The sequence below is a fragment of the Lolium perenne genome, chromosome 1 (genome assembly GCF_019359855.2).
Source record: "Lolium perenne isolate Kyuss_39 chromosome 1, Kyuss_2.0, whole genome shotgun sequence".
NCBI classification, from domain to species: domain Eukaryota; kingdom Viridiplantae; phylum Streptophyta; class Magnoliopsida; order Poales; family Poaceae; genus Lolium; species Lolium perenne.
Window position 1 is genome coordinate 138178717 of NC_067244.2, and position 72089 is coordinate 138250805.

General features: G+C 41.8%; 1 protein-coding gene across 1 annotated transcript; it reads left to right on the plus strand.

Annotated features, from left to right (window-relative positions):
- The first annotated feature begins 26989 nt into the window (after positions 1–26989).
- Positions 26990–33841, plus strand: LOC139829656 (aquaporin NIP3-1-like). Its single transcript, XM_051336481.2, has 4 exons — positions 26990–27250; positions 32768–33193; positions 33274–33335; positions 33415–33841. Exons 1-4 carry the CDS (start codon positions 27080–27082, stop codon positions 33608–33610), a joined length of 855 nt encoding a protein of 284 aa, XP_051192441.1. The 5' UTR covers positions 26990–27079; the 3' UTR covers positions 33611–33841.
- The last annotated feature ends 38248 nt before the right edge of the window (positions 33842–72089 follow it).

Consider the following 72089-nt stretch of genomic DNA (forward strand, 5'->3'; position numbering starts at 1 on the left):
AGCATAGATATTTTGTGATGTAATTGGCACATGAATGTTAAATGCACTTTTGAGCGACCAAACGGCACAAGTGAATTCTTAGACTTTGCATGTAGCTCATGTGTATATGTTTGTATTCATCTATATCTACGGTTTCTCTTTTGTTACTTTACATGGTGTTTGTTTGCAGTTAATTCCGCTAGTCTGTGAAAAAAATTAGTTTTTTCACGTGGTGAGCTACTAGTTACACTAGTACTCTAACTCCAAATTCAAAGTATTTTAACATACATTTCACTACTGATTTGGATGGAGGTTGTTCTGAGCATCCTCCGGGGGCTCGGGAGCCCGCATGGAGCCCTTGACATGTTTCCAAATCAATCCAAAAAGGTTGTCCAATCATTTTCCCGCATCTCCTCCATGCAAATCTTGACTGCAAAAACAAAACATCGCTTCCCACACAGTGATCCCGCACATGGCTCGCGGCGCATGCTCTGGGTGTTGGCCAGAGGAGAACGTATCCCCTGCACCAGGCAAATATATGCACCGGCTGCACCTGTGATTCCTCGACTATTGGATGAAAAAACAACGCCTCAGTTGTAGCACCATATTCTCTAAGTTTTTATTATTTATACTAAACATTTTTAGTTTTAATAAATCTCTCTCTTGACATACAAATTTAATTACTCCCTTTGTTTGGAAAATAATGCCTTAATTTTATCTAACATCACATGTATCTACACATTAAAACACATCTAGATACATACGTATCTAGAGAAAGTTGCGACACCCTTTCTGTATGGAGGAGGTATTATAATGCATTATGTTCCAAAATAAACCACATAAAATTTAGTTAAGTATTAATATATAATATTTTTTTTATATAATTGTAATGCTCATTTTGGGAAAACCATTTCCATAAACATTAGCGTTGGTGGTACCAGAAAAAAGAAGAAGAATTAAAAAAGTCTACAATTTAATTTGTGTCATTTAGATAAATTTAATAAATATGTTTGCATTTATGTGTATTTGTAGTATCTTCAAATATCACGACACATAGATCTCTAACCGTTAAAAAGAGATTTCTAGAGTTCTTGGTTTTGGATAATTATCAATGTACTAAACTATATCGTATTTGTTAAATTGTTGGCACCGGTGTTGATATTTATGTCATCGGTGAAGAGAAGAGTGAGGGGAATCATTATGTTTGATCTTGGAGGGTGAAGATCTCAAAGGGGGTTGGTTGATCTAGTTTTATTTTTTGGGTGGATCAGTGAATCATTTGGAATAGGTTATTTTTGTCTGAGTCCCTCTCATAGATGGCACATCCTCTTCATCTCCACCAATTAGTTGCCCAGAATTCTTAGCAAGTTAAGGAATCCTCAGCTAACGTGGATAAATCATGATCGTGGTCTACTAGGTTTCTACTATATACTAGAAAATCGTCCCCCGTGTCTCTGCGGAAATTTTTGAAGACATGACCGAGCAATTTTGATTTTGTAGAAAAATGCTTGGGAATAATTTTCTGAATTCTAAGACACATGTCTAACAAAAATATTTTTATTTTTATAATGTAATTTGAACAAAAAATGTAAATAAACTAACAAACATAGAGCTCTTATTGTTGAACACAAATGCGTTCGGTCTACAAACACATATTTAGTTGTTAACAAAAAAATGTTGAAAATATTAACAATAAAAAACATTTTTTGTGGCTTTAATGAGATGGATAGGATATTATATTCTGATTAAGTGTTATTGCAACAATCCAAAATCATGTTTACTTGCTATGTAGATAAAATTGTCATAGTAGAGTACATGTTTATGTGTATATTGATGCAACTTGATGTACATGCCTCTATATAGTAACTCCCAGCGAATCGAACGTATAAATATTTGTGTGAACAACCGTCATGCCGACAAACAAAGTCTTCATGGTTAGAGCTATTGTACCAATTTATATGTTCTGCTTAAGTTTGCGTCATAGTCCCGATTAGATTATTGTCATTGCTTTGTTCATGTTATTGCGAATGTGCTGTTTATGTAGAGATTTGTGTTGCATTAGTTTGTTACAGCTTACTATGAAGGTGTTGTTTATTCCATTGTGAACATGAATTTTTTGGCAATGTTATTGTTAAGGTGTTGTTCATGCTATTGTTAAGGTGTTGTTTATGCTATCTTGAGAGTGTATTTATACATAAATCTTTTTTTGTGAAACATTTATACATAGTTCTTTGTTACGTCATCTAGGTAAATTCGAAGAATACGCGTGTGTTTATGTCTATTTATGGTATCTTTAAATATCATGGCACCTAGATCTTAAATGTTAAAAGAGATACATTCTAGAATTCTTGATTGTACTGTTTGATTTTAGGATAATTATGAATATACTAAAATAGACATTATCAGCAAAATTGTTGGCCAAATAGATAAACAAACAAAAGAACTGAGTTGCCCAGGTAGCCCCATCCTGACGCGTGCGTGCTTGTCTTGCAGGCCGACGACGGGAGGATCCATGAACCCGGTGAGGATGCTGAGGCCAGCGGTGGCGGCGGGGAACTACAGCCAGCTGTGGATATACCTGGTGGCGTCGATGCTGGGCGTGGTGGCCGGCGCCAGCGTGTACACGGCGAGACCCCGCGCCCGCAGCGCAGCTTCCGACGATGATCGATGCGCACACACAACTCTGATCCGCGTGGCCGGTTGGCTGCTGAATGCTGGTCGATGCCTACTCACCGGCGAGCAGCAACTAGTACCAGGTTCGTACTACCTACGACGATATAATCAGGTCGATGCTGGTCGATGCCTAGGCTTTTCAGCTGGTGGATGCCTACTTTTTTTTTTAAGATAAAAGGTACGCAAGTGCCCAATTTTAAATTAACAAAACCACAAACAGCGAAAACGATACAAAGTGCTGAATCCAGCTTACAGATCGAACCACACACCCACACGAACTACCAAAGAAGCTACAACCGGAAGCGCTCAGCCAAAACGCCTACGAGGACTCGGAGCAGAGCTTGAAGCTACATTGTCAGGCCGGAACTCACTCAAGAGCGAGCCATCAAACACGCGAGCCGTCGACAGAACCCCTCCATCGCAGAAACGCCACCGGAAGCCGACCACCACCGGGGACCAACCCATGCTGCGCACATACCAAAATGCAGCACCAAGGTAGGTCGACAAGGGAATGGCACGGATCAAGCCTTGCCAAAAGTCGCCGAAGAATCACCTCCATCACAACCATCGGAGAGCCTCGTGCTGTGGGCTCCAAGATGATGTCTTCAAGAAGAGCACGACACCGAAGTTCCGCCACCACCCGATCCGTGGATCTTGGGTTTTCACCCGGAGGAAGTAGAGGGACGGAGATTAGCCTCACGACGCCTTCAACAAGGGAACACCGTCCGCGGACGTCGCCACCGTGGCCCAAGAGGCAAAGGTTTCCCTTTGGCAAAATAACCGCCATCTACACCCCACAACACTCAACTCGCCGACCACCATGCCGCCCTCACGGCCGTGGTCACCGGCCAGCACCAGAGTCACTGGCTCGCCCGCCGACCAACATGACTCCCACCTTCCAGGGCCGGTGTCCCAACTCAGTGCTCAACGGAGAAGATGATGGGAACGAGTAGAACCTTCGCAGCGAGTACCCCGGACCCCCTCCCTGGAAGCATCGAACCTGACTGGAGAGAGCACCTCCCGAGGATCGGTTGACCAACAACCCCCGTGGTTACCGACAACACCAGATCGTGGGACGAAAGGCAATGGATTCGCATGGCACCAGGCCCTGCCTAGCCCGTAAGCAAGCCAGCACACCTCCCAACACCCTCACCAACACCGGCAGGCAACCCACCGCCGGCAAAGCTTGCCTCCAAGGAAGCGCACAGCACCCGACCCATGTACATGCCCACCGAATCGGAGACCCCGTCCAAATCGGGGCTGGATCTGGGCTCAGAAGGGGCCCAGGCCCCCGCCCGGCCCGTGAGGCGCCAGATCTCAACCTGGAACAGCACATAAGGTCGCCGCCAGCCAAGAGGGCCACAGACGCACCATCGGGCCTTCCCCATTCGTCCTCCCAAGCCCGCCGAGAAAGGAGCTCGCGCCGCCCGTACCTGCAGCCGCCGGAGCCACTGTCGCCATGAGCACGCAACCGCCGCAAAGCCACCGCACCACCGCGCCCAACGCCCAGCGCGGAGCCCACCACCACCACACGAAGGAGAAGGGTCGGCCCCGCCGCCGCCGACGCACCCGAGCTTCGCCCGGGCGGCGCCTTCCGGCGGCGGCGAGGGGAAGTGGAGAGGAGGGAGGGGCTAGAGAGGTGGCGTCGCTAGGAGCTCCTGGTCGCTCGCGGAAGCGATGCAGGAGCTAGCTAGCTGGGCATTTCACTGTCCGGTGGATGCCTACTGACCGTGGGACTGTTATCATTCGTGTCCCGTGATTCGTGTCTCGTGATGTAATAAACCGACGTCCTTCTGCTTGTTCAGAACGGCGTGGATTTGTTTTTTTCTCGAAATGGGGGTGAACCCCGGCTTCTGCATCATGACGATGCACACGGCCCTTTATTAATATTTAGTTCAAGAAAAATATCGTTTACAAATCACGCATCAACGAAGATCGATACAATAATCAACCATCAAAAGAAACCAGCATACTCAGACTAACAATCAACATAGCCTCCTAGTATGACGCCAACCAGCCTGGCACAAGATATCCTGAGCGACCATCAGGAGCCGTATGCAGCAAGAAGCCATGGCATCCCGCTGCCCCTCCGGGAAAAGTAGGGCCCAGAGTTGGACCCAGTGGGAGACCATATGGATAACCTGCAAAAAGTTAAAAGAGGATTTTTTTTATTAAAGATTATATCATTTCTAACCCTCCAAATAGACCAACATAAAGCAGACACCCCAATCCGGATAAAAGCCTTAGATTGTCTATCTACTCCATTTAACCAATTACCAAACATATTAGTAATATTGGTTGGAGGTGGAAGATCATAAGTGAAAGTAACCGTCCGCCATACGAGCTTAGCTAACGGACATTCAATGAACAGATGTTGAATAGTCTCCTGCTCCCCACAGAAGACACATTTTGTACACCCATTCCAATGACATTTGGCTAAATCTATAATAACTAAATAGTTCATCCCCACTAACTATTTCTCTCAACATGCGGCCTATCCACATCAGCAACCTGCCACGTCACTAACTTCAGTCTAATTTTATTTAGTTTCATTTACATGAGAAATCCCCATTTTATTTTAGGCGTGGCTTTGTTCGGCCCAATTACAGTGAACTAGCCTAGCACTATTTGTCTTCTCAAACTACCAGAATCTAGAAAAAAAAACTACCAGAATCTAGATCGTCTTCACCACCGAGAAAAATCTAGATCGACCGGCAATATGCTCTTCTCAATCACTGCCCTTTCTCTTCCTCTCCCCGCGAATTTGATGCAGCTATACGAGAGGTTTATGCTAAATTCCCTTTGTGCCGTCTTCTCCCCTCCCCTCCCCTCTCGACTCTTCCTATAAAATCCACATGCTCGACTAAGATTCCTCCCAAGAACATCGCTAAATATCCTCTCACCATCTTCCCAAGAGCCCGAGCAGGGACGCAGTTATAGCTTAGTTATATAGTACGCCGGTTCTCTCAATCAGTAATGCATTCTGACTCAATTCGTAGTCATGTTGTGTTGGCCCTGCCGGCGATTTACGCACGGATCCAACTCGCCGCGACGGCGGGCGCGGGCCTGGTGGAGCAGGTCACGGGTGAAGCGACCAGTTTGTTTTCGGCTATTCGAGAGCAGTAGCAGATTCTTAGTGGATATTATCCGCCCATCAATCTGAGTCGGGTACTGGCTGCCGCATGGTGACTCTGGTGGCTACGATCATCTATTGATCAATTTTCCGTCTTGGAAAATCTACAGCTGCCGGGTTTTTTTTTCTCACTATTCCTTACCTCAAAGTGCTGTACAAGCAGCTAGCAAAGCATCACGGGATGACGGGAAGTGCCTCTAAATTTTTGTTTCTTGCCCTTCAAATTCAGTACACTACTACAAGCTTTTTATCCTTTTATATGAAGGGACGAGAAATCTGTACTTCTCATCAGTTGATATATTCACGTTTGTAGATGTTGAAATGGTTTACCACCAAAGGTATGCATTTTTAGATCTTGGGTAAATATTCTCATTTTTACAGATGATTGCTCTTCTCTTTTTTAACTGATTGTGCAGGGAAAGTGCAATCACGAGGTATGATGCTGCTATTCTAAGCTCCTTATTGTCAATAACTGTTAGCGAGCAGCTACTTTGCCTCACACATTGTACACCTTTATACTGTTACTGTTATAAAGTACTAGCTTTTCTTTTCTGTTTCCTGATCAGAGGGGACAGGACCAAACTAGGAAATAATTTTTATGTCTTATCTATACCTAATAATAAAGGGAGAAGTGTTTCCGTGGTTTGGTACGTCATGTTTCCGTCGTCCGTGGTTGATTTCTTGGTTCGTCCGTCGCATTGCTTTCTTTCCTACGTTTTCCACCCGCCCGTGCTTGGTTAGGAGTCTTCCGTCAGTCCGGGGCTTCTCGTCGTACATAGCTATCTCTCGTTTTGTATCAGGTCCGGTCTGCAGGTTTATGTGTCCCGTATGGTTGCTCTATGCAAATATACACTGCCCCACCGAGGCTGATCAACGTTATCTTCGGCTGCAAATCGCGAATCGATCGAGTTTTGAGGGTTTCTTCATCGACGATCCGATCGAGAGGAATTCCGGCCGGCCGGAGGAACCAGAACGCAACCAAGACATCTGGGAGTCGCTGAGCGCCAACATGGAAAAGGACAAGCTGCACATGACCAAAAGAGTAATCAAAAATATATATAATACCTTCAGTTTGCAGTTTGCATTTTGTTTATACAAAAACATCAAACGATCTTTTTTAAATTACTTTGTTCATACTCTGTTCTATAGATAATCAAACATAGGTTGTTCTCCAGTATATTGATTTTCTACCATTCAATGCTTGAAGTGAATCTACAATGTTCACGTTCTCCCATAAAATATATACAGTGTTGACTCCATAACGATCCTTGAGTGTGCTTCTATCCAAACCTTTGCTATTAAATCTGAAAAGTTCTATTAGCAAAACAGGCCTGGAGGATAATTACAAGACCAGCTTCGCTATGCTCGCAAGTCCTTCGAGCGAGATATTTTAAGGGCGGGGGCTTCTTGACAGCAAGTTGTCCCAAGGCGTCCTCCTTCACCTGGAAAAGCATAGTGCATGGTAGGGAGCTCCTGAAGGAGGGGCTGGTCTGGCGTGTTGGGAATGGAAAGGATATTAACGTTTGGGGAGACAATTGGATTCCGAGGTCTGGTTACAAGCGGCCACTGGGTCACAAACCAGACAAGGTAGTTCACAATGTTGATGAACTTTTACTCCTAGAGGGACAAGGGTGGAATGAGGCCAGGTTGCATGAGTTGTTCTTTGAGGGGGATCGAGGATATCCTAAAAATTCCGATAGGTCGCGCTGGAACTGAAGACTATATTGCTTGGAACTACACCAAAAACGGGATTTTTAGTGTCAAATCGGCATACCACTTAAAGATGCAGCTGAACCTTAATGGAACAGGCAGAGAAGGATCATCTAGGAATATTGAGGAGCATAAGGGTTGGCCTGCGCTCTGGGCGGCGGAGGTCCCTGGTAAGGCGAAAATTCATGTGTGGAGGCTCATTCAGAACGGACTTGCTGTAGGTGATGAGCTCCAACGAAGGAATATCAAAGAAGGAGTCAGGTGTATAGCGTGTAATCGGGAGGAAACCCTGCTACATAGGTTCTGGAAATGTCCGCACTCGGTCGCTATCTGGGAGACTGCTAGCCAATTGACAGGCTTACCGTTTGTGAAGCCTGATGCTATGGTTCGAACTCACCATGATCTGCATGGCTGGGTTTTGGACTGGCTTGGAAAACTGGATGAAAAGGAGCTTAGTATCAGCGTGATGATTATGTACCAGGCTTGGCTGGCCAGAAATGATGCACGCGATGAGATGTGCATTGCTACTCCATCAGTGATCGTGCGCCGCTCCCTGGCTTTACTCGAGGAGTGGAGGGAAGCGCAGCAAAGTAATTTCCAGCCAGAGTCCGAAGCGGTGGTGCACTGGCAGCCACCAGCCGAGGGCTGGACCAAGGCCAACACGGATGGTGCTTTTCTTGCGCGGGAGGGAGTTGGAGCTAGTGGTGTGATTCTCAGGGATCACCATGGCAGATTCGTCGAAGGATCTTGCCGTTTTTTCACTGCAATTCCTGACCCAGAACGAGTTGAGCTCCTTGCCTGCAAAGAAGCGCTGATCTTAGCGAAGGGAAAGGATGTTCAGAGGGTGTGTTTGGAGTCGGACTGCCTTGGTGCTGTGGCAAAGCTTCGAAGCAGTGACATTGACCGGTCTCTTCATGGTCCATTGGTGGAGGAGATCAAAACATTGCTGGGTGGCTTCGTCGATCACTCAATTAGGCATGTGCGCCGTAAGTGCAATGAAGTAGCGCATCGCTTAGCGAAACATAGCTGCAGGAATAAAGTTTGTAAGGTGTGGTTTCCCGACCCGCCAGAATTTGTTGTAGACCTCTTGGCATCTGAGTGTGCCTCTGTTTAATATATTGCAGCTTTGATCTCAAAAAAAAATCTGAAAAGTTCTCGGTTCGCTTTGAAGACATATATACAAAATATCGATCATAGTTTTTGTTATGCACAAACTGAAGATAACATTTATTGCTTTGTAAATGCAATATACCCATTTTTATACCATATTTTTACATGTTATTTGATATTAATAAAGATTGTGTGATTCTTATGTCCTTTCGTTTGTACACACATGGGAGTGTGTTTTCCCGATGTATACGCGGTCCTTCATATTATTTATATTATCTCGATTACGCATTGTAATTTGTCACAGAAAATATTATTTTATATAAGCTTTATTGCAATCCAAAGTAAATAGTTCCATTTTATATCATACAGTCCCGCTGCAACGCGCGGGGTATTATCTAGTTATCCTTAGTTAACAACACTTTATTGCTCATGAACCACATAAAAATCTTAATCTTTAGCGGTATTTTCACCTTCCACAAATACTTTCTCAAGTAAGGGGTGTGATCACACATAATATCTTCATACATCGACTTGACAGAAAACAGCCCATTGGATGTCAACTTCCAAACAAAACGATCATCCACATCATGCAAAGTAACCATCATGAGTCTTCTACATAATTGTACCCACGAGGTCCACTTACTATCAGTTAGTAACCTCCGGAAAGTAATATTCAAAGGTGATTGGGAAAGCACCTATGCAACTGTAACATTCTTATGATGTACAATATTATACAAGGACAAATATTGCTGGGCCAAAGAAGTATTTCCTAACCAGGTATCTTCCCAAAAGCGGATGGACCTACCATTCCCTACTTTGAAAGAGCCCCTAGAAAAAAACTCCTGTTTGACCATCATCAATCATTTCCAAAAAGGGGAATCAGTAGGCTTAGCATGTACCTCCGATAACGTCTTATGTTTTAGGTATTTGTTATGTAGCAACTCTTGCCACACCCCGTCATCATTTAAAAGTTTAAAAAGCCATTTACTCAATAAACATTTATTCTTGATTTCGAGAACCTCAATACCTAACTCCCCTTGATCTTTGGGTCTACATACAATATTCCACTTTGTAAGCCGGTACTTCTTTTTGTTTTCGTCAGACCGCCAAAAGAATCGAGATCTATAGAAGTCTAAACGTTTCCTTACCCCAACAGGTATTTGTAGGAAAGACAACATAAACATTGGTACACTAGTAAACATTGAATTAATAAGAACTAACCTATCACCATAGGATAGTAACTTCCCTTTCCAGCATCCCAATTTACCTTCAAAAGGGGTCTCCACCGGATACCAATCTGAATTCCTTAGTTTTTTGTAATGGATTGGAATACCCAAGTATCTAAAGGGGAGTTGTCCAGCATCACATCCAAAGATCTGTTTATATTGAAGCTCCTCCTCCTTTGCCTTTCCAAAACAAAAAATCTCACTTTTGTGGAAATTAATCTTAAGACCCGACAGCTCTTCAAAGAGACACAAGATTAATTTCATATTAACGTCTTTACTAAGGTCATGTTCCAAGAATAGGATTGTATCATCAGCATATTGTAGTATAGAGAGTCCTCCATCAACTAAATGAGGAATTAACCCTCCTACTTGACCATCTTCTTTTGCACGCTCAATTAAGATAGCAAGCATATCCACTACAATATTGAATAGCATTGGAGATAAAGGATCCCCTTGCCTTAAACCTTTCTTTGTCTGAAAATAATGACCAATATCATCATTTACCTTGACACCAACACTACCTCCTTGAACAAACTGTTGCACTAACCTACCCCATTCTGGAGCAAAACCTTTCATTCTCAAAGTTTGTAGTAAAAAAGGTCATTTCACCTTATCATATGCCTTTCAAAATCAATTTTAAATAATACCCCATCCATCTTCTTAGTATGTACCTCGTGGGTTGTTTCATGAAGTATGACTACCCCTTCCAAAATATTCCTTCCTAGCATAAAAGCTGATTGAGTTGGTTTAATCACTCTTGGGGAAATCCCTGAGATACGATTTGTTCCAACTTTAGTGAAAATCTTAAAACAAACATTCAGCAAACAAATAGGTCTATATTGTTGGATTTAGACCGCATTTTCCTTCTTGGGTAACAATTTGATAACCCCAAAGTTTAGTTTATAAAGGGGCAAATCCCCATCAGTAAACTGAGAAAACAACGCCATCAAATCATCTTTTAAAACTTTCCAATTTTTTTGATAAAACTCAGCTGGAAAACCATCTGGTGCAGGAGCTTTATTCAAATCCATTTGAGAAATAGCCTCAAACACCTCCTTTTCAGTAAAAGGAGCCATCAAGATCTTATTCTCAATTGGAGAAATCTGAGTGATATCCTGAAATTCCTCTTCAACAAGAGAAATATTGGTTGGCGCCGGTGCTCCAAACAATTTCTTATAGAATTCAGTAATATAGACTTTTAAATTATCTTCCCCGACAATAGTCCCTTCTTCTTGCTCTAACTGGAAGATTTTCTTTCTTCTATGTTTATCATTTGCTATTAAGTGAAAATACCTCGTATTATTCCCCCCTTCTTGAATATGTTTAACTTTCGCTCTTTGAGCCCATTTAGAGTCCTCCTCTCTTCTTAATTTGTTCAAATTATCATTTGCTCTTTTTAACTCCTCCCGTTCAATAGTATTCAGTACGTATAATCGTTTCTGCTTTCAAGTCAAGTCTCTCAATAATCGATGTCAATCTCTCTTTATCTTTTTATACTTACCGCTTTGATTTTTTGCCCACCCCTTAAGAAAACGACGAATATGCCTTAACTTATTCAACCACACCTCCATGGGATTATCACCACATACCACTGATTTTCACTCCTTTACTACCATGTCGAAAAAACCCTCTTGTCGCAACCAATGTAGCTCAAAAGAGAATTTCGCTTGGTTACCCAGGTGTGCTTTCAATCCCGAATCTATAAGTATTGGAGTATGATCAGAATCAGCTCTGGTTAACACTCTTACCGTCACCAAGGGAAATTTTTGTTCCCAAGAAATTGAAGCTAGAACTCTATCCAGCTTTTCATATGTTGGTTCTGCTCTCCTACTTGCCCATGTGTATTGTCTTCCAGATAGAGCAATTTCCCTCAAATTTAAGTGCTCAATTATAGCATTAAAAACAAAGGACCAACGCGCTTTGAAATTATCATTATTCTTTTCCTCCCTCTTGCGAATAATATTGAAATCACCCCCTACCAACATAGGCAATGATTCAGATTCACAAGTTCGCAGTAATTCTGCCAAAAATTCTGCTTTGTGCACGTCTTGGGCAGCCCCATAGACCGTCACGAGAATCCATTCAAAACCATCACGCTTGCATTTAATATGCAACTTAACACAAAAATCTCCTGTACTTACTGATAACCCACAAGTATAGGGGATCGCGTGTAGCCTTTTCGATAAGTAAGAGTGTCGAACCCAACGAGGAGCTAAAGGTAGGATAAACATTCTCTCAAGTTCTATCCACCACTGATACAACTCTATGCATTCTAAGCGTTTGCAATATCTAGGAAATAAAACTAGAGCAATAACGGGTATGAGAGGTGATTTTGCAGAAAAATAAAATACACGGAATAAATGTTAGTGCTGCAGCAATAAAACAAACTAAAATAACAGTACCATGAGTGTGGAAAGGAGGTGGTAATAGTGGTGGCTTTGTCCAAGATCAATTAGTGAAGATCTTGGGTTCAATGTCTTCGATGCAACTTTCTATGTAGGAGAGGCTAAATATACATGCTCTCCCTCCGGGATTACAAGTACTATATGATTGGCTTGCTAGCAAACATCCGTAAATACTAGCAAGCATTAAGGTTTCCCCAACCATAGCCTTAAGTAAATGGTCCTCTTACTCCCATACATGCAACTATCCGGTTCGCGTCCTTAGGTTTCTGTCACTCCGGCAGAACTTCCCCCTTCTAGTATACAAGTACTACCAACCCTATGGTGCTTGATCCATGCACGCACAAATATAATGGGCACCAAGGATGGTAACATATCAACATACAACTCTAATAAACCAAAGAGAAACAACCAATCAATCAAAGAACAAATAAACTATGGCAACATGCCATAGATCATAGGATTATAACTTATAGCATCAAACACCATGTTTACATAGGGCGGTACAGAGGTTTGTGAGAGGATGGACCACTGAATACAATGAGGAGTTGGTGATGGAGATGGTGGTGAAGACGTTGGAGGGCTCAGCGAGGAGCGCCGGGAGGCGGAGGCGTGGGCGGCGCCGGCGGCGACGCGGGGGACTCCTTCCCCGCCACCGGCATCATGGGGAAGCGCCGCCCCTTAGCCTTCTTATTCCTTGAGTTGGTGCTGGTGTAGATGAGTGTTTCCCCCTCCTTGGCAGGAGGATTTTCGTGACAATGCTTGGGGCCTCCAAAAATAGGGTTTCCCATCAATATATAGTGTTGGAGATGCAATCTAGGTCATGGGATGGATGCTCCTTTGATCTAAGAGCTCTTGGGCACCTCTAGAACCTTCATAGGACTCCCCTCTGTCCTTCATGAGCCTCACAACTCGTGGCTGGGCCGAAATATTAAGTTATGGAAAGAGTTTGTGTCAAATACGTCACCAACTTTCGGAGTCCCGAGACTGCACGAACCTCCACAGTAATTCTTCTCTGCCGGATGCATCCGTTGTCCGTTCTGGACGAATAAGATGTCCAAATTGTTCGGTTTGAAATTATCTACAACTTTGTAGTTTACGACTTTTCCATTGGACATCGTTTTGATGGAGTTTCGAAGCGATCTTTGAAAAGTGTTCAGCAGGGACGGATTCCGGGAAATTCCAGATTTCACCATAATGAGCTATTTCCTTCCATATTTGCCTATTTCCTGCACAACAAAGTTGAAACCAAGAACTTGTGCACTTTTGCAACTATTAATAGGTTAGTCCCTTAAAACATATAGTAATTGGTGTAAAACAAACATGGAACATCAAAAATTATAGATACGTTTGCGACGTATCAACATCCCCAAACTTGACTCCGGCTCGTCCTCGAGTAGGTAAGTGATAAAAAGAATAATTTTTGAGGTGACATGCACCTTCAAAGTTCAAAGGATGACTAGATACAAATAATTTAAGAACAATTAATAACACATTCATGATTCAATCAATAATAATTTTGGGACCATGCACATAGAACTAAGAATGACAACTATGCTCTCATAAGACGGTGCATATAACTTAGAAGATGAAGACTCAACATAAAAGTAAAAGAATGGCCCTTCGCAGATGGAAGCAGAGATTAAACATGTGCTAGAGCTTTTTATTTTGAAAACATAGAGATATAAAATTTTAAGAGAGGCAATTGTGTCAGCGGTAGCAATAAGTAATATAGGTTATGTATAAAACTTCCTATAAGTTGCAAGCCTCGTGCATCGAATACTAATAGTGCCCGCACCTTGTCCTAATTAGTTCGGATTTCCATGGATTATCATCGCATTACATATGTTTCAACTAAGTTTCACAAAGGGGTACCTCCATGCCACCTGTACAAAGGTCTAAGGAGAAAGTCCGCATTGGATTTCTCGCTTTTGATTATTCTCAACTTAGACATCCATACCGGGACAACATGGACAACAGACAAATGGACTCCTCTTTAAGCTTAAAGCTTTTGGCAACATAAATTTCTCATAAGAGATTTTTGAGGTTTTAATGTCCATGCTGAAACTTCCACCATGTAAACATGGCTTTGGTTAGCAGCCCAATGTTCTTCTCTAACAATATGCATACTCTAACCTTTTATCATGGTTATCTCCTTTACTTCAGACAAGACGGATATGCATAGTAACTCACATGATATTTATCAAAAATATGATGATGGTGTCCCCATGTCAGCATGGTTGCCACACAACAAGCAGCTTATAAGAACTAAGATACATAAGTGACATATTACTCACCAGAATATTTTTTAGGCTACTTTCCCATGAGCTATGTATTGCAAAAACAAGGAATTATTTTGAAGGTTTTAAAGGTAGCACATGTAAATTTACTTGGAGTGGCGGTGAAATACCACATATAGGTAGGTATGGTGGACACTTTTGGCATATTTTGGTTTTTGGTGGTTGGATGCACGAGTAGAGATCATACTCAGTACAGAATGAAGGCTAGCAAAAAGAAAGATAGCGACCAACTAAGAGAGCAATAATAGTCATAATCATGCATAGTGACAAAACTTATTAATTAAAGCATATGGTGATATTAAAAGTCTAAACTGAATGATCAATTCAACCCAATTGAAACATCAGATGAGATCTTCCATTTGCATCACTATTAATATGAAACCTTTTTACTCGTATCCAACACCAATCAACTTATTTGAAACAACTCTCATTTATAATATTCATTAAAGATCAGAGAGCTAATCATATATAACTGAAGCATACTAACAAGCTCTGAACAAAATAGGAGTGAAAAACCAGAGCTAAACGCAGTACTAGCAAAAATAAAACGCTCGTTGAACAATAAGAGTGAAAACTAGAGCGTTCATACAATTAAAACGGAGTGTGTCTCTCTCCCAAACAAACATGGTATGATGGTGCCCACTTTATTGAAAATAAAATACACAACAGAAAATAAAGATGCTCCAAGAATAACACATAGTATATGATGTAGGATAACGTTGCATAGAAAACAAAAATTTTCCTACCGCGAACACGCAATCCAAGCCAAGATGCAATCTAGAAGACGGTAGCAACGAGGGGGTATCGAGTCTCACCCTTGAAGAGATTCCAAAGCCTACAAGATGAGGCTCTTGTTGCTGCGGTAGACGATCACTTGCCGCTTGCAAAAGCGCGTAGAAGATCTTGATCACGATCGGTTTCGGCGCCACGAACGGGCAGCACCTCCGTACTCGGTCACACGTTCGGTTGTTGATGAAGACGACGTCCACCTCCCCGTTCCAGCGGGCAGCGGAAGTAGTAGCTCCTCTTGAATCCGACAGCACGACGGCGTGGTGTCGGTGGCGGTGTAGAAGTCCGGCGGAGCTTCGCTAAGCTACGCGGGAAATATGAAGTGGAGGAGCAAAGCTAGGGTTTGGGAGGGGGTGGCCGGCCACTCAAGGGGGGCGGCCAAGCTATGGTCTTGGGGTGGCCGGCCCCCTCCCTTGGCCCCTCATTATATAGGTGGATCCCAAGTGTTGGTGTCCAAGTCTTCGAATAAGACCCGAAACCAAAACCTTCCATAGGAGGGGGCAAACCTAGCCCAACTAGGACTCCCACCCAAAGGTGGGATTCCCACCTCCCATGTGGGGGGTGGCCGGCCCCCTATGGTGGAGTCCACTTGGGACTCCACCCCCACTAGGGCTGGCCGGCCATGGAGGTGGAGTCCCTTGTGGACTCCACCTTCCTTGGTGGTTTCTTCCGGACTTTTCTAGAACCTTCTAGAACCTTCCATAGAACCTTCCGCGACATTTTATTCACATAAAATGACATCCTATATATGAATCTTATTCTCCGGACCATTCCGGAACTCCTCGTGATGTCCGGGATCTCATCCGGGACTCCGAACAAATATTCGAACTCCATTCCATAATTCAAGTGCTACCATTTCAACATCCAACTTTAAGTGTGTCACCCTACGGTTCGAGAACTATGCGGACATGGTTGAGTACTCACTCCGACCAATAACCAATAGCGGGATCTGGAGATCCATAATGGCTCCCACATATTCAACGATGACTTTAGTGATCGAATGAACCATTCACATAAATTACCAATTCCCTTTGTCTCACGATATTTTACTTGTCCGAGGTTTGATCTTCGGTATCACTCTATACCTTGTTCAACCTCGTCTCCTGACAAGTACTCATTACTCGGACCGTGGTATGTGGTCTCTTATGAACTCTTTCATATGCTTGCAAGACATTAGACGACATTCCACCGAGAGGGCCCAGAGTATATCTATCCGTCATCGGGATGGACAAATCCCTTTGTTGATCCATATGCCTCAACTCATACTTTAGGATACTTAATCCCACCTTTATAGCCACCCATTTACGCAGTGGTGTTTGGTGTAATCAAAGTACCTTTCCGGTATAAGTGATTTACATGATCTCATGGTCATAAGGACTAGGTAACTATGTATCGAAAGCTTATAGCAAATAACTTAATGACGAGATCTTATGCTACGCTTAATTAGGTGTATCCATTATATCATTCACACAATGACATAACCTTGTTATTAATAACATCCAATGTTCATGATTATGAAACTAATCATCCATTAATCAACAAGCTAGTTTAAGAGGCATACTAGGGACTTCTTGTTTGTCTACATATCACACATGTACTAATGTTTCGGTTAATACAATTCTAGCATGATATATAAACATTTATCATAAATATAAAGATATAAATAATAACCACTTTATTATTGCCTCTAGGGCATATCTCCTTCAGTCTCCCACTTGCACTAGAGTCAATAATCTAGTTTACATTTGTAAAGATATAACACCTTGGTCTTCTGGTGTTTTATCATGTATTGCTCACGGGAGAGGTTTTTAGTCATCGGATCGACACGCTCGTAAACGTATGTATTTTGTAATTCATTTGCGTCTCAACGCATCACTCATTTCCAAATGAGTTGGCATTATATATGTTTGATCTTACGGTGGAACCTTAATTCCGCTGTCTGAAATATGTCACTTATATTGTCACACACAATATAGCTTCAAAGTTCTGACTCTGTCGGAACTACACCAAGTTCTCAAAGAACCTCTTGACTTAACATCCTTTGTCATTGTCAAAACAATGACATACTCTGCCTTCTTTTGTAGAATCCGTCACAATATTTAGAACTCTTCTAAATCTAGCATAGACAACTTCCAGCTCATTGTGCTACCTTTTAAACAACACTTCGTCTAATTTGAGATTGAAATTATATTTTATATGTGACAAAACCAATATCGGTGTAACACCTTACATCGATTTGTTTGTCATTTCTTCATACAAAAATATATATATCCTTAGTTCTTCTAAAGTACTCAAGGATATTCTTACTGTCGTCCAATGATCATCATATGAATCATTCTGGTATATGCTCATAACACTTTATAGCACATGATATCTGATTGTGTACATATTATTCGTGATCTATAATCACTCATGTGTTTTTACTCATTGAGTGTCAGATACACTCAAGTCTTGTTAAACCTTCACATGACAAGAACATTTTCTTAATATTTCTATATTGAACTACTTCAATATCCATCATATGTACTTTGATTTAAACTTATTTATGTGTTTCAATCTATCTTCATAGATCTTGACACTAAAATTGTTTCAGTCCATATCCTTTCATTGAAGTTAATTCTCAATGAAACCTTTTAATCAAGTATATAATTACATCATTTATAACCAACTATATGTCACCTACATAAAGTATTATAAATGTGTCTTAGCGCTCCCACTTAATTTCTTGCAAATGCAAGCCTCTTCATTGTCTACGATGAAATAAAAACTCTTTGACTATTTCATCCGGTGAAGATTCCAACTCCGTGATACTTACTTCATCCAATTGAAGCTTGTATACCTATCTAGTATTCCACGGACCAGCAAAACTCTTGGTTGTATCTTGTATACATACTTCTGTTAAGTAGTGTATTTTGCCATCCTACTAGCATATCTCATAAAAGAAATATGTAGTGATTACTAGAATAATCCACATAGACTATAAGCATTGCTACGGAAGATCTAATCTTATCGTATTCAACTCTTTGAACTTTGTCGTAAACAATTTTTCGACAAGTCAAGCTTTCTTCAAGGATATTTCATCCAAGTCTATCAATTTCATAGATCCATTTACTTTCATAAAGTATTCATCTATCTTGGATTTCATGGCGCATGGCCATTTTAATGGAGTCAGGGCCCATCATAACTTCTTTGTTTTGTAGTTGGTTTATCATTGTTCAAAATCAATCCTTTGTCCACAAATCATTTATTTGATCGCAAAGTAAACCATACCTACAAGGTTCAATATGTACTTCGATCTCCATGGCTAAAACACTTTGTAGTCATGAGAGCCATGATCGTCGTGGCCGCTTCCGAAACCAATTCCGATGCTGTGCTACTCTGATCATTATGCTCAGGTTCATAAACCTTATCAAATTATATTGTCCTCCCACTCAAATACTTCACTCGAAACAATTTCTCGGAAATAAGAAACATTGACAAACATTTTTGTATTTGTCTCGTGGGAAGAATTCCCAATTAAATCTCTGGGATAACCAACAAAGACATTCATCCGATTTTGGTTGACTATTAGGGTTTATACCCATGCCATAACTTGTATGGTGTCATTTCAACGGATCATGATGATGCTCTATTCAGTGTAAAAGCGGTAGTCACTAAAGCATAATCCACAAAAATATAATGGCATCAATATTTTATCTCATCATTGATCCAACAAAGTTTGGATATATCTCTTGGATACTTCATCATCACTATGATACTCCAAGAAACGTAAGTTGTAGAACAATTTCATAACTCTCTTAGATGTTCGCTAAAACTCGTAATTCAAATATTTCCACCATGATCCAATCATAGATATTTGATTTCTATTACGATGATTTCCACTTCATGCTGAAATTTATTTGAATCCTATTCAAATATTTCAAACTTTTCCTTATTGAATATATCCACATATATACTCAATTCATTGTTTGAAAGTTTTCATGAAGTAGAAGAATCTTCCGCACACAACTATGCCCAGTGAACCACATATATCATTATGTATGTTTTCACTAAGTTAGTTGCCCGTTCAACTCTTCGGCCTATGAACGGTATTTCAGTCATTACTTTTTAGAAAAGATTTTGCAAGTGCCAAACGATTCAACAAATCGAATGACTCCAAAAATCCATTTGCATGGAGTTCCTTCATGCGATCCTTTCTAACATGACCTAAATTGCGGTTCCACAAATAAGTGGAATTCAAATCATTTGCCTTATGGCATTTTAGCGTCAGTGTTATGTATGTGTGTTTCACCATTAAGATTTATAATAACTTATCCATCGTACATGGAGTAATGTCATAATTTAAACAACTCATTGTTTTCATTTGACCAGAGCAAAATAACAATTATTAAGTTCTTTATTATAAATTCTAAGGGCTAGATAGAATGCCAACGATGAACACAATAACACTTTATTTTTGTTCCAGACGTGCATTCCTATCATATTCCTTGTCAGTCACTTAGGCCATTGTATTCTTGTATTGCGTTGTTTTGTATGACTCTTCATACCAACCAATATGGTACTAATACCCAAGAAATTCATTGTGTGACTTAACTAGGAATACAACCATAACATGTATATCATTTATATACACCTGAGCTAGACTTTCTAGTCTTTTTTTTTCTTTTGCCAAAATATCTTTTGCAGTTTCTCTTTTAGCTTTCCTCATTATTCAGAAAAACATTTCAACATCAATAACTTCTAGGTTTGTTGGTCAAATACCAATAACCTTGAGGTTCTTACTTTGAAGTTGATCATCATATGACAAGTGTTTCAGATTTCACTATTAGTAACTTTGTAATACGATGAACAATTTCACTCATAATTTTATCCATCAATTCATGATAACTTTACGAGACCATGTCGTACATGCTAGGCTCATAAAGTTTAAACCTTAGTATTCGCATATGCAAATCTGGTTTGCACCCGTTGGAAGCACACGTAGAATCTATAACACCCGATCATCACGTGATGCTTCGAAACGACGAGTCTTAGCAACGGTGCATACTAAGGACAATCACTTCATGGATATGCGAATATCGTTAGTGCCCCAATAGTTGGAGGATTGGGACGCCTTGCATCTTCAACCTTCGTACATTCCCATAAAACTTATGAGTTTATGTAGTCTCACCAAATTTATATTCTATCATCTTGCAATAAGGTCTTAGATATCACATATATCTCGTACCTTGATTATTTCTGAAAACTAAATTTTCAGCTCCTTACTTTTCAAACAGATTTGAACTTCAAGTTTCACGGAGACAAGATAACTTTAGGTACTAATTGGAACCATAGCTATTTGAATCAACAATGTGAGGTTTACTAAAAGTTTGCAATAGGACTTAATCATTTCTTGATTCATTAACAATACGGTACCAATCCGTAAAGTTTCTTATCAGATTTTAACAGTATTTCTATCTCAATAACAAGACTAGCGCATAGTAGAAAACGGATGCCAATACTACAAAATTAATTCAAAATACTACTCAGACTATGTTTATGATAATTAGTTCATGTTTTAATCTAATTACTAATGAACTCCCACTTAATACAACATCCCTCATAGTTGTTAAGTGGTACACGATCCACATCCACTACACCAAAACCGATCATCACGAGAGATGATGTAGCTTCAATGGTGAACATCAACATGTTGATCATATCATCCATATGACTCGTGTTCAACCTTTCGGTTTCCGTTGTCCCGAGGCCATGTACGTACATGCTAGGCTCGTCAAGCAAACCCAAGTATTCCGCGTGTGCAACATGGCTTACACCGTTGTATGTCGAGTTTATCACACCCGATCATCACGAGATGCTTCAAAACGTCGAACAATGCAACGGTGCATACGAGGGAAGAACACTTTATTATCTTGATATTAATGTGAGGGATCATCTTATAATGCTACCGTCGCGATCTAAGCAAAATAAGATGCATAAAGGATTAACATCACATGCAATTCATATGTGATATGATATGGCCCTTTAGTCTTTGCGCCTTCGATCTTCATCATCAAAGCACGGACATGATCTCCATCATCAACGGGCATGATCTCCATCATCGTCGGCATAGCGTCAAGGTTCATGACGCCGTCTTCATGGTTGTTCACCTCATGTAGCAACTATTACAACTACTTTGAAATACTACTCAACATGAAAATTAAAGACAACCATAAGGCTCCTGCCGGTTGCCACAATACAATAATGATCATCTCATACATATTCATCATCACATTATGGCCATATCACATCACCAAACCCTGCAAAAACAAGTTAGACGTCTCTAATTTGGTTTGCATATTTTACGTGGTTTAGGGTTTTCGAGAGAGATCTAATCTACCTACGAACATGAACCACAACGGTGATACTAATGTTGTCAATAGAAGAGTAAATTGAATCTTCACTATAGTAGGAGAGACAGACACCCGCAAAGCCTCTTATGCAATACAAGTTGCATGTCGAACGAGGAACAAGTCTCATGAACGCGGTCATGTAAAGTTAGTCCGAGCCGCTTCATCCCACTATGCCATAAAGATGCAAAGTACTCAAACTAAAGATAACAAGAGCATCAACGCCCACAAACCATTGTGTTCTACTCGTGCAACCATCTATGCATAGACACGGCTCTGATACCACTGTAGGATAACGTTGCATAGAAAACAAAAATTTTCCTACCGCGAACACGCAATCCAAGCCAAGATGCAATCTAGAAGACGGTAGCAACGAGGGGGTATCGAGTCTCACCCTTGAAGAGATTCCAAAGCCTACAAGATGAGGCTCTTGTTGCTGCGGTAGACGATCACTTGCCGCTTGCAAAAGCGCGTAGAAGATCTTGATCACGATCGGTTTCGGCGCCACGAACGGGCAGCACCTCCGTACTCGGTCACACGTTCGGTTGTTGATGAAGACGACGTCCACCTCCCCGTTCCAGCGGGCAGCGGAAGTAGTAGCTCCTCTTGAATCCGACAGCACGACGGCGTGGTGTCGGTGGCGGTGTAGAAGTCCGGCGGAGCTTCGCTAAGCTACGCGGGAAATATGAAGTGGAGGAGCAAAGCTAGGGTTTGGGAGGGGGTGGCCGGCCACTCAAGGGGGGCGGCCAAGCTATGGTGTTGGGGTGGCCGGCACCCTCCCTTGTCACCTCATTATATATGTGGATCCCAAGTGTTGGTGTCCAAGTCTTCGAATAAGACCCGAAACCAAAACCTTCCATAGGAGGGGCAAACCTAGCCCAACTAGGACTCCCACCCAAAGGTGGGATTCCCACCTCCCATGTGGGGGTGGCCGGCCCCCTATGGTGGAGTCCACTTGGGACTCCACCCCCACTAGGGCTGGCCGGCCATGGAGGTGGAGTCCCTTGTGGACTCCACCTTCCTTGGTGGTTTCTTCCGGACTTTTCTAGAACCTTCTAGAACCTTCCATAGAACCTTCCGCGACATTTTATTCACATAAAATGACATCCTATATATGAATCTTATTCTCCGGACCATTCCGGAACTCCTCGTGATGTCCGGGATCTCATCCGGGACTCCGAACAAATATTCGAACTCCATTCCATAATTCAAGTGCTACCATTTCAACATCCAACTTTAAGTGTGTCACCCTACGGTTCGAGAACTATGCGGACATGGTTGAGTACTCACTCCGACCAATAACCAATAGCGGGATCTGGAGATCCATAATGGCTCCCACATATTCAACGATGACTTTAGTGATCGAATGAACCATTCACATAAATTACCAATTCCCTTTGTCTCACGATATTTTACTTGTCCGAGGTTTGATCTTCGGTATCACTCTATACCTTGTTCAACCTCGTCTCCTGACAAGTACTCTTTACTCGTACCGTGGTATGTGGTCTCTTATGAACTCTTTCATATGCTTGCAAGACATTAGACGACATTCCACCGAGAGGGCCCAGAGTATATCTATCCGTCATCGGGATGGACAAATCCCACTGTTGATCCATATGCCTCAACTCATACTTTCCGGATACTTAATCCCACCTTTATAGCCACCCATTTACGCAGTGGTGTTTGGTGTAATCAAAGTACCTTTCCGGTATAAGTGATTTACATGATCTCATGGTCATAAGGACTAGGTAACTATGTATCGAAAGCTTATAGCAAATAACTTAATGACGAGATCTTATGCTACGCTTAATTAGGTGTATCCATTATATCATTCACACAATGACATAACCTTGTTATTAATAACATCCAATGTTCATGATTATGAAACTAATCATCCATTAATCAACAAGCTAGTTTAAGAGGCATACTAGGGACTTCTTGTTTGTCTACATATCACACATGTACTAATGTTTCGGTTAATACAATTCTAGCATGATATATAAACATTTATCATAAATATAAAGATATAAATAATAACCACTTTATTATTGCCTCTAGGGCATATCTCCTTCATATGAAGCAATAAAAATATAGTGAACAGAAACATGACCTGATATTTTTATTGATGAAGAAGGGGATGCCTTGGGCATCCCCAAGCTTTGACGCTTGTACTTCTTGAATATATCTTGGGGTGACATGAGCATCCCCAAGCTTGAGCTTTTGTCCATTCTTCATCTCATCTCATCATTCTTCTTTCCTACACTTGAAAACTTCCTTCATACAAAACTCATCACAAATCTCATTAGCAGCATTAGTGCAATGATAATATTAATCAAATCTACAAAGTTCAGTGTGACATATGAAAAGCATTAGCTACTGTAGCACAACTTCAATAAGGTTCTTTGATCAAGAGAACTCAAAAAGGTGGGCAAAAAGATGCAAATGCAAAACAGTGCAAGAATCTGTCAAAACAGAACAGTTCGTAAAAATTGATGTGACGCATCTCGCCGCCCTTGTCAGGGAAGAACACATCGTTGGGCCACCAACCTCGTAACAACACCAACCTGTCAAATTTGTAGGTGCAGCCATGAGAGGTTGCAGCCGCGAGACATAGAAAACCTTAAGCCCACCATTCCGAACGAAATAGGGGACGAGGCCATCGGCTCAGTGGCGCCGCCGGGGTGAGGGAGAGACTGAAGCCACCTTATTGAGCGCAGCACAAACCTCACCAAACTGGCTTACTAGACAAAGACAAGACCATAGACCTATGGTGGAACAACTGCGCTGCGGTAGAACAAGGACCCCCCCCCCCCTCTCCAGCCATCGAAGTAGCAGAAGAAGGGAAGGAGGGTATGAACCGCCCACTTCGCTGGCGCCTAAGGGAAGAGACACGAACCGTTCAGGCAACTTCTGTGCAATAGAAGTATATCGGTTTGTGGCGTTCTGTCGTGTTAGTTTTAGTGTTAAAAGAAATGTCGATGCACCGGGCTGACAGCATCTACCCGTGTGTCTCTGTCCATCTACTTCTTTACGGATAAATAGCACAAAACACCAAATTTATTGGATATTTGTTGCAAGGAACTACTCAAAGATTACCCAGAGTATAACTTTATTTCTTTTGCGCAGAACTATACCTCTGGGTAACGTTGCGCTGCACCCAAATATCAGGTTTAGATTGTTTAACAGACTGCCTGACAAACGAGATCCATACATATGTCTCAAGATCGATCCAGATCCACCCAAAAAACCAAAAAAATACTAGATGATACAAGTCACTTCCTCCGTAGTCCCAGAGAAGTAGCCGAGGCGCGCATTTCGAGTTAGGCTGGATTTATCCCCACTGAGTTCTTAACACAAAATCTAGAAAAGCCTCCAGATCATGTAAATTTGCCCACCCAGCCGAAAAACAACAACAACAACAACAAAGTTGACAGAAAACCCAATCATGTTAGAGCAGGTCTAACAGACCCCGTAAAAGGGGCAAACCCGTATAATAACCGCCGGTTTGAGGGTTTCGGCTCTACCCGGCCGTCTAGCACGCCCCGTAAAAACGGCCCCCGAATCGTTTTTTGCTGTTTTCGAGTACGGGGCGGGTCCTCGCCCCCTACTTGTGCGGGGTGGGAGCGGGGATAGTGGGCGAAACCACTATCGCCCACTCCACTGCGCGGGAAGCATTTCGCTGAAGCCAACTGCCGCCGCCGCCGCCCGATCTCCTCCCCCGCGCCATTCCCGGCCGGATCCGGCCGCCATGGACCGTCCGCAAGAGCCGCCTACCGCCGGCGGTACACCTCCTTCGGGCGCGGTGGTTGATGTCCCTGTCGGAGGTCCGCCGGCCGCCGGCGTCGTGTCGGCCATGATCGCCTCCACCATCCCGTCGAAGAGGAAGAGGATCCCGAAGCAATTCTTCGAAGCGGCGGCGGCGGCCGCCGATTCAGCGGGCGAAGCGCCGCCGGCTGCCAAGAAGACCAAGGCCGCCGGGCCGAGGGGTGTGGCGCCGGCCAAGGTGCGGACCAAGGCAATCAGCCGCATCGGCCTCGCTCCTCCGCCGGCCTCCAAGGTCACGACCCCTCCTCCGTCCGTTCCGGCCGTTGCGCTGCCCGCGCCGCCCGCGCCGCCGCCAACCACCATCGACGTAGACAAGGTGTTCGATGGGGAGTCCACAACATCGTACATGGACATGCTCAACGATTCCGCGGTGAATTTGGATGCCGGTATCGGTGCATTCGATGGGGAGTGCAATGTTGAAGAGATTGATGAGGAGGAGGAGGATGAGGGTGACGAGGAGGAGGTGGTTGAGGTTGATCCGGCTGCCGCCGGTTCTTCGTCGACGCCGAAGCCACGCACGGCGAACTACAGCGAGATCGAGGACGTCATCTTGGTCCGTGCTTGGAGCAAGGTGGGGATGGATGCGTGCACCGGAGTGGACCAAGGCGGCAAGCGCTATTGGCAGCGCATTGAGGATCAGTACCACCAGCTGAAGCCTCGCACGAAGAGAGGGTCAAGGTAGAACTTGAAGCAGCTAGCTTCCGGGAGAAGTTGGATCAACTCATGAAGTCCAAGGAGGCATTGACGATGAAGACGTTGGAGACCAAGCTCCTCATCACCGACAAGAAGAGTGAGGTGAAGCTTGCCAAGGTGCAAGCAAGGAAGGAGCTTGACATGAGGATGATCAAAGCCAAAGAAGCCAAGGCCATGAAGGAGCTCTTGGCCGAGGAGAGGGAAATCATGATGATGCGCACGGACGGCATGGACGAGGATCAGCTGGCGTGGTGGAAGGAGACCAAGGCGGACATCATTGCGAGGAAGATGGCTGCGCGTCAAGCTCGTGATCAAGGTGAGTCTCCGGCGAGCGGTGGCTCCGGTGGCGATGGATCCCTTGATGGTTGATCACATTTGGGAACTTCCGTGGCTTGAACATTGCCTATGATCGCGTTGTGATGTTAAAACTATGAATTATGCATCATATATTTTGGATGTGCTATGTTTGATGTGAAATTGTTGTGCAAATTGGTGTCTAAAACCCTGTTTTGAGGGGCCGGAAACTCGGACGGGGTGGGGATACGGGCTCTGCTAGCTCGTCCGAGTTTTTGGCCGGTGAAATCCGGATACAGGGCCCTCTACTCGGCCTTTACGGGGCGAAAAAATACGGGACCTGTTAGACATGCTCTTAGCAGTAGCCGTCAGTCGCGGTCTCGTGATCCTGGAGCCAATCCTCCCGCAACCGTAGCATTACCTCTGCAAAGACCATCAAATCATGTAATTAGTGCACCACGACCCCCTATTTCCATTCCACCACATTCGCCAAAAAAAGAACACCCAAAAAAAAAGAGGAAGAAGAGAGAGTTAGGTGCTTATCTGAGTTGCTGTGATGGAGGCGGTGGCCACCACGGGGCCGGAGACGCCGAACCTGTCGACGCCGGCGACGCCGGGCACGCTGTCGTACGACCACAAGTCCATGCCGCGGTTCAAGTGCCTGCCGGTGGCGCCCAACGCCTCCGTCCTGGAGATCCCCGCGCCGGACGTCTCGCTCACCCGCAAGGTACGCCATGCACTGTGCGCATTGCGTGCTGCTCGCTCGCCGCCATGGATGGGTTTCCCCTGTTCTTCCCTCCTGCGTGGTTTCGTGTTCTCGAACTGGATTTCTCTTCTTTTCCGAAATTGTGCAGGAGACCTTTTTCTTTCAAGTAGGTAATGCATAATGACTAGTGCGTGATGGCACAATCCTCCAACTGGAAGTACGGTGACCTTGAGTCACTCGCATATGGAGCCGTTCGATGCAGCCCCGCATGTGTGCGCGACTCAAAACTCACCTGATTTACGTCAGCTAATAATACCAACCAACCCAAGTTTCATACTAATTTGGTTCTTCCGGATTTTTGTTAATAATAAAACACTTCTCTAGGTAAAATAGGTTTATGTGGAAATATTTTGGGGAGGGTTTATACAACCAATAGAACAAAAAAAGTGCAGGTTGATTTTTGTACTCCCTCTGTCTCAAGAAATTTGTCTTAAATTTATTAAAATTTAAATATATCTAGATGTTAAATAGTATTTAGATACATCTAAAATTTGATAAAATTGAGATAAATTCCATAAGACTGAGGGAGTAGATCAAGAAGGAGCTTTATACTTTAAAAGGTCAAGGAAAATAAAGTCTTCTTCGATTATATGAAAGATGGTATCGGGAAAGTTAAACAACTAGCCTGCCTGATTTTGAACTGTCCTGACATGCTTTGCAAGCTCACATGCTGCTCCATTCCGATTTTAGTGACGCTGCAATTACCAGCCAGTCTCCATAGTGAAATTGAATATTTGAAGATTATTTTGGGAAATCTAATTTGGCTCACGGGTGCATATGAACTCGTTGTGTGAAAATATATTTAAAGTGTCAAAAAATTCTAAAATAAAATTTTGCATCTATATCTAGAGATTCTATGTTCGCACATAAGTTTTCGGAAAAAAAGAATATTTTTTGTGTCTCGTGTAAAAAAAGATAAATTTTGATGCTCCAACAAGACTACATACATGACATTTTTTTGTACTTTTTATACATGCCAAATAAAATTTTATTTTTCCACGGAAACTTGTGTACGAACATAGAATGTCAAGATGTCCACCAAAAGTTTTATTTCAGAACTTTCTGATATTTTGAAATTTGTTTTTTAATTATTTTGTATAATAGGTGCAAATGCACCTATGAGCCAAAACACCACCTCCGATTATGTCTTACTATAATGTGTAATCTCTTAATACCGTCTTACTAGTGAGTGCAACATTTTACTGCCAAACTTCAGTGAACTCGATATTTTAAAAAAAATAAAAAAATATACTTTAAAGTTTGAGTTACACAAAACTGACAAAATTGTGGTTTTGAAAAAAAAACATATGTTTTTGAAAAAGCCAACACATATGTTTCGAAACTTCAGGGAAGTACAATGTGTCACACCACAACCGAAACAACCGCTAGATAATAGGTATCTGTGATACTGCATCAGTCCACTACCTTCCTCTTGCACATAAGCACAGTATGCATCATCCTATTGAACGACCTTGGTCGTCTCATACATTCAATTTAAGGGTAAATAAGGCCGGTGCATTTCCTTTGATAAAAAAATAAGAATAGTGAATGTCAACATGTTTTGTTCAGTGTGTCTGGTATTTATCTGATGAGAAAATAGTGTGTATGCAATCAATTTTGATGTGACGGATGGTGTGCAGATTGTAGTGTACGTTGTGTCACGCATTTACAAACTAGAATCTATTGTGAAAAGCATGTACCAACTACTTCCTCTATTTCTGAAAATAAGGACTATATTTTGAAAAGTCAAACAATGCATAATTTGACCAACGGTTTTAAAAAAACTACTTTTTCTGGTACATAAGACTAGCCCCAATGGGAGTATCATAAATAGTATCATGCATGCCATGTTGGCAAAAATCCGATGTGTCACATCAATTAATGAGCTGAGAGATGGGAGTAGTATCATAATATGATACCGTATCATGACACATAAATCTAGAAAACTTCATGACAAATACATCATGGACACATTTGCATTGAGATTCTACAAATCATAAAATATGACATAAGTATGATACCGTATTATAATACTATGCATTGTGGATGTGGTATCACAGACTAGTCTAGACTAGTCACAATGGGAAGTATCATATACTAGTATCATGCACATGATACTAGTATATGATATAATACCTACAATGCATAGTATCATGAATTAGTATCATAGTTGCATCATATTTAATGTTTTATAGAATCTCAATGCAAATATGTGTACATGATGTGTTTGCCACTGAAATTTTTAGTTTTACGTGCTATGATACCGTATCTACCTATGATACTACTCTCACCTCTCTCCTCATTAATTGATGTGCCACATCAGATTTTTGCCTACATAACATGCATGATACTACATATGATACTCTTATTGTGGCTAATAAGTGCTAGAAATTTAGTACTGTTAAGATAACTTTTGTACTAAGTTTCCGGCACTCATTATGGATCGAAGGGAGCACCAACAACCATAATGGTACATGGATATCGTATAATAATATTTTTCATGATTTATCTAGGTATATCGATTCTATATTGCATATGTGATTTCTATAGTTTACTTAAAAAAATATAGACCTTTTTTGCAGTATACCTTGTATGTATAATAGATGAAATTATAATTCTTGTAGTATACAGAGACATGGTGCATATTTTATTTAGAAAACTGGCAATGACACCGTTGATAAGAGGCCAAAATATATCTCACACATCCACTGAAGTTGAAGTGCAATTATTTCTGCAATAGTGTTCTTAGACGTGACATAGGAGGACTATATGTCATGTTTTGAAACTTTGAATTGGGATATCGCTCCATCCAGCCAGAATGACTCCAGCTACCCGTGAGCGACGAGAGTGGTTGCTTCCCTTTGACGTCTCGCTCCTCGGCGGCATGTCCAATCTGAATGTGTCCGCATAAAATTATTGGAAAAGATTGGTTTTCTAAAATAGGGAGGCGCCAAAAGCAACATAGTATTGACATGTGATTGTTGATACAGTAACAAATTGTCGTTCCAACTTTATATAGTGCTGGATGATCGAGCCTGCTAAATCTAAAAGTATAGACGCAACTTGACAATGCCTAGACAAAACTTTTATTTCCACTTCTTCAGCATTCGGTTGTGTTTGCTTGCGTGCACATAATCCTACTCCCTCCTTTTTTTTTTGGAGAGTTCAGTCGTTCTTTATTGATTAACAGAAAAAAAAAACTTGTACATAAATGTTAAAACCATCCGGTGGCTCCAGTAGCCACACTTGATGACTGCTAGCTAAGTTTACAAAACCCCTTGTCAGACGATGAGCCTCGCCATTTGAGCTTATATCTTCATGTTTGAACACCACTTTCTCGAACAAGGATGTCGTCTCATTGATCACTTGTGTGATCATACCATACACTCACATGTACGGCTGCTGGAGATTATTAATGACATCCAGACAGTCTGATGCCACATAGTCTAGAGAGATGCAAGTCTTGGGCCAACACTAGTGCCTCACGGCAAGTTAAAGCCTCAAGCGTGGCAGAGTGATCATGGTCTAGGATTGTGAGTGCCGAGGCACCCAGGGACACTCCTCCTTCAGACCATTGCAACTGTCCCGCCTAGACCAGTCTTCGTCATCGCCGCATCAATATTCATTAGGAGCAGGGGCGGAGCCTAGTGGGCTCACCCTGATGCACACACATCAGGGTCTAGAATTTTTTTTCCCTTGTATTTTAGACTAAAAAAGGCCCGGTGCATCACCTTAGCCCACTAAGAGTGCATCAGGAAGGCCCATTTTTCTTAGCATGAGGAAGCCTTGCTTGAAGAGGCATCAGGGTGAAAAGTAGTCCAACCCCGCCCCTGATTAGGAGCGGAGCTGCTATTTTAAGATCATCAAGAAAGTTGCGCACAAATAGGAACATCGATAGGGGACTTTGTTGTTCGCCTTCACGGATCCAGCACCTCCTTGCATACCAAATGTCCCATAAGGTAACTACCAATTCCACAAAAGTTGCATGCTCAAGCAAGCTGATCGTCGAGAAAATCCACTGCTTCGCTGATGGTTCCAATGTTAAGGTTCTGTGTGTTCTGTAACTTCCTCACTGACTAGAGCCCATACACATCTACATGGAGTGCAATCAATGAGTGAATGCCTCCATGAGTCATCCTCGCCACAAATCGAACACTTGTTCGAATCTGCCATGTGCCACCGGTGATGAACGTCTCCTGTCGGGAGGGGCTCGTGAGCTACGCGCCATAAGAAGACGCGAAGCTTTGACGGTACCTGAACTGACCACATTTTTTCCATACCTTTTCTTGTCCTACCAGATTCGAACCCCCAAACGGTGCTCGATCCAATCTTCCCTAGTTCTCTTTGTATGAACGAGAGGCGGTATACCAATTGCACAGACAATGCACCTGAGCGATCATAGTGCCACGCCCAGTCATCCTCATGGCGTCTAGTACTCAGCGGTATCTTGCAAATTTGTTCCACATCAGTAGGGAGGAACCACTCCTCTAATATCGACTTGTTCCGTGACCTAGAATCACCACTGGTAAAAGCACTCACCTAGGTTGGAGGATTCTCCTTCTTGCATCAGAGCGGACGCAACATGTAGTCACGCGGGATCCAACCCTGGTTCGAAGCATGTGTATTTGTGTCCGATCCAATCCTACGAATCAATCCTTGTATCATCACATCCCTCCTTTCAATCAGAGCTCGCCATATTTGTGGGAGGTGGAAACCAACCGTAGCCTCAAGGAATATTTGATGATGGAAATGAACAACCTTGAGAACACTTGCACTGGGCGTGTTTGGATTCTTGAGTATATGCCAAGCTTGCTTCGCAAGCATAGTAAGTTGAAGAATTCAATGTTACGGAACCCCAAGCCTGCTAAATCTAAAAGTATAGACGTACCTTTCTCTTTGACGTATAGACGTAACTTTACATTCCTAGACAAAAGTTTTCTTTCCGCTTATTCAGTATGTTCGATTGTGTTTGCTTACGTGCACCGCAACCCCCATGCACGGTATAGGCTGACCTGGTCGGCCTAGTTTGCGTGTTTTTTCTTATTCTTCATTTTTCTTTCTGTTTTGTGTTTTTCTATTTTTCGTTTTTTAGTTTCTTTTTGTTTTTGGTTTTCTTTTTCCTATTTTTACTTTTCAGATTCGAGAAATAACAAGATTTTAAAAGTTCAAATTTGAAAATTGTTTGAATTCAAAAATTGTTCAAATTTAGAAAATGTTTGAATTTTAAAAAAATGTTCAAATTTTGAAATTTCAAAATTGTTCAAACTTAACAAATGTTCAATTTTGAAAATACAAAAAAAAATTGGTCGGTGTAAAGCAGTTCCCGTTTAGTACCACCCCGCCTTTTTACAAGCAGAAAGCACATGCAAGACCCAGTTTCAAGCAGAAAAAACATGCAAGGCCCAGCTTGCGTCTCTGTACTAAGCTAATCTAATGAGACATGAGCAGCATGTTAACCAATGAATGGCATTTGTGCAGCTGGGCGCTGAGTTCGTGGGCACGTTCATCCTCATCTTCTTCGCGACGGCGGCGCCGATCGTGAACCAGAAGTACGGCGGCGCGATCTCGCCGTTCGGCAACGCGGCGTGCGCGGGGCTTGCCGTGACGACCATCATCCTGTCGACGGGGCACATCTCCGGCGCGCACCTGAACCCGTCGCTGACCATCGCGTTCGCGGCGCTCCGCCACTTCCCCTGGCTCCAGGTCCCCGCCTACGTGGCCGTCCAGGTGCTGGGCTCCATCTGCGCGAGCTTCGCGCTCAAGGGCATGTTCGACCCCTTCCTCTCCGGCGGCGTCACCGTCCCCGACGTCACCATCTCCAGCACCCAGGCCTTCTTCACCGAGTTCATCATCACCTTCAACCTCCTCTTTGTGGTCACCGCCGTCGCCACCGACACCCGAGCCGTGCGTCACTGACCGTCCACATCCTCTTCTCCACTCTCTTCAAGGATTCATCTGTAATTTCTTCCCGTTGTGGCATGCAGGTGGGTGAGCTCGCGGGGATCGCGGTGGGAGCAGCCGTGACGCTAAACATCCTTGTGGCCGGGTAAGCTCAACTTGCATGCGAATTGAGTTTCCGAGATAATCCTGTAGCATATCCTGACGCGTGTGTGCTTGTATGGCAGGCCGACGACGGGAGGGTCGATGAACCCTGTGAGGACACTGGGGCCGGCGGTGGCGGCGGGGAACTACAGCCAGCTGTGGATATACCTGGTGGCGCCGACACTGGGCGCGGTGGCTGGCGCCGGCGTGTACACGGCGGTCAAGCTCAGGGACGACAACGGCGAGACCCAGCGCCCGCAGCGCAGCTTCCGGCGCTGATCGATGCGCGCACACAACTCCGGTTGGTTTGCTGAATGCTGATCAACTCCTACTTACAATCCCTCTGGCGAGCTGCAGTTACTACATATACAGTACCACTGACGGTACGATCAGGTATGATCGGTCGATTACTACGGTTTCCACGTTTCCCGTGAGACTGCTTTCATATGTAATAAACCGAGAGTCGCTCTGCTTCGTTCAGAACGGCGTGGACTTGTGACTCGGTTAATTTGTGAAGAGTAAAGTCTAATTTAAACCTTGAACTTATAGTAGGTGTTTGGATCAAACCCTCAACTCTCAATCCCTGAAATCACCACCCTATACTCATCAATCCCAGTCAATCTAAACCCTGGACCTGTTGAGACTAATTTGGGGCACTGAAATCCTAGTCGGGATTACATGTGTATGTCATGTTCATCTCTCTCGTTGTGTATTTCCTTGTCTTCTCCCGAATCAATTCCCCTTTGCCGTTCTCGATCACCTCAATCAGCTCGTAGGCGGCGAGATCTCTGAAGTTTGTCCACCAATGGAGCAATAGTGGGCGGGCATCCAGCGGCGCTGCGTTTGACCTCGCGTCGGCGCCGTTCCTCGCGAGAGCTTCTACACGGAGGCCTCCCCATCCCTCATCTCCTCCCGATTCTCGCACTCCCAATCCTCCTCCGGCTCCGGTGGCAGCCATGACCACGGCGACCTCGTCGCTGTGAACCGCGCTTCTCTCGACTCCGCCACCTCCGACCGCGACGACCCTCCCCGCCTCCGGCTTGTCCACCTCCAGCTGGCGCCGCGTCCCCTCTCTGGCCTGCAGCCAAATGCGTCTCCGTTTACTCCATGTCTGACCAAATGCGTCTCCATGGACTCCATGTCTGACCGGAGCGGTGCTCGCGTCGTCCAAGAAATCAACCACGGAACAATTCCGTCGCCCCAGTCATCTATGCACGTGCGGTCAAGCCCAACTGCACCGCTCCTTACATCAACCTGCGTCCAGCACGAACGTCAGTAGGCGACAAGTTGGAGGGCATGGAGCAGCGCTGCAGGTTATGTGTTTGTGTTAGTGCCAATAGCATGGAGGGTGCGCGTGGAATCTATTTTCCTAGTTCATAAATATCTCCAACCAATTTGTAAGCAGGTTTGCCATATTGATGTTTATGCGGGAGTGTGGAGTTGAGAGAGAAATAGATGAAAGGGAGATGAACACGACATACAGTGAGTTAGAGGGCTATCCCGGCCAGGATTTCTCATTTCCTGTGCACCAAACTAGCCCGAACTAGTCCAGGGTTTAAATTGACCAGGATTTATAAGTACAGGGTGCTAGTTTCCGGGAATAAGAGTTCAAGGTTTGATTCCAACACCCTCTACTAATTCAAGGTTTAAAACAGACTTCACTCATTTGTGAACCATCTGCGGCGTTAGCCGTTCGGTCGTGTCGTGTCAGTTTTAGTGTCAAAATAAACGCCGATGCGCCGGCTGACGGGCATCAGGCCGCGTTAATGTACTGTACCAAAGAATCCTTTGATTAAGTCGTATACTGTATGTATGTATCCATCTACGGTTTCTCTTTCTTTACGGAGTAAATTGCACAAAACGTCAAATTTTGGAGCAAGGTACTAATTTATGAATTTTTTTCGTAGGACCATAACTTCTGGATAAACCGTTGCACTGCACCTAAGTACTGTATTAGGTTTAGCTAGTTTGACAGCATACTTGACAAGCGGAACTCGCACTGGTGTGGGGCTTGTGGCGGTTTGTGGCCATGTGAGCCCAGCGTTTACATCAGCTCGATCATGTGGAAGCCATCCGAGGTTGTATTCATACTGCATCGAATATTTAGCATACAACCCGCATGAGCAGTGATTGATTTTACGTGGAAAAGCATGGATATTTTGTGATGAAATTGGCACGTGAATGTTAAATGCACTTTGAGTGGCCAAACGACATAAGTGAATTCTTATGCTCTGCACGTAGGTCATATGTGTATCGTCTGTATTCATCTACTATTTCTCTTTTGTTAGTACATGGTGTTTGTTTGCATTTAATACCGCCATTCTGTGAAAAGAAATTCGGTTTTTTCACTTGACGAGCTACTAGTTACACTAGTAGTCTAACTCCAAATTCAAAGTATTTTACGGTACATTCTACTATTGATTTGTATATGGGTTGTTCTGAGCATCCTCCGGGGGGATCGGGAGCCTGCATGGAGCGCTTGACATGTGTCCATATCAATCTGAAAAGTTGTTAAATCGTTTCCCTACATCTCCTCCGCGCAAAGCCCGGCCGCAAAAATAAAACCTCGTTTTCCACATGGAGATCCCCCACATGGCTCGTGGTTTATGCTCTGGGTGCTGGCCAGAGGAGAACGTATCCCAAATATATGCACCAGCTACACCCGTGATTCCTTGACCATTGGATGAAAAAACAACAACTAAAATACACGCACAATCCGGGTAGTAGTTCTATTTGCAAGAACAACCTTGCTTCCGCTGTAAATCAACCCGCAGTTAGGTTTTATGGACTTCTGTGTCCTGCAATGTTTCCAAAACAGTCCTATAGGTTTGTTGTTATCAATCCGCATTCCTTCTCTTCTGAGATCCACATTATTTTGTCAATTTTCTGATAGTTCTATTCAGTTATGGTTTCATTAAATTTCAGAAAATAAACCCAGTTCAACTTGTACGAATCTTGTTGAAACAGGATGACCTTACATCCATAGTTTGTGGAACTTAGTTTGGCATACGAAACATGTTTTGTAGTCAAATCCCAATAAGCTGGAGCACTCATTGATTCTAATGAATAAAAAGGTCCTTCTTATAAATATGATAGCATTGAACTAATCTTGACTATACCTTCTACATCCGATGGTCCAGGAATCATAGGGGCAGCCGGTACATATATTTTCGTGGTGCAGGGGATAAGTTATCCTACCATGAGCTCCCTTTTTCTATGACCACTGCCATCGAGGAACCTCTGTTGTTCACCATTGCACCAATACTACCACACATCGTTTCAAGCATCCAGGATTCTGGCTTGCAACACGGATGCTTGCTCCTTCCCAGCTTCGTCGTCTACCCTTGCAGCAACACCTCCTCACTTGTATCACCATTGTCTCTAAGTTTTTATTATTTATACTGAACATTTTTTATTTTTTTATAAATCTCTCTCTCGACATACAAATTTAATTACTCCCTTTTTCGGAAATAATGTCTTAACTTTATCTAACTCCACATGTATCTACACATTAAAACACATCTAGATACATACGTATCTAGACAAAGTTGCAACATCCTTTTCGGTATGGAGGGGGTATTATAATGCATTATGTTCCAAAATAAACCACATACTATTTAATTAAGTATTAATATATAATAGTTTTTATATACTTGTAATGCTCATTTTGGGAAAACCATTTCCATAAACATTAGCGTCATGGGTACCGGAAAAAAGTAGAAGAACAAAAAAAGTTTACGATTTAATTTGTCTCTAGATAAATTTCATAATATGTTTGCATTTATGTGTATGTGTAGTATATTAAATATCATGGCACATAGATCTCTAACGTTAAAAGAGATTTCTAGAGATCTTGATTTTGGATAATTATCAATTTACTAAACTACATCATATTTGTTAAATCGTTGGCTCCGGTGTTGATATTTATGTTATCGGTGAAGAGAAGGGTGAGGGGAATCATTATGTTTGATCTTGGAGGGCGAAGATATCAAAGGGGGTTGGTAGATCTAGTTTTGTTTGAGAGGTGATGGTGTGTGATACGTTGCAAACGTATCTATAATTTTTAATGCTCCATGCTTGTTTTACACCAATTGTTATATGTTTTGTCTACACTTCGTGACACTAACCTATTAACAAGATGCCACAGTGCCAGCCCTGTTTTCTGTTGTTTTGTATTTTAGAAAAGTTGTACAGGAAATATTCTTGGAATTGGACGAAACAAAATCCAAAGTTCCTATTTTTTCCGGAGCGAAGATGGAGTCCAGAGCAGAGACGGAGGAGGGCCACAGGGCGGCCAGACCATGCCTAGGCGTGGCCTGGCCCTAGCCCGCACCTGGGGGTGGTGTGGGCCACCCTGGCCTCCACCGACCTCTCTCTTCCGCCTATAAGAAGCCTCCCGACGCGTGAACCCTAAATCAATAAGTCTCCATCCACAAAAAGTTATGTAGCTCCGCCGCCGCCGAAGACAAGATTCGGGGGACAGAAGTCTCTGTTTCGGCACCCTGCCGGAACGGTGAATTGCCCCCGGAGCCATCTCCATCGACTCCACCGCCATCACCATTGCCGTTGCTGACTCCCACGATGAGGAGTGAGTAGTTCTCCCCCGAGGCTAAGGGCTTTACCAGTAGCTATGTGGTCTATCTATCTCTCCATGTACGATCTTTATGTGATCATGAGCTTTGTAATCTAGTTGAATAGGTATATGTTATTCTTCAACTATTGTGCTACTCAAGTTGTTTTATTATGTGAACTCTGGGGACACCTTGTCCAATGGTGTGAAGGTGACAGTGTGCACACCGTGTTTTTTTTCTTATTCTTAATTTATAGAAATACTTATGAATTATGGTGACTAGTTAGTACCATCTTTGTATGCTCAAAGTGACAGCGTGAGGCGTCCATAGATTGGGAATGCTAACTTTAATGAGTGCTTATGCATCCCTACGCAGTGAATTTGTGTTTATTATCAAACCAGAGAGTGGTTCAGGGTAGCGTAGTGAAGTGATAATATCTATGTATTCAATTATGGTATCATTGTTGAGAGTGCCCACTAGTGAAAGTATGATCCCTAGACCTTGTTTCCAAGCATTGAAACACCATTTACTACCAGTTCTGCTACATGTTTGCATGCTACCATTTTTATTTCAGGTTGCAATTAATACTCATAATCATCCATATTACTTGTATTTCACTATCTCTTCGCCGAACTAGTGCACTTATACACCTGACAACTGTATTGGGTGTGTTGGGGACACAAGAGACTTCTCGTATCGTAATTGCAGGGTTGCTTGAGAGGGATATCTTTGACCTCTACCTCTCTGAGTTCGATAAACCTTGGGTGGTCCCCTTAGGAGAAACTTGATGCTGCTCTACAAACCTCTACACTTGAAGGCCCAACATTGTCTACAAGAATAGAAGCGTGCGTAGACATCAAGCTCTTTTCTGGCGTCGTTGCCGGGGAGGTAAGGTAAAAGGTACTTGATGACCCACAAGTATAGGGGGTGTATCGTAGTATTTTCGATAAATAAGAGTGTTGAACCCAACGAGGAGCAGAAGGTGTTGACAAGCAGTTTCGATGAAGGATTCACTGTAAATGCTCACAGACAAGTATTCAGGGGGTTTTGATATAGCAGATAAATAAAGTACGAGTAAGTAAAATGCGAGAGAAATAATTGCAGCGAGTGGCCCAATCCTTTTTAGCACAAAGGACAAGCCGGTTTGTTTACTTATAATGACCAAACGTTCTTGAGAACACACGGGAATTTAGTCTAGTGCTTTCGCTTCATATAGCTGATTAATCTTCATTGTTTTGATAAGTGTTGTGTGGGTGAATCTATGCTAATGCACCGCCCTTCCTAGGACTAATACATACTTGTGCTTATACCCCTTGCAAGCATCCGCAACTACAAGAAAGTAATTAAGATAAATCTAACTACGGCCTTAAACTCTGAGATCCTGCTATCCCTCCTGCATCGATATACCAACGGGGGTTTAGGTTTTTGTCACTCCGGCAACCCCACAATTAGCAAACGAATATAAGATGTATTCCCCTAGGCCTATAAAGGTGAAGTATCATGTAGTCGATGTTCACATGACACCACTAGAAGAATAACACCACAACTTAAATATCAAACCATTGAATATTACCCAACATAATTCACTACTAACATTTAGACTTCACCCATGTCCTCAAGAACTAAACGAACTACTCACGAGACATCATATGGAACATGATCAGAGGTGATATGATGATGAATAACAATCTGAACATAAACCTTGGTTCAATGGTTTCACTCAATAGCATCAATAACAAGTAGAAATCAATACCGGGAGAGTTTCCCCTATCAAACAATCAAGATTCAACCCTAGATGTTACAGCGGTGACGAGGTGCAGCGGTGGAGATGGCGGTGATGATGATGGTGATGATGATGGAGATGATGTCTAGCTCGATGACGGTGACGATGGCGTCGATTTCCCCCTCCGGGAGGGAATTTCTCAGGCAGATTTCAGCCTGCCGGAGAGCTCTTTTCTCTCTGGTGTTTTCCGCCCCGCAGAGGCGGCTGTGACTCTTCGCGACTATCCCCTCGAGCTTAGGTTTTCGAGACGAAGAAGTACACGGAGGAGAGGCTGCCAGAGGGGGCTGTGGGCCCCCTCCCCACAAGGCGGCGCGGCCAGGCCTGGGCCCGCGCCGGCCTATGGGGGGGCCATGGCGGCCCTCCTCGGCTCCTCCTTTTGGCTATCTCCGTCTTCTGGAAAAATAAGATTTTCCGTGTAATTTCTGTCAATTGTTGATCTTCCGAAATATTGCATTCTGACGGTGCTTTTTCCAGCAGAATCCTGACTCCGGTGCGCGATTCTCCAATAATCATGAAAAATGCAAAATAGATGAAATAACATAAGTATCATCTCGAAATATGAAATATATCAATGAATAACAGTAAATTATGATATAAAATAGTGATGCAAAATGGACGTATCAACTCCCCCCAAGCTTAGACTTTTCCTGTCCCCAAGCGAAACTGAACTCGGTAAACAAGACCACATGTTTATGGAGTGAAGAGTCGATAAACCAAATACGGACAAGAAGCATCATATTAATTCACACAAGACATTCTAGTGAACAACTTCCTCATATAATTCAACTTGAAACAAGTAGAAGGTAATCACAAATAAAGGTGCATAGGAAATCATAATTGGTAATGGCAAACTTCATTCTTGGTGAGAGAATAATTAACAGATTGTACTTATCTGTCGAGCAACGCTCTTATGTTAAAACTTATATGGCACAACTTGCATACTCAATTATAATAACCTCCTCATAATCATTGATAACTTTCAAAGCTATATTCATTCAGATAAAATTTGTACTAAACAAGGAAGAGTAACATGCATGACTAAGTAGATCACAATATAAATGGTTTGATCACAACAACTCAATTGCTTGCTCAAGATGGAGGGAAATAGGTTTACTGACTCAACATAAAGTAAAAGATAGGCCCTTCGCAGAGGGAAGCAGGGATTAAATCATGTGCTAGAGCTTTTCAGTTTTGAAATCATATAGAGAGCATGAAAGTAAAATTTTGAGAGGTGCTTGTTGTTGTCAACGAATGGTAGTGGGTACTCTAACCCCCTTGCCAAACAGACTTCCAAAGAGCGGCTCCCATGAAGGACGTTATCTCTACCAGCAAGGTAGATCATCCCTCTTCTCTTTTGTTTACACATGTACTTTAGTTTTTATTTATTTATGGATGACACTCCTTCCAACCTTTTGCTTTCACAAGCCATGGCTAACCGAATCCTCGGGTACCTTTCAATCATTCACATACCATGAAGGAGTGTCTATTTATTTTAGATTTATTTAGAGATGACACTCCTCCCAACCTTTGCTTTCTCAAACCATGGCTAACCGAATCCTCGGGTGTCTTCCAACAATCTCATACCATGGAGGAGTGTCTATTGCAAAATTAAGTTGCTTACTGATGAATCAGAGCAAAACATGTGAAGAGAATTATTAAAGAAGGTTAATTAATTGAGGCTGGGAACCCCGTTGCCAGCTCTTTTTGCAAAATGAAAGTCTGCCTAACAAGATTGAAAGATAAAACACCACATACTTCCTCATGAGCTATAAAACATTGACACAAATAAGGGATGATAAATTTTGAATTGTTTAAAGGTAGCACATGAAGTATTTACTTGGAATGGTAGGGAAATACCACATAATAGGTAGTTATGGTGGACACTGATGGCATAGGTTTGGGTTAAGGTTTGGATGCACGAGAAGCATTCCCTCTCAGTACAGGTCTTTGGCTAGCAAGGTTAATTAGCAAGCATAAGAGTTGAGGGAAACAAACAAATATACATGTGATAGAAACAATCATGCATCTTCCTTGTAAGCACAAACAATTTTAACTTCAGAATACTAAGCTAAGAGCTAACAAGAAAGAAAGATAATGAACTAACATATCTACATGTATTTCTCTTCTACTTAAACTTAAAGTGTTGTTGCTATTGACCAATGCTAAGTTTGCCAAAACCAAATAGATTTACTCAATGCTCCAAAAGTGATACCAATACTAACAACAAGATCAATCATATAATAGAGATTGCAAACTAAAATAAGATGTGCAATATGTAAATGATAAGACTTCTCATTAATATTCCATAATGATAACTCACACCAAGGGATACATAGATAACCAACTAAAAGAGAGATACTTCCACACTGCAACCCATCTTATATGATAACTTCCCTACTCATGATATGACACTACTTGATAGTAAAAAGTAAAAGATAGTGATGATGTGATACCGCGGCACTCCCCCAAGCTTGGAATAAACCAAGGGGATGCCAATACCGATGATGAATTACTCCTTCGGCGGTGGTGTTGATAATGGGACAACCTTGATGGGAGTGAGGAACCGCTCTAGCATTCTTCGAAGTCGGTGATTCTCCTCCTGAAGTATCTCCACTTCCCTTCTCAGAGCACGGTATTGATCACAAAACTCATCGGTAACCCATAAAGCTTCTTCCAAAACAGGGAAAGAGTCGAGGCTAGGAGCAGGTGGTAAGGGTCCATGCAAGTTATGAGAGAAAGAACGTCGAGTGTAAACAGATCCCACCAAGATTTGCTTACTCTCAACGGCTTGTTGCTCTCGTTTTGATGACATCTTCTTCACTTCTTCCTCCGAAAGCCCCTTTCCCTTGTTGTTGGAGACCATGGTGCTTCTAGATCAAAAACAGATCCTGGCAGAAAACAGCTCGAAACAAAACACGACGAAACGATATACGGAACTCCAGGGGTCCGGGGGATTATATAGAAGAAATTTTTACGACAGAAGGGAAGTACCAGGTCGAACCAGAGTCGGAGAGGGGCAACGAGGGGCCCTCCTCATAGGGCGGCATGGCCAGGCTGGGGCCCGCGCCGGCCTATGGGGGCACGCCCTCGTGCGTCTCCTCCACTCCGTTTCGATCTCGTAATTTTTCATATTTTCCAAAAACAGCAAAAACATTGTTCGGAAAGTTAAACGCGGACTTTTTATTACCAGTACTGTTGCCTATTCAAAGTCGAACTCTGCAGAACTGTCAATTTGACCTTTGATGAAATCTTCCGGAGTTACCACTCGAATAACATCAACATCTTCATTATAAGAATCTCCAGAGATATAATGCTTGAGTCTTTGTCGATTCACCACTTGTGTGGCATCCCCTTGCAGAGAGCTAATTTTAATTGCTCCTGAACGATACACCTCCACAATGACATATGGTCCTTCCCATTTTGAGAGCAATTTCCCTGCAAAAAATCTGAGACGAGACCGATACAATAGGACTTTATCCCCAATGTTAAATTCTCTTTTGATAATTCTTCTATCATGCCATTTCTTAACTTTCTCTTTAAAGAGTTTAGCATTTTCATAAGCTTCACTTCTCCATTCATCTAGAGAACTCAATTGTAGCAATCTCTTCTTACCGGCAAGTTTAGGATCTTTATTTAGTTCTCTTACAGCCCAATAAGCTTTGTGCTCTAGTTCTAAAGGTAAATGACAAGCTTTCCCATAATCCATTTTATACGGTGACATACCCATGGGATTTTTATAAGCAGTTCTATAAGCCCATAGTGCTTCCTTCAATTTACTAGCCCAATTCTTTCTAGATTTATTAACAGTCTTTTGCAAGATAGATTTAATCTCTCTATTTGATAGTTCCACTTGCCCACTAGTTTGAGGATGATAAGCGGAAGCAATTCTATGATTAATACCATATTTAGCAAGAGTTTTTCTAAAACCACCATGAATAAAATGAGAACCTCCATCAGTCATGAGATATCTAGGAACTCCAAATCTAGGAAAAATAATATCTAAAAGCATTCTTAAAGAGGTCTCACCATCAGCACTTTTTGTGGGTATGGCTTCCACCCATTTAGTAACATAATCAACAACAACAAGTATATGAGTGTTACCTTCTGAAGAAGGGAAAGGACCCATGAAGTCGAATCCCCAACAATCGAATGGTTCAATAACAAGAGTATAATTCATAGGCATTTCATTGCGTCTGGAGATATTACCAACACTTTGACATTCATCACAAGATAAAATAAACTTTCTTGCATCTTTGAAGAGATTCGGCCAATAAAAACCTGATTGTAGAACCTTTTGCGCGGTTCTATCTCCGGCGTGATGTCCTCCATAAGCACTACCATGACACTTACTCAATATCTCTTGTTGTTCATATTCGGGAACACATCTTCGCAGAATACCATCCACTCCTTCTTTATATAAGTGTGGGTCATCCCAAAAATAATGCCTCAAGTCATAAAAGAATTTCCTCCTTTGCTGAGCTGAAAAGGTTGGAGGCAAGTACTTGGAAACAATAAAGTTAGCATAATCAGCATACCAAGGACTATCTCGCGAGCTCACCTTTATTACAGCCAATTGTTCATTTGGAAAACTATCATTATCAGGAACAGGATCATAAGCAATATTTTCCAATCTAGACAAATTATCAGCAACAGGATTATCAGCACCTTTCCTATCTATAATATGCAAATCAAATTCTTGCAAAAGAAGCACCCATCTAATAAGCCTTGGCTTAGCATCTTTCTTTTGCATAAGGTATCTAATTGCAGTATGATCAGTATGAATTGTAACTTTTGAATCAACAATATAAGGTCTAAACTTGTCACAAGCAAAGACTACAGCTAACAATTATTTTTCAGTTGTAGCATAATTTCTTTGAGCAGCATCAAGAGTTTTACTAGCATAATGAATAACATTCAATTTTTTATCTACTCGCTGTCCAAGAACATCACCTATAGCAAAATCACTAGCATCACACATAATTTCAAAAGGTAAGTTCCAATCAGGAGGTTCGACTATAGGAGCAGTTGTTAAGGCTTTCTTTAGAGTTTCAAAAGCTTCCTTACAATCATCATCAAAAATAAAAGGTACATCCTTTTGAAGAAGATTAGTAAGAGGCTTTGAAATCTTAGAGAAATCTTTAATAAATCTCCTATAAAACCCAGCATGACCAAGAACACTACGAATACCTTTAACATCCCTAGGATAGGGCATTTTCTCAATTGCTTCAACTTTAGCTCTATCAACTTCAATACCTCTCTCGGAAATTTTATGTCCCAATACAATTCCATCATTAACCATAAAGTGGCATTTCTCCCAATTAAGAACAAGGTTAGTTTCTTCACATCTCTGCAAAACTTTATCAAGGTTTCGCAAGCAATTATCAAAAGAATTCCCATAGACAGAAAAATCATCCATGAATACCTCTACAATATTCTCACAAAAGCCATGAAAAATGGCAGACATGCATCTTTGAAAAGTAGCAGGAGCATTACATAAACCAAAAGGCATACATCTATAAGCATAAGTTCCATAGGGACAAGTGAAAGTGGTTTTCTCTTGATCTTTAGTTTTAACAGCAATTTGTGAAAACCCAGAATAACCATCAAGAAAGCAAAAATGAGTATTTTTAGACAACCTTTCTAACATTTGATCAATAAAAGGTAAAGGGTAATGATCTTTCTTAGTAACTTTATTAACTTTTTGATAATCAATGCACATTCTATACCCTACAACTACTCTTTGAGGGATGAGCTCATCATTATCATTAGGCACAACAGTTATTCCTCCTTTGTTAGGAAAACAATGCACATGACTAACCCATCTACTATCAGCAATAGGATATATAATACCAGCTTCAAGAAGTTTTAATACCTCATTCCTTACCACATCCTTCATCTTAGGAATTAGACGACGCTGATGTTCAACAACAGGCTTTGCATCATCTTCCATATTAATGGCATGTTGGCAAATAGAGGGAGAAATCCCCTTCAAGTCATCAAGAGTGTAGCCAATAGCTCCTCGGTGTTTCTTCAATATTTCCAATAACCTTTCTTCCTCAAACTCTGAAAGCTTAGAACTAATAATAACATGATATATTTTCTTATCATCAATATGAGCATATTTAAGATTATAGGGAAATGTTTTTAAATCAAAAGCACGATCTTCCTTTGGTGATGGCGTTGTACCTAGATCTTCAATCGGCAAGTCATGTTTGAGAATAGGTTGACGAAGGAAAATTTCATCAAGCTCATTTCTTTCTTCCCTAAAAACTTAACTCTCACTATCCTCCAAATGTTGCTGCAAAGGATTATTAGGAGCAAGAGCAATAGATGCACACTGTTCAACTCTAAAATCATTATTAGGTAAATCATCTTTATAAGGAGTTTTGGCAAATTTAGAGAAATTAAATTCATAAGATTCACCAGCAAATTTAGTCACAATTTTCTCTTTCTTGCAATGTATAACAGCTCCACAAGTATTTAGAAAAGGTCTACCAAAAATGATAGGACAAGACTTACTAGCAGCAGAACCAAGTACTACAAAGTCAGTAGGATATTTAATCTTACCACATAAAACTTCCACATCTCGAACAATACCAATTGGAGAGATAGTTTCTCTATTAGCTAGCCGAATAACCACATCAATATCTTCAAGTTCACAAGAACCAGTTTCATGCATGATCTTCGTGTAAAGCTCATAAGGAATAGCACTAATACTTGCACCAATATCGCATAAACCATAATAACAATGATCACCAATTCTAACAGAGAGCATAGGAACACTGGTTTTCCTAGACTTATTAGGATGCGAAACAATATTAGAAGCATCTTCACAGAAAATAATATGACCATCTTCTACATTTTTAGTCACAAGATCTTTAACTATTGCAACAGCAGGTTCAACCTTTATTTGCTCTTCAGGTTCTATAGGTTTCCTTGCACTTTTATTAACCGCACTATTTATAACAGAATACTCCTTCATTTTAGCAGGGAAAGGAGTTTTATCAATATAAGCTTCAGGAAGAATATGATCAACAGTTTCAATTACAACACATTTATTTATAGATGAATCAATTTTATCTTTATACGGTTCATGATACTTGTCAAAATTCTTCCTAGGCAATTCAAAATGAGAGGCAAAAGCTTTATAAAGATTTGCAACGACTTGAGAATCAAGACCATAAGTAGCACTCATATTACGAAATTTATCAGTATCCATAAAAACTTTAATGCATTTATAATCATAATTTATACCTGACTCTCTATCTTTGTCGTTCTCCCATCCTTCAGTATTCTCCTGAATCCGATCAAGAAGGTCCCTTTTAAACTCTTCTTTGTTGCGTGTAAATGATCCAGAACAAGAAGTATCCAGCAAGGTCTTATCTTGAAAAGAAAGTCTTGCATAGAAATTATCAATGATGATATTACCAGGAAGCTCATGAATGGGGCATTTGAGCATTAAAGACTTCAATCTCCCCCATGCTTGGGCAATACTCTCTCCATCATGAGGCCAGAAATTATATATGCGGTTCCGGTCTTTGTGAATTTCACTTGGAGGATAGAATTTAGAATAAAATAGAGGCACAATATCATTCCAATCAAGAGAATCCCCATTCTTCAGTAATTTATACCAATGCGCCGCTTTACCAGACAACGATATAGAGAATAGTTTCTTCCTAACTTCATCCATAGCAATACCTGCACACTTGAATAAACCGCATAATTCATGTAAGAACAGTAAATGATCTCCAGGATGGACAGTTCCATCCCCTTCATAGCGGTTATCCACAACACGTTCAATAATTTTCATAGGTATTTTGTATGGAACCTCTTTCTCACCTGGCGCCTCATCCACTACCTTTGCAGTAGTAGTAGATTTTCCAAATAAAAATTCAAGAGTAGATCTCTCCATAATGAATTATAGCAGCAGGCAGAAATAAAATCAGCACGTACAGTAAAGGTTTCCCTTACCAATTCCACTTACCAATAGCGCTTCACTCCCCGGCAACGGCGCCAGAAAATAGTCTTGATGACCCACAAGTATAGGGGGTGTATCATAGTATTTTCGATAAATAAGAGTGTCGAACCCAACAAGGAGCAGAAGGTGTTGACAAGCAGTTTCGATGAAGGATTCACTGTAAATGCTCACAGACAAGTATTCAGGGGGTTTTGATATAGCAGATAAATAAAGTACGAGTAAATAAAATGCGAGAGAAATAATTGCAGCAAGTGGCCCAATCCTTTTTAGCACAAAGGACAAGACGGTTTGTTTACTTATAATGACCAAACGTTCTTGAGGACACACGGGAATTTAGTCTAGTGCTTTCGCTTCATATAGCTGATTAATCTTCATTGTTTTGATAAGTGTTGTGTGGGTGAACCTATGATAATGCACCGCCCTTCCTAGGACTAATACATACTTGTGATTATACCCCTTGCAAGCATCCGCAGCTACAAGAAAGTAATTAAGATAAATCTAACCACAGCCTTAAACTCTGAGATCCTGCCATCCCTCCTGCATCGATATACCAACGGGGGTTTAGGTTTCTGTCACTCCGGCAACCCCACAATTAGCTACCAGATGTATTCCCCTAGGCCCATAAAGGTGAAGTATCATGTAGTCGACGTTCACATGACACCACTAGAAGAATAACACCACAACTTAAATATCAAACCATTGAATATTACCCAACATAATTCACTACTAACATTTAGACTTCACCCATGTCCTCAAGAAATAAACGAACTACTCACGAGACATCATATGGAACATGATCAGAGGTGATATGATGATGAATAACAATCTGAACATAAACCTTGGTTCAATGGTTTCACTCAATAGCATCAATAACAAGTAGAAAACAATACCGGGAGAGTTTCCCCTATCAAACAATCAAGATTCAACCCTAGATGTTGCAGCGGTGACGAGGTGCAGCGGTGGAGATGGCGGTGATGATGATGATGATGATGATGATGATGGAGATGATGTCCAGCTCGATGACGGTGACGATGGCGTCGATTTCCCCCTCCGGGAGGGAATTTCCCGGGCAGATTTCAGCCTGCCAGAGAGCTCGTTTCTCTCTGGTGTTTTCCGCCCCGCAGAGGCGGCTGTGACTCTTCGCGACTATCCCATCGAGCTTAGGTTTTCGAGACGAAGAAGTACGCGGAGGAGAGGCGGCCAGAGGGGGCTGTGGGCCCCCTCCCCACAAGGCGGCGCGGCCAGGCCTGGGCCCGCGCCGGACTATGGGGGGGCCATGGCGGCCCTCCTCGGCTCCTCCTTTTGGCTATCTCCGTCTTCTGGAAAAATAAGATTTTCCGTGTAATTTCCGTCAATTGTTGATCTTCCGAAATATTGCATTCTGACGGTGCTTTTTCCTGCAGAATCCTGACTCCGGTGCGGGATTCTCCAATAATCATGAAACATGCAAAATAGATGAAATAACATAAGTATCATCTCTAAATATGAAATATATCAATGAATAACAGTAAATTATGATATAAAATAGTGATGCAAAATGGACGTATCAGTACTCACATCCTCTGGCTACTAAATCTATTAGTTGCTGGCGAGTGTTGGACGTTATTTCCTTTAGATTGTGCAATTACATCTTTTTCTTTCTTGTTTTATTTTCACTAGTTAGGCTTAATGGAAAACAACAACAAAATAAAGAGCTTTATAGTATTTATCTTGAGTTAGGACATGAGGTGTTTGAAGAGAAAATTAAAAAAACATATGGAACTTTACTTGCATGCTGGTAGCAATGTTATTACGAATTCTTTGAACACAATTATTTCTAATGCTATGGAAAATTCTAAGTTTGGGGAAGCTAGTTTTTATGAAAATGATCTTTTTTACTTCCCCAGCTTTTGAGAAGAAAATTTGCTATGATGATATTATGCCTGCAATATATGATGATTACAATGATTATGTTATTTTCAGTCCACCTACTATTGAGGAGAAAATTAATTATGATTACAATATGCCTCCTATATTTGATGATTATGGTGATGAGAATAATAATGATAGCTATTTTGCTGAATTTGCTCCCACTAAAATTAATAAGAATGACTATGCTTATGTGGGGAGTAATAATTATTTTATGCATGTGGCTCATGATAAGAATGTTTTATGTCATAGTTATATTGTTGAGTTTATTCATGATGCTACTAAAAGTTATTATGAGAGAGGAAAATATGGTTGTAGAAGTTTTCACCTTACTAAAACACCTTTCTATATGTTGAATTTTTTTGAAGTTACTCTTGTTTTATCTTCCTATGCTTGTCTCTTTGTTCTTTGTGGGTTTATTTGTGTATAGGATTCCTATGCATAGAAAGTGGATTAGACTTAAATGTGTTTCATATTTTCTCACTTTTGCTTCAATTCATATCTCTTATGTGAGCATCTTCTCAAACTATTGCGTCTAGCTGAAGACGTTAAAGAAAAGCGCTTATGGGAGACAACCCATTGGCCCTTGTTTTATTCTGTAATTTTTCTTTTACGTTGAGTATTGGAAGTTATTACCTCTGTAATAACCTCTCCTTATCATTCTTATTTCTTTTTTGTGCCAAGAATAGCCTCTAATAGGAAGAAAGTAAGATTTGGGGAAATTGTTGTCCTGAAAACAGATTCTTTGTTGTCACCATACAAATTCGTATAAATAGACATAGCGAAATTTTGAGCTTCCAATTTTTTTCATATGCCCAGGTTATTATCTAACTTTCGTTAGTTGAACACTTTTCAAGATGAGCAACAGAAGATTTTCGAAAAAAAATTGATCTTTATCTGCTATTCTGTTTTGACAGATTTCTGCCACTATTTGCATTTGCCTCTTAATCTCTTTCTTTTGGAGTTCTTTTGAGAAAAGAGCTTTTTGAAAGTTTGTTACATTATCTAATGCTTTAATATATGTTTGATATTTGTTGGAACTAAACCCAGGTGGATTTATTATTTTGATTGAACTAATGCTGCTAATAAAGAATTGTGTGAAGTTTTGTATGAAGGAAGTTTTCAAGTGTAGGGAAAGAAGAATGATGTGATGAGATGAAAAATGGAGAAAAGCTCAATCTTGGGGATGCCCATGTCACCCCAACAAATATCCGAGAGGTACAAGCGTCAAAGCCTGGGGATGTCCGAGGCATCCCCTCTTCATCAACAAAGCAACAGGTCATCTCTGTAGATGCTATATTTTTATTGCTTCATACACTATGTATTGTTCAAAGCAACAAGGGATGCCCAACCATCCCTTGTTGCTTTGTTGATGAAGAGTATGAAGCATAGCGTATGAAGCAATAAAAATATAGCGCATAGAAAGATGACATGCTGCTTTGTTGATGAAGAGGGGATGTCTTGGGCATCCCCAAGCTTTAACGTTTGTACCTCTTGGATATTTCTTGGGGTTACATGGGCATCCCCATACTAAGCTTTTGTCCATTTTTTATCTCATTACATCATTCTTCTTTTCCTACACTTGAAAACTTCCTTCATACAAAACTTCACATAATTCTTTATTAGCAGCATTCGTACAATCAAAATAATAAATCCACTTGGGTTCAGTTCTAACATATATCAAACACCTATTAACGCATTAGCTACTTATCAACTTCTTCAAAAATCTCTTTGCTCAAAAGAACTCAAAAAGAAAGAGATTAAGAGGAAAATGCAAATAGTGGCCTTAATCTATCAAAATAGAACAACAGGTAATGATAAACTTTTTTCCAAAAATCTTCTGTTGCTCAAATCGAAAAGTGGTCAACTAACGAAAGTTAGATAATAACCTGGGGCATATGCACAAAAACTGGCAGCTCAAAATTCCGCACTAGCTGTGAATAAGAATTTTTATGGTGAATCTGTTTTCCAGACAAAAACTTCCAAAATCTTACTTTCTTCCTATTAGAGGCTATTCTTGGCACAATAACAAAATAAAAATGATAAGTAGAGGTTATTACATAGGTAATAACTTCCAAGACTCAATAAAAGAAAAATTACATAAATAAACATGGGTTATCTCCCAAGACTGATTTTCTTTGACGCCTTTTAGCTAGGCCCAAAAAAAGAGCTAGCATCAAGTATTATCAAGTGAAGAAGCATCAAGATCAATCACTTACTATAAAATACAAATTGTCAAAATAGGCACTTTAGATACCCCTGAGATGATTCAACATGTAAACCACTCTTAGTTGTACTAAAAGTTTTATCAATTTTAAACATATTATGGGGTTTTGGTTTAGGTACCTTGGGAACATACATGATTTTTTGCTCTTTTCCCACGAAAGCTTTCTCCTTCTTAAACTCAAGAGAAGAAAAATTTGAACTTAAAGTTTCTATAGCCTCCTCTAGTTTACCAATCCTAAGGTTTATATTATCATGGGTATTGCTAGGTTCTAAAACCGTGATTGTTTTATTGATACTTTCTATTGATTTATTAATTTGGCTAGCATTAGAAACTTTTGTATAGAGAGCTTAGTCTTTTTATAACATATTCCAAAGTGGTCTCAGTTTTAACGACATTAGTGGGTGGTTTCCTACCAAAATTTCAATTAAATTTAAAGCTTTCAAAGGAGGAGTTCCAAGAAAAATTACCCCTCGTGAGAGTATCCAAAACATATCTATTCCAGCTAGATATATCAACATAAAAATTTCTAAGGAGGATCATGGTAGAATATTTTTTAGTACGTCTATGATGAGCATTACTTATTCTATACCAAGCATCTTTCAAACTTTGTCCCCCTTGTTGATTAAAAGAATGAACCTCTACTTCAGGAATACTCATTTTAGCAAAATTAAAACAGAACAATGGAAATAACAACTATAATAGAAACTATTTTTTGTGTTTTTGATATAATGAAGCAAACAAAATAAAATAAAGTAAACTAAGCAAAACTATAACAAAGTAAAGAGAATGGAGCTGAGAGACTCCCCTTGCAGAAATCCTCTTTCTCCCGGGCAAAGGCGCCATAAAATCTTGATGGTGTGCAGTTGCCGTGGGAGTTGGAAATCTCGGTGGTGTAACTTTTCTTCAGTTCCCCAGCAACGGCGCCAGAAAAAGTCTTGATGGTGGTCAACACCGTTGGGGAACCCCAAGAGGAAGGTGTGATGAGCACATCAGCAAGTTTTCCCTCAGTAAGAAACCAATGTTTAATCGACCAGTAAGAGAAAGGCGTGACTTCTAAAGGTGTTGCTAGCTGACTATTGGCAGGGCGCAATACCGGCGTCAGAAACAACGTGGAACCTGCACACAACACAACCAAAATACTTTTCCACAACTTATAGTGAGGTTTTCAATCTCACCGGTTTTGTTGCACACAACAGATTAAACGTATCGAGTGGAAAGAGATATTTGCAGTGGAATTAAAGAGAACGGTGCTTGCAGAAAGTAAACATAACAGGATTGCAATGGATGAATTTATCAGTGTAAAGGAAAGGACTGATACGTCTCAAACGTATCTATAATTTCTTATGTTCCATGCTAGTTTTATGACAATACTCACATGTTTTATATTGTTGACTGCCAAAACCAAAATCTGGTGATAACATATATACACTTTATATCATTTTGATGCATTTTCCGGCACTAACCTATTAACAAGATGCTGAAGCACCAGTTCCTATTTTCTGCTGTTTTTGGTTTCAGAAATGCTACACATGAAATATTCTCGGAATTGGACGAAACAAAAGCCCACGGTCTTATTTTCCACGGAGCCTTCCAGAAGTCCGAAGAGGAGACGAAGAGGGGCGACGAGGCGGCCACACCCTAGGGGGGTGCGGCCCCACCCCTGGCCGCGCTGCCCTATGGGGTGGCCCCCTCGAGCGTCCCCCGACTCTGGCCCTTGGCCTATTTAATCTCTCTATCGCGAAAACCCTAGTACCGAGAGCCACGATACGAGAAAAGTTACTGTGACGCCGCCGCCAATCCCATCTCGGGGGATTCAGGAGATCGCCTCCGGCACCCTGCCGGAGAGGGGAATCATCACCGGAGGGCTCTACACCACCATGCCGGCCTCCGGACTGATGCGTGAGTAGTTCATCCTTGGACTATGGGTCCATAGCAGTAGCTAGATGGTTGTCTTCTCCTCTTGTGCTATCATGTTTAGATCTTGTGAGCTGCCTATCTTGATCAAGATCATCTATTTGTAATGCTACATGTTGTGTTTGTTGGGATCCGATGAATATGGAATACTATGTCAAGTTGATTCTTGATCTATCATATATGTGTTGTTTATGATCTTGCATGCTCTCCGTTGCTAGTAGAGGCTCTGGCCAACTTGATACTTGTAACTCCAAGAGGGGGTATTTATGCTCGATAGTGGGTTCATGCCTCCATTGAATCTGGGACAGTGACAGAAAGTTCTAAGGTTATGGATGTGCTGTTGCCACTAGGGATAAAACATCAATGCTTTGTCTAAGGATATTTGTATTGTTTATATTACGCATAGTACTTAATGCAATTGTCTGTTGTTTACAACTTAATACTGGAAGGGGTGCGGATGCTAACCCGAAGGTGGACTTTTTAGGCATAGATGCATGCTGGATAGCGGTCTATGTTCTTTGTCGTAATGCCCTAAGTAAATCTCATATTAGTCATCATGATATGTATGTGCATTGTTATGCCCTCTCTATTTGTCAATTGCCCAACTGTAAATTGTTCACCCAACATGCTATTTATCTTATTGGAGAGACACTGATACGTCTCCGACGTATCGATAATTTCTTATTGTAACATCCCAAAAATTCAAAACAAAACAAATGAATTTCCCTAGTTCCAAATTTTGGAACCAACAAAAACTTTTATTAAATAGAGTGGGATGCTTAGTGATCTTGCTTAATTCTTGTGCTATTGCCATGATTGCTTGTTATAGTAGTTTGAAATAATCTTAAACCCTAAACCTGACCCCTCTTTTCACCATCCTAGTTAAAATAAAATAGAAGAAATTTAAATAAGAAAAAGGCATATGTGCCTATGGCTATATTTATAAAACCTTACCCTAATCTTTTCTACTTTGCTTAGAGGTTTGGAAAACCTTCATACACCTTACCTAGTACTTATCAAACCAAATCCAAGTGGTTTCCAAAGAAATTAAAAAGAAACTAAAAATGACATAGAGGCATATGAGAGTAAAATAGCAAATATGTGAATTTAAGAATATTGACCCTAATACATGTTGTGAATGGTGGGATCACTCCTATATACCATTTCAACACTCAACAACACCAATTGGGTCAAGCCAAGTCAAATTAAAACTCAAATGCAACATATGCATAGAGGCATATGTGGCACATAGCCATTTCACCAAACTTTGACCTATGACTTTAAACCTTGACCAAATGATGGGAAACCATCCCTCAACCTAATATAACACTAAATTGACCCCAACCCATGTCCAAGTAAAGCAAGGTCAACAAATTACAAGAATAATGAAAAGTGACACATCACATCTTATGTGTTATGGCCATTTTTGCAAATCTTTGAACAAGACCATTTGAATTGGTTTCAATGGTCTTAAAATGTTTCTAAACTAATAAGAACCACATTAGAGTCAAGAAAAGTCAAACCAAATGGAGAGAAATCAAATGATGAGAAAATCCCATTTTCACTCACATACACACTTAGCCAAATTTGCAAATCTTCATCAAAGGCCACCATTGCTTGATCTATTGTTTGTAAAACTCTTATATATTATAAACAAACACAATTGCATCAAAGAAACCAAAATCAAATCCAAGCAAAATTCAAAACTTACATACATGTGATAATGGTCATATGTCCCCTTTTTATTTTCTTCACCACTTTGCACCCATTTATCTTCTGATTCCTCAACCAACCTTGGTCAACCAAAGCCATGTCATCCAAGACCAAGTGATGGTGAACAACTTTCATGTTGACCATTAGTACTGACGTTGACCAGATTGACCAGAATAGTGGAGACAAGTAGGGACTTTGAAACTATGTGAAGATGACCCACTTTTTGAATTGTTGCAAAACTTCACCAAAATGAACCCAACCACCACCATTCCAACCCTTTAATTATATGTTTGAGCTCCACCAAAAAGAAATTCAAAATTCAACCAAAATGTTCTTGCGGCCATTTTGTCAAACACTTGGCAGGCATCAATTCAGACTTTGCACACACCCTTTTAACCTCTGGTCCTAAGCCTAAACCACTTTCTCCCTTTGATCATTGTTGCTCTAGTACCATCCCTGCATCATCCTATGCCCTGCATCCCTAAGAAAGGTGAAGCCATGATCAACTTTGGCCATACCAAGTACCATGCCGGCCACCCATGCCACTCATCTCTCTGGCTCTCCCCTCTCTCTTTCACCATGTCTCAGAGCTTCTCTAGATCACAAGGACACTGCCAGTACCAGCCCTGAGCAAGGAGACACCAACGCTTGGCCAAACTTCGTGCGCCCAGTACCTCGCCACGGCGTGCCAGGCACGCGGTGACCGCGCCCCAACCCAATCCTGGACGCGCCAGAGCGCCAAGCGCTCGAGCACCCTCGTCCTCCCCCTGCATGCCTACCTCTGCCTAGCGCTTCGCCAACCTCTCCTCTACGCCGTAGACACGCCCACTGGCTCGCGCGTGCACCGTCGCCCTCGCTATCATCAACAATCTGCCGCGCATGTACTGCAAGCTCTCGACGACGATCAGCACGCTCCCGTCCTTCCCTTGCTGCCCCTTCACGCGCGTCGTACTCAACATGATCTCAGCTACCTAGCGTGCCCCCTAGTTCGCCCCTTCGCGCCCTGGACAGCCATTGCCATGGACGACCTCCACGGACACCCACCGCACCCAAGCCAGCTATAAATAGGAGCGACCCCTTGATGAATTCTCCACAGCAAAGTTGCTCCCCTCCTTCTCCTTGAGCTCCTCGACCATCTCCCCTCCTCGATTAGCCACTAGCCCGCCGCAATTTGACGCTCAGAGCCGCCGGAGTCCGCAGATCATCGCCATCGATCCGCGCCTCCCTAAGCTCCGCCACTGTACCAAGGACCTCTTCACCCTCGCCAACGACGCCTCGCACCTCGCCCGCGATTGCCGGCGGCCTAGGATGCTCCCCGACCCCCTACCTCCGTCGCCAGCACGCCCTCCTCTTGCCGGAGAAGAAGACGATCCATGGTCGTCCGATCTCGTTCTGATCCGACGGTCGTCAGCACGTACCGTTTCGGTAAGTAAAACAGTCGCTGACATGTAGGCCCCACCCCTGACAGCCCACCAAGCACCGAACCGTTACTGGGCCTGTTTCCTCCATTCAAACCGTTTCGGCCCAACTTCTTCCCGCCCTCAGTTTGATTTGAATTTCCGTTTTATCTTTTTCCTTTATTTTTGCATACTGATGCAGTGCTAGAAATTGAATAGATTTAAATCTACAAATCCAAATCTGGTGATTCAAAATGCTATAGAAAGCTTATGAAATTATCTAGCTAACCTCACTGGATTCAACCTCATATGTTGTGTAGATTTTGAATAGCAAAAATAACAAAACAGAGACTTTTCAGTATTCAAATAAATCTTAAAAATCAACCAATTTGAATTTTGAAGTGAATCCAATTGCAATAATTCACATTTAACAAACTATAATTTATTATGTAAAAATATGATATAGGTTCTGTATATGATCATGGGCTAGAAGCAGAATATTGGCTATGTAGTCAATACTAGCCCATTTAAACTATTTCAAATTTTAGGAATTTAAATCTATGAGGTGTAGCACCTCATTTAAATCATTCTCACAAGTGATACGAAGTAATGTGTAGACTTTTAAATGCTTAGGCTCATACTTGCTCACTTGTAGAATTTAAATCAACATAGTATTTAAATTGCAAAGGTTATTTAAAACACATGAGATGATGAATCTCATTTAAATCACTTTTCTCAAATACTAAGTGTGAAGTGTTGACCTTGGTCAACATGGGAGAACCCCTGGTTATTTGAGAAGATTAAATCTTAAGAAGATTCAATGAGAGGAAATTATTTCTCCAAACCAAAGAGAAACCCTAATTTCAACTTTCAATGAGAGGAAATTATTTTCCTAATGTTAAATAAAGAAACCCTAGCATAATTTGAGAATAAATGTTAAGTAGTGATGCTAGATCCTTTGATATTTAAGACTACTTAAGTGTTGTTTGGTGATTGTATCCTCGTATTCGTTTATAGACGCTAGTACCGGGGACTATCAAGAGGAAGAGGTCTTCTACCAAGAGGAAGAGCAAGAGAACTTTGATCACATCACCAACCATGGCAAGCTATTACCAATGCAAGCTAGACTAATGCAAACTATTTTGGTTGCAAGTTTATATTCTTGCCAAGTGCAAAGCTCTACAAGAGCAAGGCACCATTACATTTTACTTTATGAACCTATCCAAAGTTTTTACTTTACAAGCTTTACTTGATTTTATTTATCAAAGTTACTTTTTGAATTATGATTCACTTGGTTGAATTATAGAGTAGTACAAGAGAATCACACTTAGCCTAGCGAGCTCCAAGATAATTAGCACCCCTTATAACTAGTGGCTAGTGCTCAATATTAAAAGTGACTACTCTAGTTGGGAACTTGTGAATTGAAATGACTTTGAAAACCTTGAAATGATGAGTCATTCTATTGAGAGATTTTGAAGGTGAATATGACTGGTGAATGACTTGGTGAATTTAACAAAAACTGATGGTTGGGTTCGGATGCGATACCATTCCAATTTTACAAGTACCCCCACAATACCTGAATCTGGGTAAGGCTTAGCTGGAAACTTACGTATTTTAGTATGGGTTCCCTCTAAACAAGCGTCATAGGGGTTATGCCGAGGCTGCCTCCGTACTGGTGAAGTGATGTGAAGTGACGTGAAATGAGGTGAATGTCCGGCCCAAGCCCTGTGCAGTTCCCAGGCTGACCGCATGTCTTCACTGGGAGGCCAAGCTCATGGGGAGAGGTGCCTATACTAGAGTATGTAAATGAAAGGTTAGGATTGGTAGTTCGCGTACTGCGTACGATAAATCAGGGCCGATTACCTGACGAACTATTGCAATTGTTGTGGCACAAGTGTACAACCTCTGCAGAGTTAAACCTATTCGAATAGCCGCGTCCTCGGTTATGGACAGTTGGAAAGGCCATACTGTTCCGTCATCAGAACTTTTCTAAAAATATGAATGGTGACTTGTGATTTGAATTGAAAGGTGACTTTGACTTTGAATCACAACTGAGTTGTGGGAATGACACTAATGCTCCCACTTGAGTTAGTTAAGCAAATGAAGAGGCTTTGATTATTAAAGTGTTTATGAAATAAAACTGGCTTTATGCAAATGAAACTAGAGCTTAGAACCCCCTTACTATAGTTGATAGTGTTTACCTTAGTATTAGTTTGCGAGTACTTTAAAGTACTCATGGCTGTGTCCCTGGCTATTCAAATGGCCAGACTATGAAGACGAATACCAGAACCCGGAAGAAGGACAGCAGGACGTCTACGACAACTAGGATCACTCCTGACGTCAACAGTTGCCTGTGGAATAGATGGACTACTACTACGCTATTTCGCTTCCGCTCTGTGTTATGTAATGAATAAATAGAACTTCTATTATTGTAATGAGACTGGATCATGTGATCCTTTATTTGTAAGACGATTACGGTATGTAATGAATGATGTGTTGTGATATCAATCTATTATGTCTCGCAAAAACAATATTCCTGGGATTGCGATGAATGGCATAATAGGCATCTGGACTTAAAAATCTGGGTGTTGACAAGTTGGTATCAGAGCCATTGTTGACCTTAGGAGACCCTAGTTAGAATGGACGTCTGAAAAATTTAGTTTCAAAACAAATGAAGTGACTATTTATGAAAAACTTATTCTCCCTCTTATCCTTGAGATCTTTTTCAAAATAAGAAAGTTATGCTCTAGTCTTCTTATACTATTACCTAAAATTTTGACACACTTCTCTAACTTACTCATCATAATTCTTCACAGATGGAGTACAAATGGGAGTTCTATCAGCTTGGTCACGGGGGAAACCTGATGTTCGAGAAAGACTTGAAGCAACTAGTGGACTATCTAGGACGCCCGTACCCCGAGTTCTTCGGAACACCCCTCAACAATCACTCCGGAGGACCACCTCGGTGGGAAGTTTCTGCCGATCTACGAAGGAAGCCTGGAACCCCAATATGGGAAACCATATGGTTTTCTGTAACGGGAAACACTTGGAAGGAAGGACTAGTCAGAGCAATGCAAGAAGCAATTTCTCGTCTGTGTGGACAAAATGAGAACAAGATTAAGAACACTCGCTTCATCTACTACCCAAGACATGACCCCACCGGAAGACCGATGACCATGCCCCCGCACACGGAGATGAACCACTATGTAGCACACCTCGACTTCATGCTGTACAAGACCCGCAAGGAGTTGGACAACACCCTCGCCTTTCGCCAAGCACATTACCCGTGAAGATGAAGAATCCCCCCCTGAAGAGTAGTTTCTTTTAAAGCACTTTCGTATGTGTGAGTTGTATCAGGATCCCCTTGTATCGTAGAGCGATGAATGGTTCTTCAAACCAACAGTGTGTTAGCTTTGTAATGTGTGATGCTTGGTATGAATGAAAAGTGTTGTCGGTTTTCACCCCCGCAACACTACTCAAGTTTTCAATATTATGAACTTTTTAAACTTTAACGAAACAAACCCTAGAAAGTTCCCTCTTATCTTATCATCTACATCAATGTTTAGATGGCCCCACCAACCCACAACGCCACCCAGGATGCCATGATGCAACTGCTGCAGACGATGATGGCAGACCGAGAAGTCGAGAGAGCTGAACGCCAAGCCAACATTACCGCACTGCAGTAGATAGCTCAGAACAATCAAGGCCACGTAAATCACGAGCACCCTGGATCGAAGCTGAAGAACTTTCAGCACACCAACCCTCCGATATTCAACAAGACTGAAGAGCCCCTCGATGCTGATGACTGGCTCCAGACCATGGAGAACAACCTCGAAGTTGCGGGAGTAGAAGCCGCAGAAAAAGTACTGTTCACCACCCACTACCTGTCAGGACCTGCCAGAGCCTGGTGGACAAGTGCCCGTGCAATGAATGCGGAACAGATGATGACTTGGGAAGAATTCAAGCTGAAGTTTAGCAAATACCATGTGCCCCAAGGACTGATCAAGAAGATGAGAGACGAGTTCCGTGAACTCAAACAAGGAAGGATGTCCGTGGTGGAATACCGCGACATGTTTCTCACTCTGTCAAGGTACGCCCCGGATGAGACCGACACCAACGGGAAGAGAAAGGAAAGATTTCTGAACGGACTGCATGATGAGATGCAAACTGTGTTAGTGAACATTCCGTTCGCTGACTTAGAAGCCCTCGTAGACTCAGCCATACAGATGGAAGGAAAGCTGCATCAGGCCAATGAGAACCGCAAGCGCAGAATGATGAACCAGAATGGACCCCACCATACCCAGAAGTACCGCAATAACTCCTCTGGAGGATTCACCCCAAGATACAACAAGCCCCCTGCCCAGAATTATCGCCCCAACTACACCAACAACAACGGAGGACCCCCGAAGCCCGGAGTCAACAACAACAACAACAACAACCACAACAACAACAACAACAACCACCCCAACAACAGCAACAACAATGGAAACAACAACAACCCCAATACTGCCCCAAGGACTGGAAGCAATGCTACCCCCGTAATTCCCAAAGACAAGTCCACCGTCAACTGCTACGAATGTGGAGTTGTGGGTCACTTCTCCAATGAGTGCCCCAAGAAGCTTGCCAGGATTGCCGCCAATACCGCAGCACCTGCTCAGCAACAGCGTCGCTTCGCAGGTAGAAGGAACCAGAACAACAACAACGGCCGTCTCTACCACATGACTGCCACTGAAGCTCAGGAAGCACCCCAGACCATGCCAAGTATGTCTTCCTGTTAATAAAATGCTCAATCTCTCTTAGGAACCTAACTTTACTTAAAATCTCGGGACGAGATTTGTTTAAGGGGGAAGGGTTTGTAACATCCCAAAAATTCAAAACAAAACAAATGAATTTCCCTAGTTCCAAATTTTGGAACCAACAAAAACTTTTATTAAATAGAGTGGGATGCTTAGTGATCTTGCTTAATTCTTGTGCTATTGCCATGATTGCTTGTTATAGTAGTTTGAAATAATCTTAAACCCTAAACCTCACCCCTCTTTTCACCATCCTAGTTAAAATAAAATAGAAGAAATTTAAATAAGAAAAAGGCATATGTGCCTATGGCTATATTTATAAAACCTTACCCTAATCTTTTCTACTTTGCTTAGAGGTTTGGAAAACCTTCATACACCTTACCTAGTACTTATCAAACCAAATCCAAGTGGTTTCCAAAGAAATTAAAAAGAAACTAAAAATGACATAGAGGCATATGAGAGTAAAATAGCAAATATGTGAATTTAAGAATATTGACCCTAATACATGTTGTGAATGGTGGGATCACTCCTATATACCATTTCAACACTCAACAACACCAATTGGGTCAAGCCAAGTCAAATTAAAACTCAAATGCAACATATGCATAGAGGCATATGTGGCACATAGCCATTTCACCAAACTTTGACCTATGACTTTAAACCTTGACCAAATGATGGGAAACCATCCCTCAACCTAATATAACACTAAATTGACCCCAACCCATGTCCAAGTAAAGCAAGGTCAACAAATTACAAGAATAATGAAAAGTGACACATCACATCTTATGTGTTATGGCCATTTTTGCAAATCTTTGAACAAGACCATTTGAATTGGTTTCAATGGTCTTAAAATGTTTCTAAACTAATAAGAACCACATTAGAGTCAAGAAAAGTCAAACCAAATGGAGAGAAATCAAATGGTGAGAAAATCCCATTTTCACTCACATACACACTTAGCCAAATTTGCAAATCTTCATCAAAGGCCACCATTGCTTGATCTATTGTTTGTAAAACTCTTATATATGATAAACAAACACAATTGCATCAAAGAAACCAAAATCAAATCCAAGCAAAATTCAAAACTTACATACATGTGATAATGGTCATATGTCCCCTTTTTATTTTCTTCACCACTTTGCACCCATTTATCTTCTGATTCCTCAACCAACCTTGGTCAACCAAAGCCATGTCATCCAAGACCAAGTGATGGTGAACAACTTTCATGTTGACCATTAGTACTGACGTTGACCAGATTGACCAGAATAGAGGAGACAAGTAGGGACTTTGAAACTATGTGAAGATGACCCACTTTTTGAATTGTTGCAAAACTTCACCAAAATGAACCCAACCACCACCATTCCAACCCTTTAATTATATGTTTGAGCTCCACCAAAAAGAAATTCAAAATTCAACCAAAATGTTCTTGCGGCCATTTTGTCAAACACTTGGCAGGCATCAATTCAGACTTTGCACACACCCTTTTAACCTCTGGTCCTAAGCCTAAACCACTTTCTCCCTTTGATCATTGTTGCTCTAGTACCATCCCTGCATCATCCTATACCCTGCATCCCTAAGAAAGGTGAAGCCATGATCAACTTTGGCCATACCAAGTACCATGCCGGCCACCCATGCCACTCATCTCTCTGGCTCTCCCCTCTCTCTTTCACCATGTCTCAGAGCTTCTCTGGATCACAAGGACACTGCCAGTACCAGCCCTGAGCAAGGAGACACCAACGCTTGGCCAAACTTCGCGCGCCCAGTACCTCGCCACGGCGTGCCAGGCACGCGGTGACCGCGCCCCGACCCAATCCTGGACGCGCCAGAGCGCCAAGCGCTCGAGCACCCTCGTCCTCCCCCTGCATGCCTACCTCTGCCTAGCGCTTCGCCAACCTCTCCTCGACGCCGTAGACACGCCCACTGGCTCGCGCGTGCACCGTCGCCCTCGCCATCATCAACAATCTGCCGCGCATGTACTGCAAGCTCTCGACGACGATCAGCACGCTCCCGTCCTTCCCTTGCTGCCCCTTCACGCGCGTCGTACTCAACATGATCTCAGCTACCTAGCGCGCCCCCTAGTTCGCCCCTTCGCGCCCTGGACAGCCATCGCCATGGACGACCTCCACGGACACCCACCGCACCCAAGCCAGCTATAAATAGGAGCGACCCCTTGATGAATTCTCCACAGCAAAGTTGCTCCCCTCCTTCTCCTTGAGCTCCTCGACCATCTCCCCTCCTCGATTAGCCACTAGCCCGCCGCAATTTGATGCTCAGAGCCGCCGGAGTCCGCAGATCATCGCCATCGATCCGCGCCTCCCTAAGCTCCGCCACTGTACCAAGGACCTCTTCACCCTCGCCAACGACGCCTCGCACCTCGCTCGCGATCGCCGGCGGCCTAGGACGCTCCCCGACCCCCTACCTCCGTCGCCAGCACGCCCTCCTCTCGTCGGAGAAGAAGACGATCCACGGTCGTCCGATCTCGTTCTGATCCGACGGTCGTCAGCGCGTACCTTTTCGGTAAGTAAAACAGTCGCTGACATGTAGGCCCCACCCCTGACAGCCCACCAAGCACCGAACCGTTACTGGGCCTGTTTCCTCCATTCAAACCGTTTCGGCCCAACTTCTTCCCGCCCTCAGTTTGATTTGAATTTCCGTTTTATCTTTTTCCTTTATTTTTGCATACTGATGCAATGCTAGAAATTGAATAGATTTAAATCTACAAATCCAAATCTGGTGATTCAAAATGCTATAGAAAGCTTATGAAATTATCTAGCTAACCTCACTGGATTCAACCTCATATGTTGTGTAGATTTTGAATAGAAAAAATAACAATACAGAGACTTTTCAGTATTCAAATAAATCTTAAAAATCAACCAATTTGAATTTTGAAGTGAATCCAATTGCAATAATTCACATTTAACAAACTCTAATTTATTATGTAAAAATATGATATAGGTTCTGTATATGATCATGGGCTAGAAGCAGAATATTGGCTATGTAGTCAATACTAGCCCATTTAAACTATTTCAAATTTTAGGAATTTAAATCTATGAGGTGTAGCACCTCATTTAAATCATTCTCACAAGTGATATGAAGTAATGTGTTGACTTTTAAATGCTTAGGCTCATACTTGCTCACTTGTAGAATTTAAATCAACATAGTATTTAAATTGCAAAGGTTATTTAAAACACATGAGATGATGAATCTCATTTAAATCACTTTTCTCAAATACTAAGTGTGAAGTGTTGACCTTGGTCAACATGGGAGCACCCCTGGTTATTTGAGAAGATTAAATCTTAAGAAGATTCAATGAGAGGAAATTATTTCTCCAAACCAAAGAGAAACCCTAATTTCAACTTTCAATGAGAGGAAATTATTTTCCTAATGTTAAATAAAGAAACCCTAGCATAATTTGAGAATAAATGTTAAGTAGTGATGCTAGATCCTTTGTGTGAGCCAATAAGGATATTTAAGACTACTTAAGTGTTGTTTGGTGATTGTATCCTCGTATTCGTTTATAGACGCTAGTACCGGGGACTATCAAGAGGAAGAGGTCTTCTACCAAGAGGAAGAGCAAGAGAACTTTGATCACATCACCAACCAAGGCAAGCTATTACCAATGCAAGCTAGACTAATGCAAACTATTTTGGTTGCAAGTTTATATTCTTGCCAAGTGCAAAGCTCTACAAGAGCAAGGCACCATTACATTTTACTTTATGAACCTATCCCAAGTTTTTACTTTACAAGCTTTACTTGATTTTATTTATCAAAGTTACTTTTTGAATTATGATTCACTTGGTTGAATTATAGAGTAGTACAAGAGAATCACACTTAGCCTAGCGAGCTCCAAGATACTTAGCACCCCTTATAACTAGTGGCTAGTGCTCAATATTAAAAGTGACTACTCTAGTTGGGAACTTGTGAATTGAAATGACTTTGAAAACCTTGAAATGATGAGTCATTCTATTGAGAGATTTTGAAGGTGAATATGACTGGTGAATGACTTGGTGAATTTAACAAAAACTGATGGTTGGGTTCGGATGCGATACCATTCCAATTTTACAAGTACCCCCACAATACCTGAATCTGGGTAAGGCTTAGCTGGAAACTTATGTATTTTAGTATGGGTTCCCTCTAAACAAGCGTCATAGGGGTTATGCCGAGGCTGCCTCCGTACTGGTGAAGTGATGTGAAGTGACGTGAAATGAGGTGAATGTTCGGCCCAAGCCCTGTGCAGTTCCTGTGCTGACCGCGTGTCTTCACTGGGAGGCCAAGCTCATGGGGAGAGGTGCCTATACTAGAGTATGTAAATGAAAGGTTAGGATTGGTAGTTCGCGTACTGCGTACGATAAATCAGGGCCAGTTACCCCTGATGAACTATTGCAATTGTTGTGGCACAAGTGTACAACCTCTGCAGAGTTAAACCTATTCGAATAGCCGCGTCCTCGGTTATGGACAGTTGGAAAGGCCATACTGTTCCGTCATCAGAACTTTTCTAAAAATATGAATGGTGACTTGTGATTTGAATTGAAAGGTGACTTTGACTTTGAATCACAACTGAGTTGTGGGAATGACACTAATGCTCCCACTTGAGTTAGTTAAGCAAATGAAGAGGCTTTGATTATTAAAGTGTTTATGAAATAAAACTGGCTTTATGCAAATGAAACTAGAGCTTAGAACCCCCTTACTATAGTTGATAGTGTTTACCTTAGTATTAGTTTGCGAGTACTTTAAAGTACTCATGGCTGTGTCCCTGGCTATTCAAATGGCCAGACTATGAAGACGAATACCAGAACCCGGAAGAAGGACAGCAGGACGTCTACGACAACTAGGATCACTCCTGACGTCAACAGTTGCCTGTGGAATAGATGGACTACTACTACGCTATTTCGCTTCCGCTCTGTGTTATGTAATGAATAAATAGAACTTCTATTATTGTAATGAGACTGGATCATGTGATCCTTTATTTGTAAGACGATTACGGTATGTAATGAATGATGTGTTGTGATATCAATCTATTATGTCTCGCAAAAACAATATTCCTGGGATTGCGATGAATGGCATAATAGGCATCTGGACTTAAAAATCCGGGTGTTGACACTTATGTTCCATGCCACATTATTGATGATATCTACATGTTTTATGCACACTTTATGTCATATTCGTGCATTTTCTGGAACTAACCTATTAACAAGATGCCGAAGTGCCAGTTGCTGTTTTCTGCTGTTTTTGGTTTCAGAAATCCTAGTAAAGAAATATTCTCGGAATTGGACGAAATCAACGCCCAGGGTCCTATTTTGCCACGAAGCTTCCAGAAGACCGAAGAGGAGATGAAGTGGGGCCACGAGGTGGCCACACCCTAGGGCGGCGCGGCCCAAGCCCTGGCCGTGTCGACCTGTAGTGTGGGCCCCTCGTGTGGCCCCCTGACCTGCCCTTCCGCCTACAAATAGCCTTCGTCGCGAAACCCCCAGTACCGAGAGCCACGATACGGAAAACCTTCCAGAGACGCCGCCGCCGCCAATCCCATCTCGGGGGATTCAGGAGATCGCCTCCGGCACCCTGCCGGAGAGGGGAATCATCTCCCGGAGGACTCTACGCCGCCATGGTCGCCTCCGGAGTGATGTGTGAGTAGTCTATCCCTGGACTATGGGTCCATAGCAGTAGCTAGATGGTTGTCTTCTCCTCATTGTGCTTAATTGTCGGGTCTTGTGAGCTGCCGAACATGATCAAGATCATCTATCTGTAATTCTATATGTTGCGTTTGTTGGGATCCGATGAATAGAGAATACTATGTTATGTTGATTATCAATTTATATCTATGTGTTGTTTATGATCTTGCATGCTCTCCGTTACTAGTAGATGCTCTGGCCAAGTAGATGCTTGTAACTCCAAGAGGGAGTATTTATGCTCGATAGTGGGTTCATGTCTCCGTGAATCTGGGGAAGTGACAGAAATCTCTAAGATTATGGATGTGCTGTTGCCACTAGGGATAAAACATTGGTGCTATGTTCGAGGATGTAGTTACTGATTACATTACGCGCAATACTTAATGCAATTGTCTGTTGTTAGCAACTTAATACTGGAAGGGGTTCGGATGATAACCTGAAGGTGGACTTTTTAGGCATAGATGCATGCTGGATAGCGGTCTATGTACTTTGTCGTAATGCCCAATTAAATCTCACTATACTCATCATAATATGTATGTGCATGGTCATGCCCTCTTTATTTGTCAATTGCCCAACTGTAATTTGTTCACCCAACATGCTGTTTATCTTATGGGAGAGACACCTCTAGTGAACTGTGGACCCCGGTCCAATTCTCTATACTGAAATACAATCTACTGCAATACTGTTCTACTGTTTTCTGCAAACAATCATCATCCACACTATACATCTAATCCTTTGTTACAGCAAGCCGGTGAGATTGACAACCTCGCTGTTTCGTTGGGGCAAAGTACTTGGTTTGTGTTGTGCAGGTTCCACGTTGGCGCCGGAATCCCTGGTGTTGCGCCGCACTACATCTCGCCGCCATCAACCTTCAACGTGCTTCTTGGCTCCTACTGGTTCGATAAACCTTGGTTTCATACTGAGGGAAAACTTGCCGCTGTACGCATCACACCTTCCTCTTGGGGTTCCCAACGGACGCGTGCTGTACGCGTATCAAGCACTTTTTCTGGCGCCGTTGCCGGGGAGATCAAGACACTCTGCAAGGGGAGTCTCCACATCGCAATCTCTTTACTTTGTTTTTGTCTTGCTTAGTTTTATTTACTACTTTGTTTGCTGCACTAAATCAAAATACAAAAAAATTAGTTGCTAGTTTTACTTTATTTGCTATCTTGTTTGCTATATCAAAAAAAAAACAAAATAATTAGTTACTTGCAGTTACTTTACTTATTTCATTATGTTTCCTTTTAATTTTACCGTAAAAAACATGCCGGTAGGGCGCGGGTCTATAATTGGGAGAAATAATATAGAAGAATTTTTCAACCATGTTAGTACCGTTGATGATTTTGAAGATAGACACTTGGTAGACCTTGCTCCTACTTATGAAATTGCCGCTGCTGCTTTAGTCCGTATGATGGAAACTAAATTTGTTAATCTCAATCCTATAATCCAACACATGTTTCTTACACTCGGTGATATGGAAGAAGGGGAAAAGAAAGATTTTGTTTTAGAAACCCTTCTTAGAGAATTTGGTGGTATAGCAAGGGAGGCTAGAAAGGTCTTTGCTAAATATGATATGCTTGGTTCTTGCACCAATTTTGTTAGTCTCCTTGAAAAGATGGACATGGATAGAATAAAGTACACTAATAATATTAATGATGGTAGGGAGATCAAAGCACCAATACCATGTAAGCTCCTAGCGATGAATGATGCACTAGAAAATAACTATGCTTGGCTTGTTCCGGAAAATTTATTTGATGAGAGTAGCAAGCCTAAAACTAATGAAAAGGGAGACGCCAAAACTTATGTATCCAATATACTATGCTTGGCTGAGAAAACTCCACACCCCGCTGTAGATGCACCAACCTTCGATAATACTTGATACACACTTTCTGCGCCTAGCTGAAGGGCGTTAAAGAAAAGCGCTTATGGGAGACAACCCATGTTTTTACTACAGTACTTTGTTTTTATTTTGTGTCTTGGAAGTTGTTTACTACTGTAGCAACCTCTCCTTATCTTAGTTTAGTGTTTTGTTGTGCCAAGTAAAGTCGTTGATAGTAAAGTTCATACTAGATTTGGATTACTGCAGAAACAGATTTCTTTGCTGTCACGAATCTGGGCTGTTTTCTCTGTAGGTAACTCAGAAAATTAAGCCAATTTACGTGAGTGATCCTCAGATATGTACGCAACTTTCATTCAATTTGAGAATTTTCATTTGAGCAAGTCTGGTGCCTCGATAAAATTCGTCAATACGAACTGTTATGTTTTGACAGATTCTGCCTTTTATTTTGCATTGCCAGTTTTGTTATGTTCGATGGATATTTCGATTCCATTGACTTTCAGTAGCTTTGTGCAATGTCCAGAAGTGTTAAGAATGATTATGTCACCTCTGAACATGTATATTTTGATTGTGCACTAACCCTCTAATGAGTTGTTCTAAGTTTGGTGTGGAGGAAGTTTTCAAGGATCAAGAGAGGGAGATGATACAACATGATCAAGGAGAGTGAAAGCTCTAAGCTTGGGGATGCCCCGGTGGTTCACCCCTGCATATATCAAGAAGACTTAAGCGTCTAAGCTTGGGGATGCCCAAGGCATCCCCTTCTTCATCGACAATATTATCAGGTTCCTCCCCTGAAACTATATTTTTATTCCATCACATCTTATGTGCTTTTCTTGGAGCGTCGGTTTGTTTTTGTTTTTGTTTTGAATAAAATGGATCCTAGCATTCACTTTGTGGGAGAGAGACACGCTCCGCTGTAGCATATGGACAAGTATGTCCTTAGGCTCTACTCATAATATTCATGGCGAAGTTTCTTCTTCGTTAAATTGTTATATGGTTGGAATTGGAAAATGATACATGTAGTAATTTGCTATAATGTCTTGGATAATGTGATACTTGGCAATTGATGTGCTCATGTTTAAGCTCTTGCATCATATGCTTTGCACCCATTAATGAAGAAATACATAGAGCATGCTAAAATTTGGTTTGCATATTTGGTCTCTCTAAGGTCTAGATAATTTCTAGTATTGAGTTTGAACAACAAGGAAGATGGTGTAGAGTCTTATAATGTTTATAATATGTCTTTTATGTGAGTTTTGCTGCACCGGTTCATCCTTGTGTTTGTTTCAAATAGCCTTGCTAGCCTAAACCTTGTATCGAGAGGGAATACCTCTCATGCATCCCAAATACTTGAGCCAACCACTATGCCATTTGTGTCCACCATACCTACCTACTACATGGTATTTCTCCGCCATTCCAAAGTAAATTGCTTGAGTGCTACCTTTAAACAATTCAAAATTTATTACCTCTGATTTGTGTCAATGTTTTATAGCTCATGAGGAAGTATGTGGTGTTTATCTTTCAATCTTGTTGGGCAACTTTCACCAATGGACTAGTGGCTTCATCCCCTTACCCAATAATTTTGCAAAAAGAGCTGGCAATGGGATTCCCAGTCCCAAGTTAATTAATAAAAATAGACACTCCTCCATGGTATGTGATTGTTGGATGACACCCGAAGGATTCGGTTAGCCATGGCTTGAGAAAGCAAAGGTGGGGAGGAGTGTCATCATAATAAAACTAAAATAAAAAAGGCACTCCTTCATGGTATGAGATTGTTGGCAGGCACCTGAGGATTCGGTTAGCCATGGTTTGTGAAAGAAAGGTTGGAAGGAGTGCCACACAAAAATAAAATAAAATGGGAGCCGCTCTTTGAAGGTTTGTCTGGCAAGGGGGTTAGAGTACCCGCTACCATTCGTTGACAACAACAAACACCTCTCAAAATTTTACTTTTATGCTCTCTATATGTTTTCAAAAACCAAAGCTCTAGCACAAATATAGCAATAGATGCTTTTCCTCTTTGAAGGACCATTCTTTTACTTTTATTGTTGAGTCAGTTCACCTATTTCTCTCCACCTCAAGAAGCAAACACTTGTGTGAATTGTGCATTGATTCCTACATATTTGCATATTGCACTTGTTATATTACTCTATGTTGACAATATCCATGAGATATACATGTTACAAGTTGAAAGCAACCGCTGAAACTTAATCTTCCTTTGTGTTGCTTCAATGCCTCTACTATGAATTATTGCTTTATGAGTTAACTCTTATGCAAGACTTATTGATGCTTGTCTTGAAGTACTATTCATGAAAAGTCTTTGCTATATGATTCACTTGTTTACTCATGTTATATACATTGTTTTGATCGCTGCATTCACTACATATGCTTTACAAATAGTATGATCAAGGTTATGATGGCATGTCACTCCAGAAATTATCTTTGTTTATCATTTACCTGCTCGGGACGAGCAGGAACTAAGCTTGGGGATGCTGATACGTCTCCGACGTATCGATAATTTCTTATGTTCCATGCCACATTATTGATGATATCTACATGTTTTATGCACACTTTATGTCATATTCGTGCATTTTCTGGAACTAACCTATTAACAAGATGCCGAAGTGCCAGATTGTCGTTTCATTGTTTTTGGTTTTAGAAATCCTAGTAAAGAAATATTCTCGGAATTGGACGAAATCAACGCCCGGGTCCTATTTTGCCACGAAGCTTCAGAAGACCGAAGAGGAGACGAAGTGGGGCCACGAGGTGGCCACACCCTAGGCGGCGCGGCCCAAGCCCTGGCCGCGCCGACCTGTAGTGTGGGCCCCTCGTGTGGCCCCCTGACCTGCCCTTCCGCCTACAAATAGCCTTCGTCGCGAAACCCCCAGTACCGATAGCCACGATACGAAAAACCTTCCAGAGACGCCGCCGCCGCCAATCCCATCTCGGGGGATTTAGGAGATCGCCTCCGGCACCC

Coding starts and splice junctions, on each gene's coding strand:
- LOC139829656 (XM_051336481.2), top strand. CDS start 27,080: ATGGAGGCGGTGGCCACCACGGGGCCGGAGACGCCGAACCTGTCGACG. Junction 27,251..32,767: donor ACGTCTCGCTCACCCGCAAG/GTACGCCATGCA, acceptor GCATTTGTGCAG/CTGGGCGCTGAGTTCGTGGG. Junction 33,194..33,273: donor TCGCCACCGACACCCGAGCC/GTGCGTCACTGA, acceptor TGTGGCATGCAG/GTGGGTGAGCTCGCGGGGAT.